General features: G+C 35.2%; 1 protein-coding gene and 1 pseudogene across 1 annotated transcript; one reads left to right on the plus strand and one right to left on the minus strand.

The window, feature by feature from the left end:
- Positions 1-5,533: 5,533 nt before the first annotated feature.
- On the minus strand, positions 5,534-25,856 carry LOC125653208 (multiple epidermal growth factor-like domains protein 10). The gene is made up of 12 exons (XM_056163859.1): positions 25,614-25,856; positions 22,629-22,871; positions 21,983-22,120; positions 21,743-21,883; positions 21,389-21,529; positions 20,598-20,741; positions 18,301-18,438; positions 12,722-12,859; positions 12,049-12,186; positions 11,836-11,967; positions 5,812-5,926; positions 5,534-5,727 (listed from the first exon to the last, which is right to left on the minus strand). The coding sequence occupies exons 2-12, from the start codon at positions 22,867-22,869 to the stop codon at positions 5,562-5,564; spliced, it is 1,632 nt and encodes a 543-aa protein (XP_056019834.1). The 5' UTR covers positions 22,870-22,871; positions 25,614-25,856; the 3' UTR covers positions 5,534-5,561.
- A 20,817-nt stretch (positions 25,857-46,673) lies between these two features.
- Positions 46,674-52,313, plus strand: LOC130054332 (uncharacterized; annotated as a pseudogene).
- The last annotated feature ends 2,733 nt before the right edge of the window (positions 52,314-55,046 follow it).

The following is a 55,046-nucleotide window of genomic DNA, read 5'->3' on the forward strand; positions in this document are numbered from 1 at the left end:
TACAGTTTGCGCAGAGTCAGTGAAGTTTTGTCATTGCTGATTTCGGAAGTTTTTCAAATCCAACTATGTCAATTTCAAGTATCATTACATAGGTCTAAGACCAACCAAACCGGCAAGCCCCTAGTTTGTCAAATTATCAAACTTCTGGACACCGAGTTCTTTCCAACACTACGAATTAATGCATATTTCTATTAACCCCCTCATAAGTCAGACACCACATACACACGCACTGAATTCATGCATAGCACTAAGGTATTTCAGTCATACTTATTGCTATTCTCAAGTAATACAAGCCAAGTATTACAAGTAAAACTGTTTGGATTGTGGGGTCGTCAACATCACCTGGAAAGGTTTCAGAGGACTGAAATGGGACCAGTAGGAGGAAAACTTCAACGATTTATTACTTAAGCACGATCAAAAACCCCCTGAATTTTACTGATTCATTTAGGATCCAGTGACTTAACTACGGAGCATATCACATCAACACAATTTAACCAAGATGCACAATGTACCATGTTAAGATTCAATGCAACGAGTGCAGTATACTGCTCCTCGTCTAGTTATGAGGACACCGAAACACGAGCATATATTTCCGTTTCTGGTGAAACTGCATTGGCTTCCCATCAATTACTGACCCCAATTCAAGATTTTAATCTATACATATTGTTCCTTTCAACAACAGATTGTTTCATATGAATATAGAGAGGTCAGCTAACAAAGGAGCACAATTCGTGCCCATGGAAATTACAACAGACTGTTGGAAGACCTGATCACCAAAGACCACGAAGATATTATCAATGAGAAACTCTAGCATATTTTTAATTTTAATTTCCGAGTACTTGTGCGTGGAATCAGAGTGGTGTTTAACAAAGTAAGTTTTTGGATGACTGATCACTAGATATGAATATTTCCTCATTCCATTTCTGTTGAAGAAGCAGCTCTCTATGATGTCGAAAAGTCTAGTCTTTAATTTATCGTGAGGAATTGTCGTGTATAGTGTTAAGAAGTCATAGGTTTTGATGGTATTGATTTGAGAAAAGTTTTGCCATTTCAAGTTTACTAAAAGTTCTTTAGAATTTTTTAGAATCCACATTTCATTAACACCAATACTGACATATGTAGTCGCACAGAAAGTTTGAAGCCTCTCCTTCACAGCTGTTAATATTTTCGTGAGGAGCAAAGATAGGGGCTTGGTAGAGCAATTACTGGATCCAGCAATGTATCTTTGTTTGTAAGGGTTTTCATGTAGTTTATGAATCCAGTATAGGTACGGTAACTTATATTCATTAGACCCATTGACTGGGATATTAAATGTGTTTAAAACAGAAGCATGGTTTTGAAGAATTTCATCTTTTGATAGGGCTGTTGCAGTATAAGTACGATTACCAAAAGTGGAAGTAATGTCACGTTCGTTTAAAATACTAAACATTTATGTAGGAATATTCCATTTCACCTACATATGGTGATTATATCTCTCAACTGATTCGATACGCAAGAGCTTGTTTTCCGTATAGTCAGTTTTTAGATCGAGGCAAGCTACTGACAAATAAGTTGATGATACAGGGGTTTTAACAGTCTCGATTGAAGTCAGCATTTCGCAAATTCTATGGTCGTTATAACGATCTAGTTCGTCAATACAACCTATAATTAGGTCAAATGCTGTCTGACATGTTTCATACCGATTGTTAAGCCGTTCTTGGCACACCGATTTCGACTGCGCATTACTCCGTTTAGGATTCACGGTGGGTGTGACCGGTCAACAGGGGATGCTTACTCCCAGGTACAGTAAAATATCTCTATCTCGAAGTTCAAGGGACTTCGAAAATACTTCGAGATATCCGGGGGTTCGAGATATCCAAAATCGATCTTGAATTTTTTTTTGAAGGGGGATATATGATGCATAGTATGGGATTTGCATTATAAACAACAACCCCGTTGCCGTTTCTTATAATGCAAGTTGATTGATATTGTGGGATTTCACAGGCAAATATTTCGGTGTTTTTTTTCTCTCCATATCTATAAACATCACATTCACAATGTGTTTCAAAATTAAGATGATCGTACAATTTGTATGCTTACTTTACTCATGTCTAGGCCCGACTAGGATGTAGCTATTGCGTTGTAGTGAAAGAACCTATCACGTAAGAAACAAAAAAGACGGATTTTTAAAAAGAACTTTTTATGTTTATTAAATACAATATCTTATTAAGTACAGCTAATACGCATGCTATTTTATTCAGCATTTTTTATCCATGTTGATAATGTGTTTGGAGGGATTTCGTGTTTTTGAGCGATGGCCGCCTTACTGTCAATTCCTTTCTCTACATCTGCAATAGCTTGAATCTTAGTTTCTATGGTATGCGATTTTAACTTTCTTTTAATGCCAGGGATTAGCAGCTTGTCTTTACTGTCTTGAGACATGTTGTCGAATGATGAAAATTTCACGGGTCTCTATTTATATGTTGTTGTGATCCAAAGTGTTTAATTTCTGTTCACTTTGAAGATTTTCGTGTTTTCTATGTTCTAGTTTTAATGATGAGGCGTGTATTATTAAATGCATTATCGTTATTATGAGCATTAACTTCAAGTTCACTTCGACAATTTTGTGCGTTTATCTAACCCACATGTTAATGATATAGCGTGTATCAATCAAAACACCATCCCTGGAATCGGACGTGTCGGTTCATAATTGGCGGTGGACTTAATCCGTAATGTTGGAAGGCTTCACTGATCACCTGAGCTGTTGAAACAATTATGGCCACCCGTGACTACTCGGAAAAGGCGAGCGTGGATTAGCGGTCATTAATTATAATTGATGTAGCCGCGGGCGGAGACGTGTGTTTTAACGACGCCAGGTATGGTAAGCAGACCGGAAAATTGACTGCACTTCGAGATAAGCCAGGTGAAATTAGGGCATGGGACCTTGAAAATACTTTGACATAAGCGGAGTATTCGAGATTACCGTGTTCGAGATATCAGAAGTTTTTTAAATCATTTATATAGGGAAAACGGCCGGGACCGGCGGTCGACTTCGACTCAAGCGGGGTATTCGAGAGAAACCATATTCGAGATACAGATATTTTACTGTATATGATAATATTCTGAATTGCATTAGATAATACCCCGGCCTAATACAAATGTATTTTCCCTATAAAATACCTTATTCATTCCTATCAAATAAGAACAAAGTATTATTATGCACAAAAATGAACCCCAAAATCTATCTGTTTTAAATGTTTCTTGAATTAAGCTTGATCTGTGTTTTAAGTAAGTTTGATATATGCCAAGTATACTAAATCAACTAAATCAAAATTATCACTTATTTGGTAGCATTATTACGCCATGAATAAGGCTTTTCCACTTCACAACAAAGGTTGATACACTCTGTAAAAACATAAATTCCATTCAGAATATTGCTTAGGAAAAGGTATGCTCATTTGTCAAACAAAATAAAATTGATATTGTGTGTTAATAGAAGACAACAATGTATTTGAATATGGATTTGTTGACGCATGCGCTGTATGTTTTATAAAAGGAAAAACCCCTGAATTTATGAATTTTCTTCATTGATTCGCACATTTTGCAATTTTATGCCAACTTCATGCTCCTTGCGTATGCCACAGAACAATTTTTGGATCAAATTAAACATAGTTTGGGTTTTTTCCATATATTCCTTATTTGAATGCCATATTTTGGGACTCGTACTGGAATCATTCATTACTGTATAAACCGTAGCTTCTTCTTTATCTAGAAATATTTTTAATCTTCCAGCAATGCACCTAGAAGCTACTTTGTATAGAACATTTAGGATGCTTATGGGACTCCAGTTTTTCAAATACTGTTATGGTTTTCCAGTTTTTAGTATGCATGTAATTATGCGTATTTTGTTAGGTTCTGTAAAATGCATAGCCACTGGAAAATAGCTCTTGTGATAAAGAAGTCTAACTGTTTCCAAAATATTTTTTTTAAAACCGTAAGAGAAGCCATATACTAGACCTTTTGACATCATAAGAAGTTGTTTCTGGAATAGAAATAGAAAACGGAAATTTTCATATTTCATTATACTTTCATGTAAAATACTCTAATCTGATTGAGAAGATAAAAAAAACCGTATTCTTACGCTCTGAGAATTGAATGCATTCGTTCCACTGTGACAAAATATAACAATACTTAACAACGGATGATATTATAAAGGTCATCACATGCGTCAAATTTATGCATGTATGGTTCGCCGTAGATTGTTAGACGATATTTAAAATAAACGTGAATACCTGCATTCGTTATCTTCGTTATCTTCACCTTGCATTGATATACAAAACATCGCATGACAGTGATTGACAAAATGTCAACAGACGTGTCTCTCTGCTTTAGTGTTTATATAACATTCCGTATAATAAAACAAAACAAATATTGCATGTAGTTGATTGATTGATGTTTTCCGCCACACTTAACAATATTTCAGTTATTCGGTGGCGCCCAGTTTTTCTATTGTTGGATGAGAGAACCCACATACAATGTACCTGTGAAGAGATCAACGACCTTCCGAAAGTAAACTGGGAAACTTTCTCACTTACCGGCGCGAGCGGGATTCGAACCCGCGCCGACAGAGGTGAGAGGCCGTATGATATTGAACGCGATGCTTTAACCACTCGGCCACAGAGGCCTCCGCATCTAGTTGAGGGTAATATTGAAAATATTTACCCCTCAAAACACCCATTGTTAACTTCGGCTTCACCTCAATATCACCACAACTACGTGCAATATTTCCAAACAAAGTACAGTGTACGTACCGTAATTTGTGGAAACGTCACCAGCTTATTAAGCTGCCTACAACCGTAGTTGTGAGGATTCTTTATCATAACTTATAATTTGTCTTCAACATTTGTCCGATTTAACAGTACATTATATTTAACAATTCTGATAAGTGTAATAGAAATTCCACAATTAATTTCCAAATAATCAAATTTATATCATACACCCTTTTAATACCACATACTCTATTTATCATTGTATATCTATTTCATCTTCGTTCTTTACACACTGAACTTAACTACGGATCACTCCGTTTATCTGATCAAGACATAGGGATCATGGCGGATAAGACCGGTAGACAGGGGATGATTACTCCTCCTAGGAACATGATCACACCTCTGGTATGCTCAGGGATCCATGTTTGCTCAACTCGTAATTTTGTATTCTTTACAGGAGATATGAGATTGATCACTGTTCGTTATCTTCTTCACCTTTTCATATTTCAATAAATGTAGCTTTAACATGTATGAACCCTGCTTATCAAAATGTGAAGGTGAAGAAAACATATCCGTTTACCTGATCAAGATATAGGGCTCACGGCGAGTGTGAGCGGTCGACAGGGGATGCATACTCCTCCTAGGCATCTGACCCCACCTCTGGTGTACCCAGGGGTCCGTATTTGCCCAACTATCTATTTTGTATTGCTTATAGGAGTTATGAGATTGATTAATGTTCGTTATCTTCACATTTTATCAATAAAAAAGCATAATCACGAAAACAAGAAGAATAAGTTACGTTTAATATACATTTTATAAATGATCTCTTAATGACAGGTTCTGATATGAACTATCATTGGACATGTTGAGTTCCTGATACTGGTGTACATCGTTATTGCTGACTTGTGATGGCGGTGATATTTCAGCACTAGCTATATAGTCCGAGGAACGCTTCTCTTGTTTTCTGTTATAGATTACCCTAAAATGTAGTATGATTGATATTAATAACAAAGACTTTTTTACTCATTGAGAATATTCATAATCCTCAAACAATTTTGTTTACCTCAATAATATAACAATGACAACAAGAAGGACGAAGTTGATGACCAGTGAAATAGAAAAGGCTGCGATGTATGCATCTGGAGTACTATAGTCGTTATTACAGACAATAGGTGCGTCTGAAAGTAATACAAAAATATTCAAATTCTGAATCTATATTTACTCCCTATCACTAGAACATATGAAAGATTACACATTTGTGATAGACAACAATGCTATTAAAGGTTCTTGATATTTTTTTTGGGGGGGGGATGAGGATGGGGATATTTTGAAAATGTTTTATATGATATTTTGTACAACTATGGGGTAACTAGATACTGAAAGTGACCCATAATAGCTCACAAAGATTTAACAGAGATCAGCGGATAAATTCACTGGTAATACAACTGTAGAACAGTACTGGTTGAACTAAATTAGAAAGATCTGAAAAGGTAAAAACGATGACAAACTTCGGTATCAAATTTAATTAACAGTTATCATTAAATATTCGTGATACCACGAGTAAAACAGTAACTACAGTAAACAAACTTTCCAACGAAGGCAAAAGTCAAGAGAAATTTGATTTGGGGAAATGATATTCCAATTCTAGTTTCTTACTTTTTCAACGTATAAGTTATTGGTGTGTCCAGGGGTCCGTGTTTGCCAAACTATCTACTTTGTATTGCTTATAGGAGTTATGAGATTGATCACTCCCTGTTCGTAATCTTCACCTTTTATTTAAGTTCAGAGAAATCAAATGCTGGTTGAAATTCAGAGTTATGAATATCTTAAGACGTTAATTACATATCCTAAAGCATATTATGAACAGCTTCTCCTGTGCATTGTTTTAGCCACACCTGTCAAGGGTATGGTCAATAAAAGCATATGACACATTGGATTTACTTATACAGGTATGTATGTCAAGCATCACAATATTCTGTCAATTAGATGAAAATTGTATTTTAGAATGTACTGCGGATACACCCAACTGTGTGTGAGTAGTGTGATGCACTATTTTATTTGAGTGGTAAGTTGACGAGATTAAGGTAAATATGTAACTTATTCATTTATATAATATGGTTCTAATTTAAACAATAAACAATTTCTATTCAGATTGTGATTGCTAGTTCACTGAGAAGGGAGGAGGCTGAAAAGGTTATATTTATTGCAGCGTTATTTAATGCAGAGAGTCTAAACGTCGTAAGGCTTGGCCCAGGCAACATTGATGTCATGATTTGTATCTCAAAAATAGGACTTTACAAACTTGATATTTTTCGGTAGATAGATGAAATAATTGTGTATAAATATGAGTTAGCCACTTATTTTCACTACAGTCAGGGGATCCCGTCCACCCAGTGGAACACGAACAGGATCCGTCAACATTGTCACAAACGCCGAGGCAGTTCTGAGAACAATTCTGGGAGCAGTTGAGTCCATATGTTCCTTTGTCACATGCTTAAATACATGTAATACAGACAGTCCCAGTTAATGAAAGAAATGAATAATGCTTGTTAGGACCAATGTTAGGTTAAACGAATGAAAAGTGAAGATAACGAACAGTGATCAATCTCATAACTATCATAAGCAATACAAAATAAAATGTTTGGCAAATACGGACCTCTGGATATACCAGAGGAGGGATCGGGTGCCTAGGAGGAGTAAGCATCCCCTGTCGACCGGTCACATCCGCCGTGAGCACTATATCCTGATTAGGTAAACGGAGTCATCCGTAGTTAAATTGATTGTGACAAGAACGACCTAACAATCGATATGAAACACCTCAGACAGCATTTGACCCCTGATTATACTTCGATCGATACAACCGATCGCGATAGCTTAATGGTAGACTGTTCGCTTCGTAACCAGGGGGTCGTGAGTTCGAGCCTCTCTCGTGCCAAGGCCGTGTCAAACCTTAGACATTAACATAGGTAGTGATTGCTCCTTCTCCAAACATTTGGTATCAAGAAGTGAGAATTGTTTTTGCTTCTTGTGACCTTAAAAACGGAGGTCCCATGTCTCAGTAGGTGTTGGCACGTTAAAGAACCCTGACAGCTTATTCACAAAACATCTTACTACTAACCTGAACAAAATAATTCTGTCTGAAAATTAAATACCGATCACAAGGTCACAAGTATGTATTCAGGTTCTATGAACCATGGGTGTACTTTATGTATTGATCAAGAAAATCTACAAGAAATGAAAAATAAGAAAATGACAGTGTTTGTAAACTTTGATCTTAGTCGTAAGATATTTTGTGAATAAGAGCCCTCAGATGCCTGGGTGGAATAAGCATCCCCTGTCAACCGGTCACACCTGCCGTGAGCCCTACACCTTGATCAGGTAAACGGAGTTATCCGTAGTCAAAATCAGTGTGACAAGAATGACTTAACAATCGACATGAAACGCACAGATAGCATTTAACCCAATGATGGGTTAGAATAGATCCTCAGCATCCTTTGCTTGTCGTAAGAGACTACTAAATGGGGCGGTCCTTCGGATGATTTTGCAAAAACCGAGACCGCGTGTCACAGCATATGTGGCACGATAAAGATCCTTTCCTGCACAAAGACCGTAAGCGCCGAGCATAGGATTAAATTTTGCAGCCCTTCACTGGCAATGGTGACGTCTCCATAGAGTGAAAGATTCTTGAGAGGGACGTTAAACAATATACAATCAATTAATTTAAGCATAGACATTTATATTCTAATATATTGAAAATATGTCAAGAAATATTGTTAGATGAAGTGGTATTATTCAGGAAGGAATGAGTCAATTACGTTTATTTCAATCTAACTAAAATTAGATTATAAGATACGCTCACAATCTCTACAGTAGGATCTGGCATAACCCGATAGGGGTCACATCCGCAACACGTTTTGCTTGGGACATTCATGAGAACTATCAGCCAGTCAGATTGCGTCATACATACAATGAGGGCTATCTAGGCGGTTCCCGGCAATTCGTAAACAAGTTGCAGTAATCGCTCTCCCACGAAGTTTATCCCACACTAAACAATGCATATTCTCACATAAAGGACTTTAAATTTTCGCAATAATGCCTAATCTATTCCGTTCATATAAACAACAAAACATACGGCATAAAATACACCCAAATTAAATCAAATGTGAATTGTGATTTATGTGTGAATAGAGCTAAGTACGATTTGAATAGTTGTCAAGATGGTTTACTTAATTAACGCGAGGAATATAACGCCAGTTGACGTAAACAGTGCATTTTGACGTCACATCTACCTGCCATGTGTTTTCTTTCAAACTAAACAATCATTATCCTTGAATTGTTAACACCGACGATTTCATAGGCGACGCGCTGATTGGTTAACATAAAGGTCACATGAACATGACCCCTAGTCGGGTTATGTGAGATCTTCTTACGCAGAGTATACAGCGCAGATCTAAGAAGTCAAATTTTTAATTAGATTGCGTTTACCTGGACTAATTAATGCTTTGTTTTGTTTTTGGCCAATCTCATATCTCAGTCGATTATAGATGGCTGTTCCTTGCCGCTTGTACATATGATAAGGATTAAATAAAAATCGAAACTATGTATGTGTGAATCTACACACCAGAACTTGTATATAGCTTGATACCCACATGGAGTGTGTTCATTATTCTCAAAAGAAGACATACGCTTGTTACAGAAACTTCCTAAGTATCCCGGTGTACAGCCCTCCACACAAGATCCAGTGATGTGATTACATGTCATGTTTCTGCAATGACTGCTGCAGTGATTTCAACAACCTTTGCCATATGTTACTACTGAGCATTCTAAAGAATATTAGAGGGAAACATTCTGAAATGATTTATTTATCGCTTGAGCTTTTACTAATAAACATACATGTCATACGTAGATAAATGTGTTTCAAAAACTGACATTTCCATGAAAAAGTATTTCCCGCACCAAACCATTCATCTTCTACCTGTTACACGTATATGTATTGTTTTCTATTTGTATACGTGTATGTAATTTGCTGAAATATATCCAATTATCCAAGAATATTAAAGCATCTGCATGTCTGTATTTTCTTCTTTTTATATCAAGCGTAATTATCCCAATCATATTAGTAATTTGAAGTTTGTATCTAATTCGTAAAACATTGATCCTGATTATATCAATGCCATCTATGAAGTAGTTCAAAAGTATTTAAGATATCTGAACCGGAAATATGTTTTTTCTTTTTAGTTTTAATTATTTGTTTTTCATATTTAAAAAAAAACACACGATGCAAACATTGTCATTTAAAACCATTAAGATTTATAGAAGCTATTTGCAGAGAATTATGGGTAATTCAAATTTCAAGGGCGTATTCGATATGACGTACTCGTGATTGTTACAGTGATTTACAATCCAAGTTCCACAAAAGCTATAACACAGAAACGAATTTGACTCGAATATGAGGATATTTCGTCTGATGTACTAATATGAATCTTATATATTTTCGTACTTTTAATGACAAATTAAATCCAACAATTATGAAGTGAATGCTAACTACTACTATAATTTATTCAATGATGCACATTACGGGATATAATTTTGAATTCGATTGAGAACCGTTCTTAGCGCACTGATTTTTACTACGGATAACTCAGTTTACCTGATTAAGATATAGGGCTCACGGCGGGTGTGACCGGTTGACAGGGGGTGCTTACTCCTCTTAGGCACAATATCCCACTTCTGGTATATCCAGGAATCCGTGTTTGCCCAATTCTAAATTTTGTATTGCTTATTTAAGAAATGAACAGCATTTTTGAGCTGTTCATGGTCAATATGAACGGATTTGGATTTGAGACAAATTTTGTGAATCGCGCTAGCACATAGTCAATATGAACGGATTGTGTCGTGCTCTGAAACTGGTTGGTTCATGGAGAAAAATGCGATTTGTAATATAAATATAGAAGTTATGAGATTAATCACAGGATATGGAATGGTTTAAATACTTTGTGGAACTTTGATATACTTTAAAGAATGCAATCTTGATAATTTGATAAAAACGGATTGCATGAAGTAATTGTACACACTATCTTACATCTACAAATTCAAGTGGTACATGTAACTTGACGAAATGATTGTAAATAGAACTATTCTACTTCGATCGATACACACATTGTGATTCTTAGTACCTGAGGAGAAAATCTAAAACATGGAACATATTTGAAATGTAATGTAGAACGTGTGATGACAAACTCCAAAGATCTTTAGGGAAGTCGTTGCTCTCATGAGTTGCAGCTCATAAAACCAAGGGATCACTTACTTTGCGTCCATGACTTATAAACGTAATATTTAACTAGAGATTGTTTTTATGAAAAACAAATGTTTTCCCAGCTCCCTAAATTGGAAGTGCTCCAAATGAAACCTCCTCCCCTTAATGTACGGCATGGTATGGAGAAGAGAGCATGAGCAGGAACATAGACATTATGAACTCCAATAAGCCACATAGGAGAAGTGTTCACAAACTAGTTTACACCCCCATCCCCCAGATCCACTATACCTTCAAGGATAAGAAATCGATCCTCCTGTTCCGATAATTGTACAAAATTTCAAGTTAATCGGATAAGCAATATCAGAGGAGAAGTGATCACAAGCTATTTCAGCATTATCCACCCCTCTTAGATCTGCTTTAACTTTTAGAAAAATAGTTGGATCCCCCTGTTTTGCAAATATGCATATCTACAAATAGCAATGAAGCTTTTTACAAAGTTTCAAATCAATCAGATAAGCCATATAGGAGAATTGTTCACAAGCCATTATGCATCCTCCACCCCTCTTGGATCCAGTATAACTTTTAGGAAAATAATTGGATCCTCCTGTCCCACCAATGTGCACATCTACAAATGGTAATTAAGCATTGTACAAAGTTTCAAGTCTATCCGATAAGCGATATAGGAGGAGAAGCGTTCACAAGATTTTGTGATAGACGGACGGACGGACAGACGACGGACAACAGGCGATCAGAAAAGCTCAGTTGAGCTTTCAGCTCAGTTGAGATAAAAAAAGAATAATCGTTGGCAAAATATATAAGATAGACACTTACTTTCACTACAGTCAGGGGATCCCGCCCACCCAGCGGAACACGCACAGGATCCGTCAACATTGTCACAAACGCCGAGGCAGTACTGAGAACAATTCTGGGAGCAGTTGAGTCCATATGTTCCTTCGTCACATGCTTAAATACATACACAATGTACATATTCGCAATTAATGAGAAATGAACAATAAGTGTTACTATTCTTAACAAACTACATACGTTTGTTGCAGAAACTCCCCAAATATCCTGGTGTACAGCCCTCCAGACAAGATCCAGTGATGTGATTACATGTCATGTTTCTGCAATGATTGCTGCATGGATTTCCACAATCTTTGCCATACTTTCCTGCTGAGCATTCTAGAAGAAGATTAGAAGGGAAGCAATATAAGATTATCATTTTCCTGCAAGATGAAAAAGTGAATTTTGGACATCGAACAACAATCAATCCCATAAATTCTATAAAGAGTACAACATTGAGAACAGGGCAAACACAGACCCATGGAAACACCAGAGGTGGAATCAGATGCCATTAAGTAAGCATACCCTGTTGACCGATCACACCTGTCGTGGACCCTAGATTTTATCAGGTAAACGGAGTAATCCGAAGTCAAAATGATTATATAAAGAACGGCCTAGCAGTTGGTATGAAATACGTCAGACAGCATTCAATATACATGTATGTCATACATAGTTAAAGCGCACATGTATTTGTATTCTAAAAGTTGACAGTATTATACAAAAGCTTTTTGGAAAAATTTGTTTGCACTTTATTGATCATTTTTGTACTAATTTGGCGATCATATGAAATACCAAGGCTGGAAAAGAATTTTTGATATTTTTAAAACTATATGATGCAAAGAATATTAACAAGAAACACCGTATTAAGAATTACCCTGTTTACAGTGAGGAGTCCTCCATCTCGGTTTACATCCGTATGTACAGCTGCCTGTGATATGGTCACATGACTGGTTGACACAGTTCTCATTACATCGTACAGAGCAGTTTTCTCCATAAAACGTAGCACTGCAAACTAAAAGAAGAGAAATAGACAATGCTGATAATATTAATAATAATTTTAAACTTTTCGATAATAAATTTATTTCCAACAAAAACAACCAGGACAATCAGGACGCAATCCGTATCAATCAAGGCCGACATCAGACTCAGATACCCATAGAAAAACCAACAGAGGATTCAAAACGAAAAACCAAACTGTTTATAAAAACTATAAAAATTCGGGAACAACAAACGTGTTCAAACATAATTGCACCACGTATATTGGAAGAAAAAGCAGCCAGTATTTTTTAGGCGGAGGCAAACTGAACGGAAGCCAGAGATTCGAGAACATCAGACATAAACCGTGGACCCAAAGGTGATCAACCTTTCTAGCAAACATTTGACAAAAGACGAAATAAATTTATTATCGAAAAGTTTAAAATTTACACCAACACCGAGAAATAATACCCAAGAATTAACTAAAGAATACACTCGCAGATTGAGACTGGCCGAATTCGTTGGTGAGGAGGATGAATATGATGAAGAGAAAAATCTGGAAGAAAGCCTTCTCAGAAATAAATCAAAATTTAATCCAAGGAGAGGCTGAAATAATATGTTAGATAGAGTTTGTGATGTTTTACTAAAAACTCCAATCATTGATGATAATTCAAACACCGGAAAAAACAATCTATCGAAAACTGAAATGAATGCGTTAAAATCATTGTCATTGGATGAAAACATTATTATCAAAGAAGCTGACAAAGGAGGAACAGTGGTAATAATGGACTCAGATTTCTACAAATCCAAAATATTAGATATGCTAAACAACGATGAGTTCTACTCGGAAATAAATGAAAGTCAAAACAAAAAGATTCTACAAAAAATTAGAAAAATTATACAAAAACATCCGTCATCACCAACTGAAAAAGAAGAGGATTTTATCACAAATTTTGATTTTAAAGAAAGCTATTTCTATGGCTTACCCAAAGTCCACAAATCGGATGAAATAAAACACACAATATAGCTTAAAAATTGTGAATACATCACTTGTCTTAGACCCAAGGATTTGAAATTCCGCCCAATTGTGTGGGGGCCATCTGCCCCAACACAAAGACTTAGTAACTTGCTGGACATTATATTAAAACCTCTGTGTAATGAAGTCAACAGTTTTGTCCGTGATGATTTAGATTTCTTACAACACTTACCTGATAAGGTAAACGAGAACGCAATATTAGTAACGTTTGATGTTGTTAATTTTTATACTAATATTACTTGTCCACTAGGACTTCAAGCACTAGAATATTGGATATATAAACACCTAGAACAAATAGATGAACGTTTTTCTAAAGACTTTTTTTTTTATAGGCAACAGCATTTGCACTACAAAACAATAATTTTACATTCAACAACAAACACTATCTTCAAGATAAAGGTACCGCAGTGGGAACCAAAATGGCTCCAACATATGCCACACTTACACTCGGCTATTTAGAGGAATTATTATACCAAAAAGTTAAAAAATCATTTGATGAACAATTCGGTCTATATATAAGACAAAACTGGAAAAGATACTTGGATGATTGCTTCATTATTTGGAACAAAGACATGACGGATTTGAATAAATTTAAGAACATTCTAAACGAATTGGATATCAATTTAAAATTCGCAATGGATTACAGTACATCTTGTCTACCATTCCTGGATGTTTCTGTTATCAAAAAGGAGGACAAAATAATTACAGATATTTTTTACTAACACACGGACACTCACCAGTATTTACACTTTTCGTCCTCGCATCCAAGACACACAAAACGTGCCATACCTTACAACCTCGCCAGAAGAATATGTACCATCGTTAGCGAAGAACCTACCAGGGAACAACGTTTAGGGAAATTAAATAGTTATTTACAAAAACAGAATTATCCAATCAAACTTATAAACGACGGAATCAAGAAAGCCAGAGAACTCAATAGAGAAAATCTTATAAATAAATCCAAAATCAATCCCATAACAAATCCACACATTTTACCGTTTGTTACAACATACAACCCAAGGAACTCTAACGTTACACCTATCGTTCGGCAACTCAACGACCTACTAAAAACAGATGAAAACTGAGGAAAATTATGAAGAAGTATACTTTTATCAACAGCAAGAGACAACCGAAAAATTTTAGGAGACTGTTATGTAAATCTAAGTTTCAGGAAAAGTCCAACCAAAAAAATTTCACCTTTACCAAATGTGACAATCGGCGATGCGGAACGTGCCCATACTTAAGTGAAGCAAATTCGTTTAAATTTAACAACAAGGAATTTACGGTAAATTCAGATATGACGTGCTCCACCAAAAATTTAATTTATGTTATAACATGTGCTGGCTGTGGAAAACATTATATCGGTGAGACTGGAACTACTCTACGAACTCGTATACGAGTTCATAAACAACACATTTCAACACCCGGATACAGAAAAATTAAAGTTAGTGAATATATAGATGTGAGTGGCCACGGACAATTCAGTGTATTTCCGTTTTATAAACTGTAGACAGAAAATACTATTTCCCGACGAGAAAAAGAAAGACACTTTATTAATACTTTAAAACCGGTTCTCAATAGCTTAGTGTGACATATGTTTACTGTTATTATCTATGACGTCATAATATGCTTAACGTAAAAACCTTTTCCCCAAACTTCCGCCAGAGTTCGTTTGCTCACAAACCAATCTCTTCCAGTTAGGCATTATGGGATAGCGAATTCTTAGGTCGCATATACTGTGTGACGTCACTGTAGAATGACGATAAAAACGTAACGTCAAACGTAAACAGTTCAAAAGAAGAATGTAAACATTAAACACTATAATTTGAGCAGAGTATCCCTACCTTTTAATGATCTTTTGATAATTTTATGTGTAAAATAAAATCCATACTTTTATATTAATGCTCTTAATGTCAATATTTTCAATCTTTTACCTACGAACTACTTCTTTATTGTTATTTGCCCGCGTGATAATCGCGGACTCACAATATACAAATCTGTATATTGTGCTGCGTCACATAGGAGAGGTCTGTACGTAGGTGACGTAATGAGGCCTCGACGGGGAGTTTGACCTTTTTCCTTCATTCGTTTATGACGTCGTTATGTACGTGAAAAGTTAGGACGCCTTTATGACGTCAGACCATTTCAAAATTATTTTAAAATGTAACGCCTGAAGATTATAAAATGAAAGCGCTTGCGTTAAATTTTTAACTTTGTGTACTGTTTATTCTATTTCTTTTAATATATATATATATATATATATATATATATATATATATATATATTAAAAAAGAAATAGAATAAACAGTACACAAAGTTAAAAATTTAACGCAAGCGCGTTATATATACGTATATATATATATATATATATATATATATATATATATATATATAGCGCGTTATATATACGTATATATATATATATATATATATATATATATATATGACTGGCGTCATGAGAAAAGGGCCCTTATGTTTCGACGTCACAAGTCACAGAAAACGACGTCAAAGTTCGTGAACTTGAAACGTCAAAATCGCGGCAACGTAAAAAAAAATGAGTTTGTTGGTTGTATTTACTTACATTCTGGATGCATGAATTATATAAATAATCACATGGCAGTTCCAACATAGAATCTGTATATGTCCGAAAAGAATTCTAGTTAGATTTTACATGTCATTAATATCATTGGACGGGTACAAATACCTGTGTTTGTTAATACATATTCAGCACAGTCTAGTAAATACGTAAGGGTTTTCAAATGAAAGTGTTATACACCACGCAAATTTGTTTATATGCTAAATCGCACCGATATTTGTCAATTATCGTAGTGCATATTGTTCCTGGTTTTGATGCACCTTTAATTTTAGATTAAATATATACATGTATTTATATCCATACAGTATTTGATTTATCTCACATTTACAGATTTGTGTATACTTGTACCGTACATGTATAGACGTAAAAACTAATCGAAGGAATCGATCTATTTTCCAAACATACTGATATGTTATATGGAGCTTTAAAATTAGATTTTTGATCAATTTGAGACAAACATTTCAGGTCAAATAATGATAATACAGTTACTAGTTATTTAGTGGAAGTTTTATGTCTAGGTCTTAAAACTAGGTGTAGTATTGTATGTACTTTACATGATTAAACACAACTTAATATCGCCATTTAAAGTAGCAAATATTATCTATATTATATCATATAATATATTATATATTACATGTAACCAGAAGGAATATGCAGTAATTTGATTTCAGCTTATAGTGAGAAAAATTAAGAAAAAAGTGCATACGATTACCATAAAGTCACGTAGTACAACGTACGGGGGGATACAGAGAAGTTGGCTAATATTATTGACAAGCTAAAAAAAAAAAGCCCTCATATATGTTATTTTGTCCAAACGTCAAAATCCCAGAGGAGGGGGGGGGGGTCACTAAATATATCTTATTTTAATAACTGCATGTCAAAATAACGGCAAATGAACGTTCTGAAAACAAGGGGAAAAACCTATCATCGCATAAGGACCGTAGGGCTCTTGCATATTGTACTTGTAGGAGTATTATGTATAAGATGTTTTCGCTGTGCATCATGCACAACGAAAACATCTTATACATAATATTCCTACAGGGGCGTCGGCGGCAGGGGCGGCAGGGGCGGCGGTCGCCGCCCCAATAATTTTGCAAAAAAAAAAAAATTAAAAATAATTTAAAAAAAAATAAAAAATAGAATAGTAACGAAAAAGGTGAAGTAGGTACCTGGGTCCGACGTGTGTACACAATAATTAAAAATAGCCCTCCAAACAAGATCCAGTGATTGGATTACATGTCATATATCTGCAATGACTGCTGCAGTGATTTCCACAACCTTTGCCGTACGTTTTTACTGAGCATTCTAGAAGAACATTAGAGGGAAGCAATATAAGATTATTTATTTGTGATTCGAGCTTTTCCTGCAAGATGAAAAAGTGCATTTTGGACATCGAACAGCAATCAATACCATAAATTCTATAAAGAGTACAACATTGAGAACAGGGCAAACACAGACTCATGGAAACACCAGAGGTGGAATCAGATGCCATTAAGTAAGCATACCCTGTTGACCGATCACACCTGTCGTGGACCCTAGATCTTATTCAAGTAAACGGAGTAATCCGTAGTCAAAATTAGCATAAAATGAACGGTCTAACAATCGGTAAGAAACACGTCAGACTGCATTCAATATACGTGTATGCTAATGTATGTCATACGTAGATAAAGCGCACATATATTCTAAAAATTGACAGTATTATAGAAATGCGTTTTGGAAAAATAGATTTGCACTTTATTGATCATTTTTGTACTAATTTGTTGATCATTTGAAATACCGAAGCTGAAATAATTAAAGGCTATATGATGCAAAGAATATTAGTAAGAAATGTCATATCAAGAATTACTCTTTTCGCATTTGAGGGTCCTCCATCCCGGTTTACATCCGTATGTACAGCTGCCTGTGATATGGTCACATGACTGATTGACACAGTTCTCGTTACATCGTGCAGAGCAGTTTTCTCCATACCAGCCATCATTACAAACTAAAAGAAGAGAAATGGACAATGATAATTATCTCAAAATATCAAAATTGACTACGGTAGCTAAGGATATTTTGCCACTGATTTGTTTTCGCTAATACCCTAAAAGGGTCAATGTAAAACTTATACGGTACCAATTTTGATGCACCAGATGCGCATTTCGACAAATAATGTCTCTTCAGTGATGCTCAACCGAAATGTTTGAAATCCGAAATAACTATGAAGTTTTAGATCTAAATATAGCCAAAAACAGCGTGCCAAACAAGTGGAGCCAAATTCGCCCAAGGATAAGAGCTATTCATGAGGGAGATAATCCTTAATTTTGAAATGAATTTCTAAATTTTATAACAGCAATTAAATATACATCCGTATTTTCAAGCTAGTAACGAAGTACTTAGCTACTGGGATGTAGAGACCCTCGGGGACTAACAGTCCACCAGCAGAGTCCTCGACCCAAGGGTCATAATGTAAAACTTATACGGTACCAATTTTGATGCACCAGATGCGCATTTCGACAAATAATGTCTCTTCAGTGATGCTTAACCGAAATGTTTGAAATCCGAAATAAGTTTGACGTTTTAGAGCAAAATATAGCCCAAAACAGCGTGCCAAACAAGTAGAGCCAAATTCGTCCAAGGATAAGAGCTATGCATGAGGGAGATAATCCTTAATTTTGAAATGAATTTCTAAATTTTATAACAGCAATTAAATATACATCCGTATTTTCAAGCTAGTAACGAAGTACTAAAAGGGTCAATCCAATGTTACGTGAATATACGTATTACTTTAGACTACCAACAATATATATTGTGGAAATAAAAAACGGAGCAAAATTGTTTTTCAATTCATCCTGACAAAAATGGCACAAGGCAAATATTTCCAAGGATACCATACCTATTTTTTTTTTTATAATACTTGATGAATAGCACGTACTTTCAATAAAATCAAAATAACCTTCCATAACACAGCTCATAAACTGTTACATAGCATATCATATTTCATATTGCCACGAAGGAGATACTTTTCATATACCTTAAGTACACAAAAATTTTATTGTTTGGATTCTCTTCGATATGTGACAGTAGGATAAGGTCAGTGAGCCAGTTGCAATATGTATGTGAATCGTCAACATTTCTGAAGAATGAGTTGTATATTCATAGGGAGATACATTGTCATTTGTCATTGATGCTGCACACATGACTTTAGAAATGATTTCCAAATCACTTCCCCGTCGCGCTAGCGCAGTAATGGAATATTCGCCTTGTAACCGGGAGGTCGTGCGTTCGAGTTTCTCTCATGCCATGGCCGCCTCAAACCTACGATGTAACCATACATGTAGGTAGTGGTTGCTCCTTTACTAAACGCTCGACATTTAGAAGTTAGAATCATAATCTTTCGGATATGACCTTAAAAAAAACAATAGAGACTTTTGCTACGGTGGTGTGTTCTATGTATAGATCTAAATTCACAGAAAACAGCTGGTGACGTCTCAATGTGAGTGAAAAATTCTCGACGTGACTCAAAACAACCTACCAATCAACCACACCATTCCTATTTGTCTCCGAATTTCGTTTTCAGCTATGCCTTAGTTGTGACAAAACACAATTTGAACAAAATCTGTTTATCAAAAAGTGTTTATCAACACATGCTAGATAGTAAACAATATGAGCAAGATCATACAAGAAACTACATCAAATACCACTAAAAACCAGGCTACCATTTTACTCAGAGATCAGGGAATAAACCATTAACTGAAGAAATAGGCCTACAAAACACGACTACAAGCGTGAAAGGTGCCGTTAGGAAAATGTCAAACATTTATTAACGTCATACATGCAAAAAGTTCAAACGAAGTAAGAACATTACAGTATTCCACCATCCATAACGAAAGATCAAATACATGTAATACTCCAACATACTGGTATGTTCATACTATCTATCATATCACTCAATATAGTACGTAAAACATGTAAATTATTATTTTTTTTACTGATTAATTAACTTCCTTGATGCTTTCAATTTAAGAAAAATGAGGAATAAATGCAGTAAACTTTTGAAGGCCAAGGACAGACAGATATAGCTATGTATGTATGCTATTTAGAGTAAAAGTTAAAATTCATTTCAGACTGTAAGTTTGTTTCATTTAAGAACTGGATACTTACTTTCCTCGCATCTATTTCCTTTGAATCCATCGTCACATCCATGTTCACAATGTCCGTCTCTGTGGTTACAATGATTACTTTCAGATCGACAATAGGAACTGCAGCTCTCTGAACAATTCAATCCGTACCGACCAACTGAACAGACTATCAATGTGATTAAAAATTGTTTATAATTTCATCATATCTAAATGTTCTTGAGCAAATCATGGCCGGATTCAAGTGTCAAAATCATTTAATGATAACCATATTAGAGAGATATCATGTATGTTTTGAATTATACAGTTATTGACTGAGTCCGATGACAGGTGCTGTTTGATTGACCAGACGGCCACAGATCCGTTCGAGGATTAAACAAAATAGCCGTTATCCGTGGACACAGTCTATAACTATTTGTTATGCACCTTCATTTTCTAGGTATAGTTTTTACCAGATGCACATGGTTTGTTGAGGTTTAACAAGACAGAATGATTGCGTACATTTATCAACGTGTCCACTACATTTATAGTTTAAAAGAAAACACACCCAATGTCCTAATTGATAATCAATAATTACTTTTTTCGTGTTTCTGCTATGTGTTTCATATAATAAATATGAGAGTAAGTTTAACAGTTAAAATGTTGGTTCTAAATCGTATAAGTTTAACATGGGGAAATATTTTAGGTGTATAACAAAATAAAATATCAAAGTGCAATACTGTTTAGAGCATACTTCATCAACTTAGAAAGAAGAAATACTTCTGTAATACCACCGATAACTTATTTAAAACATCAAACTACACTTTCAACATCAACCTTTGTCACAGAGTTCCCCGGTATATCCTGGATTACAACCTCTGTCACATCTTCCTGTTTCCCTGCTACAGGGGAGGTAACTCAGACACTGTCCACTACAGTTATACACACAATCAGGGCCGTATGATTCTGCAGGACACTCTGGTAAAATATGATTTTATCCAACAATTTATTATTTTGAAAAAAGCGTATACTTTTCCGTTTCACAACCGAAGCTACTTTACTAATGCTTTGTTGTTTTTCACAAGTCTAAATTTACAATGCGTTGATATTTCATCGTTTTTATCTTTCAAATATTCCACTATAGTTAGTAGTTGTATTTTACTTGCTTAAAAAATCTTTAAGATAACTTACGTGTGTTACAATGTGTTCCTGTCCATCCATTACCACATCCATAGTCACATTGTCCAGTGGTGTGGTTACAGGACAGGTTGTCTCTGCAGTGTCCAGTACACGTAGATCTACACTGTAAACCGTAATATCCAGCTGGACATGCTACGGAATATTCATTCTTTTAATAAGATTTCATTATAAATTGCATACATACATGAGAGTGTCAATCATATTTTAATCAAGTATTAACAATAATCTTACATGTGTTACAAAACTCCCCCACCCATCCTGCTGTACAACCCAAACACGTTCCGTTGACAATGTCACATCTCAATTCCTGACAGTTGTTTGGACAGGGTAGATCACAGATATATCCATACACACCGGATTCTTCACAACCTATATATATATATATATATATGATGCAGAGAAAATATAAGACCTCATTTACATAAACTAAATGGATTTTAACCGTATAACGAGGTAGCACACCGGATTCTTTACAACCTAAGGATATAGTACATGTACAGAGAAAATATTGGAGATATGACTCCTCATTTTACACACCACAACATAGGCCACAACATAAAGATATCCTTTATATTTGAGCCACATGATCTATTTCGTATTTAAAAATTGTCATTATAATTTATTGATGTCTTTTTCACTTACATGTACGTTATTACTGTAATATACATGTATGTTACATATATTTGCAACCTATAAACAATACTGCTTTTCGAAATAAACAATACAATACACTCATCATAAAATTGCAAACGTATGTACAAACTGGTTAATGATGTAGTACAATATAACACACAATATTAATATATTTATCATATTAATTTACATTTATCATACACTAAATGGATTTTTAATTGTATAATTGGTAGCACAGTATTACCTGTTACAGTTACTTCACACAACTCAGTGAAAACTGTCTCTATTTGATATCCGGTAGGATAAGTTGTCCCGTCAAGTCTTTCATTGTAAAATATTACGTAACGTCCATGTTTGACGCAAGTTGTACTGAAATCCAAGGTCGGTATCTCCTTTCCGTTCTTGTAACACAGATACCCATCTTCCTTTATAGTTGTGTTCGACACATAGAGTGAAAAACCAGCAAAACGCCCTCTTTGTCTCATGACTGAAATTATCAATTTTTGATGACACTATTATCAGTTGGAAAGAAGAGAAGACTTTTCCTTGATATATAAGCGATGGTATTTGACTATTTGTATCAACTTTCTATTAGAAAACCACATGTTCGTTTATCTATATGCTATGGATTCTGATCAAAATATTGAAATCGCTGAAGACAAGTGGAATATGTAACATGTTAGAAAAAGAGCAAGGTACAAGCACGATTGCACCTGTGATAGGTAACCTTAAAAGTGAGTGGCAAGTCAAACTGGCAAACAAGCATGTACTGATACCATTCCCACAATAGGAAAGTGTAAGAACTGTATAATACACTATACAATTATGGACTGTTTAGCAGGGAGACATCACAAATTATTCTGTGTCAGTAGAGTTATCACCTTCCGACACTTATCATTATAGTTTTATTAGAATCTAGGAGTATAAAGGTAATCAAACATTTATTGACTTTTGTCATATTTAAAATTCTTGAACGTCAGAAAAATTGTAACAACTTTTCCTGCAGATTTAGATAAATTTTCAATGGTTTTCGAGGGGTGTAATCAATGTTATCCATAATTACATGCACTATCTTATTTTATATTCAATGCTATACATTTATTCGATGTTTATAAGTTTAGCAATATAGAGCAGTTAAACCAGCATTAACGCGACGAAAAGATTCGATTTTGACATCACATTAGGATGACACAATTCATTATTAGAATTCATTAATTAACGATCATGCACATTTTTTATTTATTTTTATCAGAGTTGTCTCGCTTGCGCTAGTAACATTTATAGAGTAGTTACTGCACGTGAGGGAGACAATTCGTGACCAGTCGTCGACCAATAAAATTCATTGTATTATTCTGAAGGATAATACTATATAGATATTGCCTGTAATTGAGCATAAAATTGAAAATTTTCACCCCGGGAAAACCATTTTTAAACGAGGCGTAGCCGACAAAGCAGAAAAACGAACGTGAAAGGCGAATATAACGAACAGTGATCAATCTCATAACTCATATAAGCAATACAAAACAGAGAGTTGGGAAAACACGGACCCCTGGACACACCAGAGGTGGGATCAGGTTCCTAGGAGGAGTTAGCATACTCTGTCGACCGGTCACACCCGCCGTGAGCCCTACATGTATATATTGATCAGGTAAACTGAATCTGTTGACATATGATCAATCAATACCATGTTTTAATATACTGTATGCTATATAAACAACAAAGCAGAAAAACCTTTGTCTGTTAACATTTCATCAATCACCACCATACCATGCTATGTATATTAATGCGGGTATTCGCGTTTATTACAAACGCTCAATCGACGTCGTCTAACAATCTTCGGCGAATCGTACGCGCATCAATTTTATACGGGATAATTTTTGTAATATAACCCGTTGTCAAGTAGTATTATCCGTTGCTAGATACTATAACCCTGGGGCGCGTGCTTATTATTCTCAGAGGGAAATATTTAGAATGTTTTTTCAAATGCTTCTTGACCAATAAGATTGGAGTATATTACGTGAAAGTATAATAAGATCAAGTGATATCCCTCTTAGGAAGCATTTTGTGCGAGACTTTGTGATACAGCATATGTTAATTTGTTTTTGGACAGAAATGCAGGATGATACATTCTATGGATCCATATTTCACGATATATTTGATACAAAAAATCTTATTTACAAACATTATCATTTCATTATGCAAGGCGAAGATAACGAACAGTGATCAATCTCATAACTCCTACAAGCAATACAAAATAGATAGTTGGGCAAACACGGACCCCTGGACAAACCAGAGGTGGGATCAGGTGCCTAGGAGGAGTAAGCATCCCCTGTTGACCGGTCACACCCGCCGTGAGCCCCATATCCTGATCAGGTAAACGGAGTTATCCGCAGTCAAAATCAGTGTGCCAAGAACGGCTTAACAATCGGTATGAAACACATTAGACAGCATTTGACCCAATGCGAGGTTGTATTGACGAACTAGATCGTTATAACGACCATAGAATTTGCAAAATGCTGACTTCAATCGAGACTGTTGAAATCCCTGTACCATCAACTTGTTTATCAGTAGCTTACCTCGATTTAAAAACTGACTATACCCAGAACAAGCTGTTGCGTATCGAATCAGTTGAGATATATAAACACCATATGCAGGTGATAATGGAATATTGCTACATAAATGTGGGAAGTTGACGATGTACATTCCAGATATGCATGTATTACTTCCATTTAATTGATGCAGAATTTCTTAAAGTTTTAATTACCATCGTTTGCATTCTAAATACATATAATTATTATGAAATATTATTTTCAATCAACGCCTTTCACTGTATTAATCTACAAAATACACATTAAAGAAATTTATTTGACATGATTAATTTGTAGAATATAATGAAACCTTTATTTGTCTAATTGTACAGCAATAGCATTTCGAATTTGCTGTATGTAGAGTAGGTACTAAAATTTGATAGCATTAACTACTGGCGTAATATCTACGTTTTGAATAAAAGAAAACAATTAGATGGGTATGATTAGCAAGCCGCTAAGAAATTAAGAAACATTCGAGTAATTTCTTATTCTTGACCATCAGAGGACTCATATACCGGTAGATACATGTAGTATTAGTGAAAATTAAAGAGGAGAGATGAAAAAATAGCGAAATGGACATAAAACGAAAATCATTGCACTTATGTATCAAGACATAGGTAATAAAACAACACAAACCATACCATATTGTTCTCCATAGTCTTTGAACTGTATTCTGATGCTGTAAATGCTAAGTACTTTCTCAAGGTTAATGTACCACCATGTCCGTTTATCTGGAAATGTTAGTGGTGTTCCAATTTTTGCAGTCCTTGTACACGTGCTAATGTTTCCATCTACTGCACGACTGGATTGAAACTGCTGACATGTTCCAGATTTTTGGCACTCAGTTACCTTCTCAGCTTGCTCGGTCTCCTTATTCTGAGATAGGATTTCTGTAAATGAAGAAACCTATTCTATTGCTATCCGAGAGTGAAAATAATATTTTTTCCACTTACAAACATAATTCTGATCAGAACAAGTAATGGTAGCTGCATCGTCATAATTAATAAAAAATTAAAATTTACGTGTAAAATGTATGGGGTTATTCCAGCGTTTCAACAAGAAAACGACGTGAAATGCATTTCTATTTTCCAAGTCGAGTAAAACATAATAATCTTGTTGCAAATTTATACAATGTAAACTACACTTTGATGTACGATGGTAAATGGATACTACTTAAACTTGGTTTAGTTTCATTACATGGTGTGAAGAAAACTAAATTGGAATATGTGGTGCACTGAACTGTAGAAAATGGGGACCTTACCTTGTTTCGGTTTGATTGTTAGTACGGTGTAGTAATGTTAGTAACAACACTTCACTAGACCGTATTACGACCGAGAAAGTTAACAGTACAATAGATATAAACAATATATTGTTTACTTACGGTATACATATGGCAAAGTCAGTATCATTGATATCAAAACGACAAGTGTCTGCATATTCAAATTCTCAAAACAACAAACAAGTTTTATTTGAAAAAAGATAAGGCGATCAACAGTTGTCATATTTCTTATGTTTAAGGCATTTAATGACCATGATGAAGTTTAAAGTTTTTCAACATTTCCCTCTGCAGAATGAAAATAAATAATTGGAAAAGAAAGTTTTATACATTTACATGTATACACATTTCTGAAAGACGGATGCTGATTGCTCTTTATACAGTAATACTTGAGTAGACGGAACAGGTGTTTTGGATAATGATCGGCAGCCAGCACTTAAAGAGGATCTTATAAATTACTCTCTGCGATCAAGGGACAACATGAAACAATGTTTATAAATTACTCTCTGCGATCAAGGGACAACATGAAACAATGATTTAAAAACAAATTGTGAGTCCAAAATGTAGCTGTAGTTGCATAACTCACGATTTGTTTGATCTTATGGTAATCAGCTAGTCTATCAATACTGTGGAGTACATGCAAATTATCCAATGACATTGTGTAATATTTCATGCAATCTTCATCGATTGATGATCAGAATATATCTTCATCATGATTTCTCGATTAATTGGTATACACATGGATGCATATTTGCTGACATTTTAAGGACAACAAGGTACTTTCCTTCAACAACTGTGATATTCTGTTGAGATGAGTAGCATTTACTGTTTTGTAATACATAATGAAGTATTAACAAAATCTATCATATTCTGATCAGGTCACTCGCCCTTTTGCATTTAGGATAAAGATGGGAAAATGCGAGGACGGCCATTTAGAACGGAGATGGGGAAAATGCGAGGACGAAGATGGACAAAGCGAAATTGCAAGGACGATGGAGTAAATCGCCAAGGCGGAGGAGCAAAGGAAGCTGTCATCCATATTAAGGAGTTTCAAAATTGCATGCTCTTTGTAATCATAAAGGTTTCAGATATTCAATAAGTGAATCTCAGTAAATAATGGTAAAATAGCCGATATCAAAATATTCCGATATTTGCGAGTTAAATGAAATCGTCATCACTAAATATACCGTGATAAAGTAGTTCAGGTCAGCATACTGGAATTTAGAGAAACCATAAGTGATGTCCCTTATACGTATGTAGGTCATTTCAAGTTATAACTTCCATGGCAGTATAAACATCAAATCGCGGTGGGGTGTCAATCCTTAAGCACATTGTTAGTTATTTTGGGCAGCAACAATGTTACTCAAAAATATCATTTTATTTCTCCATTTGAACAAAATTAGCAGTACTGAATTTTGTTTGTAGTTGAACAAAATCGAAACAAGAACATATATTCGAAAGTAGAGTAATTAATCGTAATTGACAAAAGAAACAGGGCATTGATATGATATCTTGTTAAATTTGTAAATCATTTGTATGATGTCCCGGGAGATGGATATTTTAAATGCCCTACTACTAATATTTCATTCCGTAAAATGCTGCGAAGAACATTTTCTTTCTTATATAATCAGATACCCCAAATTGATTTATTAATGTCATTGTGTATCTTATCACACCCCAGTATTATTATATAACAACTTCCAAAAAAATAATATCTCGTGGGGATCCAGGTTAGAATAGATCTTCCGAGGTTCAGATCGTACAAGTCCATTTAAATGACTCCAGGTGAACAAAGGAACGCAAGCATGGCTTCTACTTTATTGAACACTTGACTACATAACCAGGAAAGTAGTAATTGTAACATGCATTTGAAATAAGATAAGGGAGCAGTTCATAATGTCAGTACACAATATATGGAATACCGTCACACTCAGCACCCCTTGCTTGTCGTGAGAGGTGACACAATGGGGGCGGTCCTTCGGATGAGACCGCAAAAACCGAGATCCCGTGTCACAGCAGGTGTGGCACGATAAAGATCCATTCCTACTTAAAGGCCGTGAGCGCCGAGAATCTAGGTCTAACTTTTGCAGCCCTTCTCCGGCAGTGGTGACGTCTCCATATGAGTGAAATATTCGCAGGTGGGACGTTAAACAATATAAAATCAAAATTAAAAAAATTAAGTAGCAGAAGTATGACAGGAATAAGGATTGATGAGCAAAATCTACAATTATCAGAGGAAATTATATCTTATTGAGTTTGTCAATGTTTAAGGCTCTGCTATGCAAATAGATATAATTTGTTTATACGTAGTAGTTATGCTGTAGATTAAGAGAAAATACAAGTATTTATAGTTTACATCTGCACAAATGTAATTTCAAGATCCTTTCGTACGAAAATAGTGTGAACTTGAAATTACACGTTAACAAACAATAACATTGACACCCACATTTGCGTGTCTCAAAAGAATGCATCCATTCTATAGTTGTTGCAAACAAAATATAGTATCTCAACGTCTTCAATTAATGAGAGAAGAATCCATCTTTAAAGTTTCCAGCAAGTTGGACAGATTATTCAGTCATGGATAACCTTACAATTTTACAGTTGTAATGTTTGTATTTGTCCGCAGTTCGATTGTAAAAACGAGAAATAATGTGTTTTAATGTAGTTGTTATGGTCCAATATTGAATAATAGGAGCGCAGTATGTTGTCACAAATGCATTATATAACCGTCGTTGAAGAAGATATTAGACCAAATTTTACAATTAAATTTGGTTATATGCAGTTTTTATCTAGCATTGTATATATATATAAATCGATCAAGTGCGAGTTCTGTCATACATTTTTGATTACCACAAATCTGAAAACAGCATGGTCCTATATTTGCATAAACTTGAAACCCCTGAACACAGGAATTATTTATACCAAGTTTCAGTGGTATTGGTGCAGTAGGCGAACATTTAAAAAAATGTTTACAGATAGACGACAGACAACAGATGATTAGAAAAGCTCAGTCGGGCTTTCAGCTCAGGTTAGATAGTAAGGTTAAAGACATTGGTCTCAACAGAATGGTCTTATAATAGGAAATGCACACGTGAAACATGAGAACCGGATCACTCATCATTCAAAATTTATGAACAAGGTTAAAGTTTCGGAGACATGGGCAGACAAAACAATATGCCCCCGAGTATAGTTGAGGGGGCATGAAAAAACTTGAATCCACACAACTTGAGAATGTTTGAAAATTTGATATGATTTAGCGTGACCTTTCTACTGTTGACAAAAATGTTATAATGGATTTTGTAAATATTCGCAGTTAAAACTTTGATCTCCTGATGTGACCCTATTCTATTTCTGGTACTCATGAATTGAGCAAACTTGAATTTTAACTACCGGAAGGTATTCAATGTATAACAAAAGGATATTGATAAATTTCTAATAAACTTTTATTTTAAATAATGATGAAAGTGAAGTGTAGATCGAATTTTTATGACATTTAAATAATTAGAACCCGATCTTTCTTGGAAGAGTTCTCTGCCCTTGGTAAAAATGAAAATCTAATTCTTTTATAAAGTTTGTTCGGTAGATGATTAATGACATTTCATATTTTCATAAATTGAAAGTTTATGTAACCTTTTACCAAGAGATTTGCATGAAAAATAATTTTCTTTTAAAATATTTTAATCAAACATACTTTTTCCATGGACTTAAATGTAAAATTTTAGGGTAAATAAATCAATCGGTAATCAAAATTTTGTAAATTTCTACGGTGGAATACTTTTGTTCAATAAATTCTTGAAAATAATACCATGATTACAAAATCACACGATCCATTTACCAGATATGAAATATTTTACATTTATACATGGGTCTGTGTTTGCCCAACTATCTATTTTGTATTGCTTATAGGAGTTATGAGATTGATCACTGTTCGTTATCTTCACCTTACATTTATTGCATGATACTGTAGTGAGGGAGATATGAAGATTTATTCACCCAAGAAAAAGTATATTCCTTGAAGGCAACGATTTTTCTTGGGTGATTAAATCTTCACATCTCGCGAACATTCATGCAATAAATTGTTTATTATACGGAAACAAAGCAAGGCTACAAAAATGCATTTGAAATTGGATCTATACAATGGATGTAGCTTAGATCGCCCCATCGGTAACACCGCGCCATCAACGTCTTAGAAGGTACAAAAAACGCAATACAGTGATATGATAACCAGTTTTTGTGCCTTACGAACTATGAAAGTACATTGACTCGGACTTACTGTAACGTCACAATAAACTGTAGTCTACATTGATTTAAATATTATGGGAAATGCACGGGGCTGCTGAGGGGTGAAATATGATGGGGGAGATATGATGTTTGAGAGGGAGATATGAGGGATATATGAAGTTTTATCAAACCTGGCACGTGACTGTTTAAACCAATCAGATTACGCGTTGCATAGAATTCTCATACTGTGGTATAATAGGATCGTTATACATTGATGACTACCCATGACCCTGTTATGACAAGTGGAGGGTTTTCAAGATATGTCCTCATATATTACTATGTAAAACTAAGTCTGGGCTTCATAATCAATATGACCAATTATGCCCCTGCTATTGTTGAATTATTGAAATGTAGAAAATATAAAACATTGAGGCCCAAAAGTGGGTGAGAGTGAATCTACACTATGCCAGGCCGTTTTCATGTAAAGTTAACTTTTTTTGGCTCAGTGGTTCTTGAGGAGAAGATTTTAAATGACCCCATCCTATTTTTGTCCTCTCTTGTACTACTTTCAAAGAAATATCTTAGTTCTAATATGGTTTTAGAGTGATGCTATTTGAATCAAAATATTCTTTCTGCTATCCTCTTTTCAGAATGACCGAATGCTTACTCTTCCTACGCACCTGACCCAACCTCTGATATATCCAGGGGCCATGTTTGCTCCATCCTCTATTTGGTATTTCTTAAAAGAGTCATGAGATTGATCGCTGTTTGTTATTTTCGTCTTTCATTACTTTGACGTAATTTGTAATAGCGCCGTGCATCTATGCCTATATGAATTTGTTAAGTGCTGTAAGTTGTGGCTTGGTGGATCAGCGGATATAACGGACTAGCACTGCTTAGAATAACAGCTTATGGCTTGCGATGGATACTTTAGGATCAATACCAGCTTGCCACAGTTTACATGGGGAGTCTGTGTGAGGGGTCTGTTAGGTATGACCGTCATCTCGTACTTCGATCGCTATAATAGATGGATTTGGGCTCGCCTTACTCGGTAGAGAAGGCGTACTTGATAAAAAAGTAATGAACAATCTCGCTGATGAATTCCCTTGGAGGCAGTGCCATTCCTGGCTCGTCATGATACACTTTAGATTCCTTAATGTACGCGAGTACTTATCACGAAATTACTCATGGACGTCAAATCGCGAGAAAATAAATTCGCAAGTGCTCTGTTGATCAAGAGTTTTTTCATGTATTTTGGCTCTATAAAATTAAAATCGAGTTATTTTATTTCCCGAATGATGTTTCTCGCTTATCTACGCAATAATAAATTCCTCGCGTATATTCAGGAATTTACAGTAATTCGTGACTCGCTTACAACTTCTCGCTTTGGATTACCGTAGGAGGCAGTATCTATTCTGTACGACTTATGAACATGACTGACATTTGTCATTAAATTAATCATTAATTCATTATTCAAAACATTGATATTATTTTTTGCTGGGAAAATATTAGATTAATTAAAACTGTGATATACATGTGAAAACATAAATATGGGAAGTTGACGATGGAGAAGCTGGAATCATCACGTTGAGTTCTCAGTTTGCCGTTAATGTCTACTTTCAATAAAGTATCTAAGTATGAAGCAGAAGTGTAAAATTAAGTGGATTATTCCTGATTTTAGTATCAATTTCTATTTTGAAATGAAAACAAATTAATATGTATTTTGTTACTCAAAGACCAGCAAGGTAATCACAAAATGGAAACTAAACTTAAATCAGTTTCTTAATATTCATAAAGAAAGCTAAGTAAGAGATACCATTCGTAGAAACCCTCCTTGTCTCGATGTCATTGTTAACACAGTGTATATTGTTACTAATATTCACTAGCTTGCTTCACAAATGAGAGAGTTACTAGTGAGATAGATATATACACAAATGAGAGAGTTACTACTACGACAGACATAGACACAAATGAGAGAGTTACTAGTAAGACAGACATAGACACAAATGAGAGAGTTACTAGTAAGATAGACATTGACACAAATGAGAGAGTTACTAGTAAGATAGACATAGACACAAATGAGAGAGTTACAAGTAAGACAGACATAGACACAAATGAGAGAGTTACAAGTAAGACAGACATAGACACAAATGAGAGAGTTACTAGTAAGATAGACATAGACATAAATGAGAGAGTTACTAGTAAGATAGATATAGACATAAATGAGAGAGTTACTAGTAAGATAGACATATACATAAATGAGAGAGTTACTAGTAAGATAGACATAGACATAAATGAGAGAGTTACTAGTAAGATAAACATGGACACAAATGAGAGAGTTACAAGTAAGATAGACATAGACTCAAATGAGAGTTACTAGTAAGATAGACATAGACATAAATGAGAGAGTTACTAGTAAGACAGACATAGACACAAATGAGAGAGTTACTAGTAAGATAGACATAGACATAAATGAGAGAGTTACTAGTAAGATAGACATAGACATAAATGAGAGAGTTACTAGTAAGATAGACATAGACATAAATGAGAGAGTTACTAGTAAGATATACATAGACACAAATGAGAGAGTTACTAGTAAGATAGACATAGACACAAATGAGAGAGTTACTAGTAAGATAGACATAGACACAAATGAGAGAGTTACTAGTAAGACAGACATAGACACAAATGAGAGAGTTACAAGTAAGGCAGACATAGATACAAATGAGAGAGTTACTAGTAAGATAAATATATACACAAATGAGAGAGTTACTAGTAAAACAGACATGGAAACAAATGAGATAGTTACTAGTAAGGCAGACATAGACACAAATGCGAGAGTTACTAATAAGACAGACATAGACACAAATGAGATAGTTACTAGTAAAACAGACATGGAAAGAAATGAGATAGTTACTAGTAAGGCAGACATACACACAAATGAGAGAGTTACTAGTAAGACAGACATAGACACAAATAAGAGAGTTACTAGTAGGACAGACATAGACACAAATGAGAGAGTTACTAGTAAGATAGACATAGACACAAATGAGAGAGTTACTAATAAGACAGATATATACACAACTGAGAGAGTTACTAGTAAGACAGAGATAGACACAAATGAGAGAGTTACTAGTAATATAGACATAGACACAAATGAGAGAGTTACTAGTAAGGCAGACATAGACACAAATGAGATAGTTAATAGTAAGGCAGACATAGACACAAATGAGAGAGTTACTAGTAGGACAGACATAGACACAAATGAGAGAGTTACTAGTAAGACAGACATAGACACAAATGAGAGAGTTACTAATAAGACAGACATAGACACAAATGAGAGAGTTACTAGTAAGATAAATATATACACAACTGAGAGAGTTACTAGTAAGACAGACATAGACACAAATGATAGAGTTGCTAGTAAGATAAACATGGACACAAATGAGAGAGTTACTAGTAAGACAAAATTAGACACAAATGAGAGAGTTACTAGCAAGATTGACATAGACACAAATGAGAGAGTTACTAATAAGACAGACATAGACACAAATGAGAGTTACTACTAAGACAGACATATACACAAATGAGAGAGTTACTAGTAAGACAGAGATAAACACAAATGAGAGAGTTAATAGTAAGTTAGACATAGACACAAATGAGAGAGTTACTAGTAAGTTAGACATAGACACAAATGAGAGAGTTACTAGTAAGACAGACATAGACACAAATGAGAGAGTTACTAGTAAGATAGATATAGACACAAATGAGAGAGTTACTAGTAAGATAGATATAGACACAAATGAGAGAGTTACTAGTAAGATAGACATAGACACAAATGAGAGAGTTACAAGTAAGATAGACATAGACACAAATGAGAGAGTTACAAGTAAGATAGACATAGACACAAATGAGAGAGTTACTAGTAAGATAAATATATACACAAATGAGAGAGTTACTAATAAGACAGACATAAACACAAATGAGAGAGTTACTAATAAGACAGACATAAACACAAATAAGAGAGTTAATAGTAAGATAGACATAGACACAAATGAGAGAGTTACTAGTAAGAAAAATATATACACAAATGAGAGAGTTACTAATAAGACAGACATATACACAAATGAGAGAGTTACTAGTGAAATAGATATAGACACAAATGAGAGAGTTACAAGTAAGATAGTCATAGACACAAATGAGAGAGTTACTAATAAGACAGACATAGACACAAATGAGAGAGTTACTAGTAAGATAAATATATACACAAATGAGAGAGTTACTAATAAGACAGACATATGCACAAATGAGAGAGTTACTAGTGAACTAGATATAGACACAAATGAGAGAGTTACAAGTAAGATAGTCATAGACACAAATGAGAGAGTTACTAATAAGACAGACATAGGCACAAATGAGAGAGTTACTAGTAAGAAAGACATAGACACAAATGAGAGAGTTAATAGTAAGATAGAAATAGACAGAAATGAGAGAGTTACTAATAAGACAGACATAGACACAAATGAGAGAGTTACTAGTAAGATAGACATAGACATAAATGAGAGAGTTACTAGTGAGATAGACATAAACAGAAATGAGAGAGTTACTAATAAGACAGACATAGACACAAATGAGAGAGTTACTAGTAAGACGGACATAGACATAAATGAGAGAGTTACTAGAAAGATAGACATAGACACAAATGAGAGAGTTACTAGTAAGAAAAATATATACACAACTGAGAGAGTTACTAATAAGACAGACATATACACAAATGAGAGAGTTACTAGTGAAATAGATATAGACACAAATGAGAGAGTTACAAGTAAGATAGTCATAGACACAAATAAGAGAGTTACTAATAAGACAGACATAGACACAAATGAGAGAGTTACTAGTAAGATAAATATATACACAAATGAGAGAGTTACTAATAAGACAGACATAGACACAAATGAGAGAGTTACTAGTAAGATAGATATAGACATAAATGAGAGAGTTACTAGTAAGATAGACATAAACAGAAATGAGAGAGTTACTAATAAGACAGACATAGACTCAAATGAGAGAGTTACTAGTAAGACGGACATAGCTGATATGAAAGTTGTTTACTTACGGTATCCAGAGGACAAAGTTAGTGTCAATAATATCAAAAAGACAAACGCCTGCATGTTAGAATTCTTAAACCAACAAGGAAGTGTTATTCTAAACTGAAGAAAATAAGGTGATCAAGAGCTGTCATATTTGTAATTCTTGAGACATTTAACCCTTTAACTACCAGAAATTTTCGAGTTTTCCTTCAAAGCAGATACAAATATTTCAAATTGAAATTAAAGCATTTTCTAGTCACATTTTCGTAATATAACCTATGCATATTCTGAAAGGAAAAATCTTGAAGATTTTAATTATGCACTAAAATGTGGTGTAACGGTTGGCATGACAACAGAAATACCCCACAGATCCCCAAAAATGTGTTTTTTCACCAGTTTCGTCACCTAAAACACACACATTGAATGTTTATCAGCCATCATTTAAATAAATTTTAGGAATAGTTGTATTCATATACATGTATTACATGCATTCATGAAATTAAGTGTCATTTATTGTAAATATAATTATACATGTACATAAACATTGAAGTACAAGATGCGCATAGGTTACAGTAGACTGCCTGTAAATATTGTAAAATGTTCCTTAAAACTTGAAGAATTTTTTTAATGAAAATTAAAACTTTCTCTATGCATATTTTTAGAATATAACTCATAAAAATTTCAAAATGAAAAAATAAGTTTCTAATTATGCAGTGTAACGAATTTTTACAGTTACCATGGCAACTAAATGAGTCCATGAATGACACAAATATGTTGTTGGTTTTTTTCCGGTACATTTTTGTTGTTGATTTTTCATTCCTTCCTTCACAGGAAAATACAAATTGACCAGTAAACTGCTACACTAAGTTTTGAATTATGTAGTATGATCTGATGTTATGGTTGCCATGGGAACACAATAACCCATAAATCGCTAAAATGAGTTTTTCATCATTTTCTTCCCGTGAAATAGAAAAATTGTTCAATAAACTATCACAATATTTACGTCATGTACGTAATGATATCATGAAAACTAGCAGTACAAGTTCAAATATACATGGAAGATATATAAACCTACAATACGTACAACCATATGCCTATAGAAATTAAATATCTTTACTCTCCAAATTCTAATATAATATTGTGCAGTAGATCATAAATGCGTCAATAGCTTAGTTCGTTTATAATACAATAAGCCAAATACATGTACATTGCATCCGCGTAAGTCACGCTTACTAAGTCCGGGAGTACCGTACGTATGTACATTAGGCGTGGTTTGCGACGGTGAATATATTGATAAAACAGTGTACCATATATTTACAGCGTTATGTGATCTAAATTAATTGTTACTGATTTTGTTCTATTTATATTATAAAAATAATGCGTACACTGTCTCGCCTCGATCACGCATAGAAAACTACACCATCGGCACCGACGCTTTTTTCGCTGATGTGTCTCACATTCAAGCCGTTTTCTCATCGGATTGAAGAAGTTTCCGATCAGACACTGGGCAACGTCTAGTGAGAAATCACATTAGAGAGTAATGCCTGTGAGGTTTCACGGTACCTGGGGTGTTCAACCATAGAACATAAAACGTGTTTCGTGCAGGCACGTAGAATAGGGGGAGGGGGTGTTGCCATCCCGCAACTTTTCTCAACACCTTTTAATGTTAAAAGATATATTTGGTGACCCCTCCCATATTTTATAATAGTATTGAAATATAAAAATGTAAAGTCGAAGTTATGAATTGAACTTGTGTACATGTATTGAAAGGTGCGCAACCCCCTCCCCCTTTTTAAGAAGTCGAAGTTTGGGATTATTTATGAGTCGGCGCTAATACATGTCACACCCCTGAATTTAAAAGAGCAAGGTACATTAAGGCCCAAATGTCGCCACAAAATTAGGATAAATTTAAAATGTGGTTTCACTTGGTTTAATCATTATGATTATGCACTAGGGCATTGGCCCTGATGATACATGTGAAAATTAGTGACGTAATATGTTCTGTGACGTCATTTTCCTTCTCTCCGATTGACATGATTTACCGAAATCGCCGAAATTAACCGTTTTTTATGCCTTTGAAACCATTTTTAAGATAGAGCACATGCAACAACCACAAAGATGTTTTGTGTACAAATTAATCATGTTGAAAGTCAGTAATGAGCAAAATGTCGACTTGGTTGATAAATGTGCAGACTATTAAATTTAACGTTTAACCATTTCCCGCGTTCATCTGTTATTATATATACACGAGTTAAATAAATAAATGATATCCATATGTACGACACATTCAATTTTATAAGACGTCACGTAGTTTGAAGAAGATATTATGTACACGGAGATCCGGAATCTTCGATACGGTTATTTCCGATTCCAATTTTACTCGTTGTTTATGTTTGATGTGGATACGCAATGAGGTATCAACACAATTACTGTCACACATAAAAAAGGTGAGTTCTATCAACTATTATCAAAGATAGTTTCTGATATGAGTTATTCTTGAGATCTAGCCCTCTAAATTGGTATGCATACTGAGCCCGTTATAATGCATAATTTATCTAGATACATGTACAGTGTACTGATGTAGGCTGTAGATGTGTAGGTCGTGTCATGATGGGCCTAGTGTTGCATATACAATTTCAAATGATTGTATTAAGCAATATGTCAGACACATCTAGCCTAATGATTGCCCATCTATTAAAAAAAACCAAACAAAAAACAACAACAACCCGACATCCGCGATATAGGCTATACATTTAATGCTGTATAGATCTAGGGGGGGAGGGAGGGGGGGGGAGAGAAAAGAAACAACTTGTATATTGCAAATGCACGTAGATATAGTTATGTCAAGCATTTATAAATGTGTATTTACTGTTTATTAACCTAAATTATAGAATTCATAATGATTTTGGCGTAATGCACGTCTGCTACGGATTGAATCTTTAATTGTAAAATACTGTTAAATATTACATTCCTTAAATTCCGGTGCGTAATAGTTCAGTCAGTAACGCGGAGGTCTCAATTCTTCGTAACGTTAAGAAGAGCGCGAGTTCAAATCCTGTAGCAGGAAATCTTTTTTACCGTAAAAATTCAATGAATAGCAAGTCCAACATAAAGGAAATTCTATAAACTTCAAAATAAATTAGATTTAAGATATATTATTTCCATTATAAGATATATTATTTTCATTATTTACATGCGGCGGTATTTATTTTTATGACATGCATGTTTCCCATAAAACGATTCTTATTTCACCAAATTGGCATTTATATTATAAAGTTGAACAATTCATTCATGAGAGGTCTTCATAATATATGCTAATGAAATATTCATATCTACATGTACCCTGCCGTAAAATTGAAAATATTGGTAGTTGATAGATGGATGATGTTGTATCTATTTAAGTATTCTCATTTGTAGGCTAAAAGATGTCCACATCCAAAAAAAAATACGATTGTATTGTGTGTTCGAAGAGAACGAAACCCGGTGAACGCCGATCATTGACAGGGATTACCAATAAAAAAAACTTCGAAAATTTCTGAAGAAAACATTTTTGGTAGAACCAAACGACTCTGATTGCATTTGTAATCGATGTCGACAGCTCCATTATGCATGCGTTTAATTTAGAATTACACTGAATTATAACAATCCAGTGTGTTTACAATACATATGATACATGTTACATGTAACTAATCACATCATTTTTCATACATGTAGGTGAGATGGGTGGTCGAGTCTGCTAATGCAAGGCTGAAAAGCTGGCGATACCTTGACAAAGTTTTGCCTAATAGCCAGATTCCAAATATAGGCGACTTTGTCCGAATTGTATGTGCGCTGATAAACAAGTTCAGACCGCCTTTGCGCAAGACTCGATTGAGGATCAAGCCACTGCTGCTAAGATGATTTACTTAGCTAAACAATCTAATGCCGTTCAACAGCGAATTGAAACAGAAGGCCTTGATTCACGCGCGTGCAAGTGGGTTAAAATGAACGAGTCTAACGCAAACTTCCCTACATTAAGCGAAGAGCAATTGCGAAATATCACTGTTGGTGTTTACCAAATTAAATTGGCAAAATCGTATGTTCAGGAGCACATCGATGAAAGCGGTGGCTATGACATTCTAGTAAACTCTGATATAGAAGGTATGCTTTGTGTCAAAATTCAAAGCCGTCACATTTCATCCAAAAAATACGCCTGCTGGATAGAATATGACGAAGGAGTGGTGAAAGGTCACTACTGCAAATGTAAAGCTGGTTCCAGGGTAGTAGGAACACGTGCTCATGTAGCGAGTGTGTTATGGTATATGGGGTATGCTCGTCAACTAGAAACCCCATCAAAAGGTGTTTGCAACTGGGTATCTTTCCTTGATGATGCCAGTAACATACCAGAAGCAGTGGATTCATCTGACGAGGAGCCAGAAGAGTGATATATGAAAACATCTGATCATCATTTTGATTAAGAAAATGAAACCCATTAATGTTATTGGTATTTCAATTTCATTGATAAAATATATTTATAATATATTCCATTCTAATGTTAATGATAGTATAATGATAGTGATGGTATCAACATGTATATATACATATATATTCAAATAAAGAACAAAAAACGTAATGTACAGTTTGGTTTTCATGTTTGTGTCCTTAGTAATTTTAATCTCTCTCTCTCTCTCTCTCTCTCTCTCTCTCTCTCTCTAGCCGATGTTATAGAAATAAAGTAAAAATATTGAACAATTGTTCAATGTGTTGTAATCGTACACTACCATTATTTGGAGACGGTAGTGAATTAAGAATTCAAACATAACTCTCCGAAATTTCGCTGCATTTAGATAGATGAAGTACGTCAGTCGCGTTCATTTACTACAAAAGAAAATCGCATATTCCCAGATCTATGGAAATCGTGCAGCATGCAGAAAGTACCCTGAATAAGTGTAAGACAAAATCAAGTGACGAAGTCCTTGTACACGACGATGGCTTCGAAAAACATGTGCCGGTCATGGTCACGGTTTGATGATATCGTGGCACTTTTGCACGATGATGAATATTTACATGTAATATGAATGTAAGATCGAATGAAACTTAATTGGCTGTTTTATAATAATTTAATTATTTACATATTGTTAAGTATAACATTTTCTACAATTTTACGTTCTGTAGTAATTTTCTTGAGATCGATTAGGTGAACAACGTGAACAAGCATACGATATGTCTCCGAGTAAAACATTACTTAACCGCCGATTTTCACCTGAAAAAAAAAAAACTATTTGGTAAACAATGCGCATCCTTTTCTCACACCAAAAATCCTTGAAAAAAAATGCATATCATATTCGACAAAATACGGTACTATGCTACACATCGACCTATTCTTCATGATATTCAAGCATAAATATGATGGTTTGATGAGAGAATCAGGAAAAAGAAGTTAGATTTGGTCATAAAATTTTCATTTATTTGTCTCAAATGAACAATTTGCATCTAGATTTTGAAATTTTTTCCCGGACCCCCACCCTCTTTAAGAGGGGACACGCCCCTCCCACACTCTTCCCCTCGTCGCATCGCGACTCGGCCGTTTACTTTCAGCAGCCGGACTAGTCACATATCAGCAGGACTAGTCAATTATAGATTCTAGTAGTCCTTTTCACTAGTATAGTGAAAAAACTTAGTGTCAAAAACTGATCAGATCTTACACCTTTCATTATTTTGACAATTGCTGGAAAATATAAATATCTTTGACTGACGGCATTATATATACTGATGCACTGTCATAGTGATTGACTTTGGTACTGTTAATAGACAGTCTCTGATTCATTCATCATTAGAAACTGGCCGAAAAGGAATTGTTAAATGATTTATTAGACAGGGAAACCAAGGTTGTTTTCATATCTCCGACTACATCGGCATGTATCAAAAGGTAGAAGGAGGGGGGGGGGGGGGGGGTCAAAAATATACTATCCTCTCCCATGCGGACTTCGGACGTAGTTTGAGACAATGAATATAATTTATGATTCAAACTTTTTTCCTTTGCGTAAATACTAATGCATTGAAAGATTTGTTATATAAAGATGATTGTCAGGAGCCTGTATATATATTTTTTTCAAATAAAGAGTGTAAATAGATGCAAGTGTAAATGCTAGAACATTGAATATAATACCGACAAGATTATTTTTTGTTAGGTTTTTCATGGTGTTAGAGTCAACTCTTGTGTAGAACTTATCACATTGTTTGTAAATCTTATCACATGCTATAAGGTTCACATTCGATCCCATTGTCATGTGTGGAATTTAAAAAAAAAAAACTTTTCAAGTTCGTTTTATAATATTTCTTTTCACATATATGTTGAATGAATTTCATGTTCTTTTTACTACATGTACAATCCAATGTAGCATTGGTTAGTGTGTGTTCCTTCGCTGAAAACATTTAGTGCGCTCGAAAAAAGAAAAGAAAAGAACAAAGTGTACATATACACACAAGAATAACTTAAGGTAACCACGCGCTACGTACATATATGATATTCATTTAATTTAGATTAAAACAATGCAAATTGGATGCAAATGTAAATACAATGTTAAAATTGAATAAATATATATGGGTTGCTCTACAATTCTTAGATACAATTACACTAATCGTCCTTCAAATCACAGCATCCGCCGCATGGAATCATCTACAATTGATTAAAACTTTCGGAAAAAATCAATTAAACTTTTCAAATAAAAATCATAGTGCACATTTGTTTAATAAAACTTTGAGCATATGGCGACATGAATTGGATTATTTTCATATTGAGTTGATGACATCGCTTTCTTGTTCATGACGTCGCATAAAATAACGTCAAAATGGCACAACGTTATCGTAAACTATACTGTATTTACATATGTATTAGACATAAGTAAAGCTTTTTACGTAGACATCATAACCATTTTATGGAAGTATACACCATATGAAAGAATTTTGAGGAATATCATTTAATTTGGACGCGGGGCCAAATTTGGCCCCAAACGTACCTTGTCCTTTATTTTCGGAACTTTTCAAAGGTTACACGTTAATCCCGCATCCTCACCCCGAGTTTGGAGAATTTAAGTGCTGATTGTCCCAAAGAAGAACTTTTTTTTATGTTTTTGGTTTATCTATTCATTTATCCATTTATTTATTTTTATTTGTTCGTCAAGAAATTTAGACAATGGTGTAGGGATTTGTTTCGGCTTTCCCTTCCCCTGTTGAAAAATTATGCTACATACATGTACGTGCCTGTCCTGTATAAAATACCTGCATGTCGTAATGCGGTTATCCTGCAGGTCTTTGTGTACTGAGTATGTACCGTACATAATACAATCCCTTTTTACAAAGTAGTTTCCATATGAGTGAAACATTCTCGAGAGGGACATTAAACAATATTCAATCAATAGAGTACATTTTCTTGCATGATTTTACATGTAGTGATAATTGATTACTAATATTTTAAGCGTACTTTTAAAAGCATCACTATTTAGTACTATATGTAGATCAGAGATTCTCCGTCGGCACCGTACACAATCGTACTTTTTCTCTGACATAATTCACAATGTTTGCAATATTTTATATTTACATATATGCATATTTTATGTTGTAGAATCACGTGTATGTGTGTGTGTGTTTTATGGTGTTTTTTCAAATAACGGAAATTTGATCAAAATTGTTGCCATTGTCATAAAATATTTTAAAAAAATTACCGATTCATTGTCATCTGTCCAGTACATATCATAGAAATGATTATATGTCTCTGTATATTTTGATATCGGGTAATTGGTTAATTCCCATCAAAGATACGCATGTCGTTTGTCGGGGTCCAGTTGGGGTCAGGCTGTCCTGTACTCGATCTGCTTTCTGTTCCTTACATATCTATAACCTTTGCTATTTCCCCAAAACTGACAAGAGGTAATATCAGCAGAAAGTAACAGTATACATGATATAAGAGGAGGCGGACAGGATGAGAGGAAGGAGGTGCATGGAAGAGGAGAAAGATGTTTAGTGGGGAGGTTCTTATACTTCTTTTCTTATAACTCCTTCGTTTTTCCTTTTTCACATCTAATCTGCATCAACGGCTATACGTATTCGATGCCGTGCCCATTGTGTTTTAACAGATAAAAGAAACAATTAAAGAATACATTTGCAATATCACGTAAGCCTGTTATATCTATATGCATCATAATCGTTGCCGTGCATATGGGTAGTAAACTGGCATGTAATACGCTTTAGTACCCAAATGAAATATGCAATTCATCACTATTCAGGGGAAGAGAGGGGGAGAGGACCACCCCCTGTACGCCACCTCATATAAGGAGTCAAGTTCATGAGAAGGACCAACATCTTCATGGAACTTTACAATATTTACGCTATGGAGTTGATGCGACTAGAAGTAGAAATCCTCGTCCGTAATGTCACTCAAATGACTGTCCAGTGTACACTTGTGACCGTGTTTCTATATATTCTGATTCATTGTCCTTATTATAGAAACTTTTTCATAACTGTAGTCATCTACACCAATGTCTGACGGTGACCCAACGGACAAAAGAACTGAGCCTGTATCGCTTTCAGCGCTATACTCCATGATTAAACTAGTTCTAATTGTAACGGGGACCGTTACATATATTCCCCAAACCTCCCCCAAATAAAATGTAATGTCCTTGTGAATCTATAGCAAAAAATCATTTTATTTTAGCCTTTAATTACATGTAGTACGTTTAATATGGTCATTTCAGTACCAAGAAATGAAAGAAAGCGTTCCACGTGCATACACGCGCACGCGTGTATGATTTCGAATTTTTGTTCATGTCGTTCAATAGGCATTTGTATCATATACCCACAGTATGAATTTCATAACGTTTCCACCAAATATAAGGAAGTTATAGCGATTTTAAAATCGTCCAATCAGAAATCAGCACACGTGCATGCACGTGCTGAGCAGTAATTCTAACCACAGCAATTTGTAAGGAGTACCAAGACACATCTAAAACCCTAATATCAATGGAATTTGATGAAAAACAAAAACGTTATCGTCCTTTAAAAATCGAACGTTTGAAAAACGTCGCACGCGCATGCGCGTGTGTGTTGGCATTTTTTGTTACACCAATATATAGATACACATATTGTCTACGTATACTGTGAATATCATCTCATTCGCTTCATAAATAAGATAGCTACAAACGTTTTAGTACTATCCAATCAAAATGAAGCGCACGTGCATGCGCGTGGAAATTGGTAATTTTGACCATGCAACTCAGTTAAGGGTCTTAATATCTACCCATGATATGAATATCAAACCATTTCAATGAACAACAAAAAAGTTAGACTGATTTCAAAGTTAGTGTACAAATTTTGTAATGCATGTGCACGCGCATGCGTGCGCGTACAGACAAAATTACTATCATTTTTCATATCTGCAAATAATGTACTACCATCGTATTTAGGTTTCATATCGATCCCCTTAATATTCTGATTTTCCAATTTTTGTACCAAAATTGCAGTGCACGTACGCGCGCGTGCATGCATGTGCAGACAAAATGACTATCACCATGCACATTTACAAACGCTATACTATCATCCTGGAAAGGTTCATATCGACCCCTTTTGTAGTTTCTGAGAACACTACCGGACAAAAAAGTACCGGAGAAAAAGAATAATAATAATAATAATAACGAGCTATAACTGTGTTGGGATGCCAACACAAATGTCTCCGAACACCTTCTCATGTCAGAAATACTTTTAGATGCCAGATATGCACTCAGGATTCTCAAAAAACCCTAAAAACTGAATTTGGTTGAAATCCGACGCACTTGATTTTTGGCCGCCATTTTCTTCAATGTCGGCCATTTTGAAACATTTGAAAATTGATGGGAAGGAAATACTGATGCTAGAAATGAATTGTGGACCCAACATTTACCCCAGAACCCAAATGTTGTACAGATTTTAACACTTTCAAATATTTCGGAATATGGCGGCGATTTTGAAAATGGCGGCTCAAAAAAAAATTTGATGGTGAAAATGGACTTGGGGTCACTAAATTACCATAGAAATAGAATTTGGTTGAAATCCGACAACCTTGAGTTTTTGACGTTTTTTGGCCGCCATCTTGAAACGGCGGCCATTTTGAAAATTTGAAAAGTTGAATGCAGCCCTCCTAGTGACCCCCTATCAGCTCACAAAGTTTGAAGTGGATCTGTCGAAGCACTTTCACAAAATCGGTCGGACAAATTTCTCACTAAAGAAGAGGAAAAATAAGAAGAAAAGAATAAGAATAAGAATAATAATAAGAAACGGAGCAAAAACAATATGTCTCCGACACTTTGTGTTCGGAGACATAATAATAATAATAAGAAACAGAGTAAAAACAATATGTTCCCAAACTTTGTTTGGGGAACATAATTATGCGCTGTTTATGTTACAGTCATGACAACGTAACAAAAATGAAAATATTTAGTCAAAACAACTCATTTGACTTACTTGTACTGAAGTTATTTTTCTTTAAATTCTAACAGATTATTATTGCAAATAAACGGAAAAATCATAATCTAAACGCTAACATTTTTAAATGAGTATACATACTTACATCTAGCACACACTGACAACTTACTCGTAATGATTAACTTATAAAAAATGTACATTTTAGTCCGTTCCATAGCCTACATCATATTTATTGCCTATTCATCTAATGAAAATATACATATATACCTTTTTTTTTATTCATGCATGCGAGACACTCAAATGTAAACAAAACTTTATTCTTCTAGATTATATAGTGCATGTACGTGAAAAAGATAGAAAAAAAACCCCACAAATCCCGTGCGCTTTAGCCATTTTTCACACACATATACTTCGGCTGAATGCGGACATATATGTGAAAAAGATAGAGAGAAAAAAAAAAACCCACAAATTCTGTGCGCATTATACCACCTTCAAACTCACGGATTTTTCTTACGAGTCCTTACGGATCTCCGACTCGTAGTCAATCACAACCATTCGTAAATCACTCGTCGGTCTCCATGTCTAAATCGTAACATTCCGTGTACTTTTATGGATTTGTGGAATACGTAAGAATCCGTAAGAAAAATCTGTGAATGTTATACTACATTATTGTTAATAATGGCATTTATGTAATTTGTGATATGCGAACCCATTCTCTATCGACATTGTATATGTAATTTTGTAACAGTCTGTATTTAAGGTCATTTTGTGTTTTTAACCACTTCAAGTTTCTGATGTATTGTCCAATCATATGGTAAGGTCATATCACGTGATGTTTAGATAGCGTCAGTTCTGAAATTAATTTGTTACAAGGAGGAATTTAGAAGTTTTAGCGATTTATCCTGTTTTACGATAAGTGCGGTGTCAAGAGAAATAAAGGAAACAATCACTAAAGGCCTAAAAGACGTTTTTACAAAGTCTGATTTGGAGACAAAAAGTAAGTTCAACTTGTTTTATCGCGTATTCCCAGGACAAGGCAGGCTCCGCGCCGTCCAATCTGAGAAGATGGCGATGGAAGTTTATGTTATCGGTCACTCATATATCCGTCGTTTAAAGGAATTTACCTACACATCGGCTGAGATGTATAACTTAAAACTTGATTGCAACTTGTTTAATGTGAATTTCATAACACGAGGAGTTCTAACCTTTCCACGGCTATCTCGGTGCCCGGAATGTTTAAACTTTAACCATCCTCCCGGACTGTGCTTCGTTCAAATGGGTGGAAATGACTTATGCCAAACACATCCAGAAAAAGTGTGCGCAGACATTATCTCCTATGCTCAATATCTGAAAGAGGGGGTAGGTGTGCGATCAGTTATAATAGGCCAGTTGCTACGACGAACAACCCTGGGCATCACGTCCCTCCTACAACGATGACGTAATAACAGTAAACAGCTTGCTGCGGACTGAAATTGCGAAGCTTGAAGGAATCCACTTCTGGTCGCACCGTGGTTTTTGGGCGGACCTGACCTACCTGGGAAGAGATGGAGTGCACATTGACGCCACATCATCGCACATGAAAAAATATATGCACAGTGTTAGGATAGCTGTCCTTCAGCACTCCAGATAAGCATGACACTTTATTACGTTTTCTGTTTTGTTTTGAAAATTTTTTGCATACTTGTAACTCATTGCCTCATCTTGGCAAATCGTGCAGAGTGTACGAAAACTGGCAAGTTGCTTTATTATCATTTGAACATGTCTGGTTGTATTTATCCTGAGATGATTAAATACAGTAAGGACTTGATAACCCTTATTTCTGACATAGTTATGTTATAGCAACCAGTTATCACATGCAATTTAGTGGGTTACTAATATATAAGAAATTGTGCAGTAGTCATATAATATTGCATTTTTTATTTTTATTTTTCATACATAGAGTAGTGCGCCTCTTAAGTCGCACACAAATTTGGTGTTTATTTCTTCACACACTGAGTAGGGTGTTTATTTGTCACCATGATCATGCAGAATAGTCAGATCGCTTTTATTCACACGCAGAATAGTGTGCTTCTTTCTTATACAGAGTAGTGTACTTCTTATTCACACGTAGAGTAGTGTGTTTTGTTAGTCACATGCAGAGTAGTGTGTTTGTTAGTCACACGCAGATTAGTGTATTTGTTATTCACACGCAGAGTAGTGTGTTGTTAGTCACACGCAGAGTAGTGTGCTTTTTATTCACACGCAGAGTAGTGTGTTAGTCACACGCAGAGTAGTGTGCTTTTTATTCACACGCAGAGTAGTGTGTTGTTAGTCACACGCAGAGTAGTGTGCTTTTTATTCACACGCAGAGTAGTGTGTTGTTAGTCACACGCAGAGTAGTGTGCTTTTTATTCACACGCAGAGTAGTGTTTGTTAGCCACAAGCTGAATAGTGTGTTTGTTAGTCACACGCAGAGTAGTGTTTGTTAGTCACACGCAGAGTAGTGTGTTTGTTAGTCACACGCAGAGTAGTGTTTGTTAGTCACACGCAGAGTAGTGTGTTTGTTAGTCACACGCAGAGTAGTGTGTTTGTTAGTCACACGCAGAGTAGTGTTTGTTAGCCACGAGCTGAATAGTGTGCTTCGGACTCACACGCAGAGTAGTATTTTTCTCTCTCATGCAGAGCAATGTGTTTTTCTGAATAAATTGTCTGATTCCTTATTCACAGTCAACGTTCAGTGTTTCTTCGACATACTCTGAGTCGTATTTTTGGTCGAAAATCACCTTGAGAATTATAGGCATTTTCTAGCAGGCCTGTAAGTTTTAGCAAGATGCACTCCTCAGTTGATTAGTCGATTGTCTTGGTACATGTATGTTAAAGGTTTTATACATGATGATACCTTTAAATACTGTGTGAAAATAGCATAAAATGGGCACCATCATGATGTTGCCATAAGTGATGTACTAGAATTGTACAAGGCTCAGAAAATATATCATTGTATTGATTCATGTTATGATACAGTTCGATGTCTTGTAGGCACAAAACATGACCCGACGCAAGAGAGGACCAGTCTCAATGGGCACTGAGCTTGAAGACCAGCCTAGTACATCAAAGAGGTCTGGGACAAGTTCCAAGCGTCCAAAAACGGTTGCTACTGAGAGCATCGATTATGCAAAACTCGCAAAAGAAATATGTAAAATACAACAGGCATCCTCCTTGTCGTCCTTGTTGGAGGAGTCGGCACTTCCTTTATCCAGAGACAGTGAGCCTTTTGTGCAACAATCACAGGAAAAAGACCAGTCTAATCCTCAGCCCCAATACTTAGACCAAACAGAGTCTCAGGCGCCAAACCAGCCATTTCCTTCTTGGCAAGCGGTCAATGACTCACAGAATACATTAGCAACAGTAGTATCCCAATTGTTGCGTGCTAGTACAGGTGAGCCAGTAGGCACAAGTTCCATGAACACAAATAATATAATTTCTGTAACAGAGGGGATTCCTCTTGGTGCGACAGTGTCTCCCAAAATAAAATAAAAAATTTGGGCTAATGAATTCTTGGATCTAAGAATACTACTGTCTCATCAGGAGGAAGACCATCTTACGCTGTCCATTTCTCCGGGGGTTATTATTGTACAGCATACAATGAAGGCAAAAACCCCAATGGCAATCAATCAATGGACTGATGCCTTCTTGATTTTCACGATTATCAGAATTCAAAAGGACTCATCAGAGGCCCCCCACCTGTTAAAATACATGAGCCTCATTAGAGAAATGCATAGGCTCTATGGTGATGCAGCATGGAGGACCTATGATGAGTCCTTTAGAAAATTAAAGGAATCAGTGGACCTTGCATGGCAAAAACCGGTGGAAGAACTAAGAGGAAAATGTATTGCGCTGTCCCTAAAACCCAATCATTCTGGGCAGCCCTTTCGTAGCAAGCAAGCGGGAAGAGTCCGCTTTTTCTTCGCATTCAACCAAGGAGAAACATGCAAAAACACCCCATGCCAGTTCTCCCACACCTGTCAGTCATGTAGGGGCCAGTACCCCAAATATAAATGTACCTCTACATCTCACATTGTATACCGATGCTGCTGGGTCCATGGGGTTTGCTGCCATTTTAGGGTCCCATTGGTTTGTATCCCATTGGCAAGACAATATGAAGGAATATCAAATTGCAATTAAGGAACTTTTCCCAATAGTGTTGGCTATTGAAATATGGGGCAATGAGATGAAAAATAAAAGGGTACTTTTTATGTCTGACAACTTGGCGGTAGTTCAAGTTATTAATAAGCAAACCTCCAGAGAAAAAATCCTTATGAAATTGGTGAACCAGTCACGTATGCATTTGTAACCAAAAACTTGCAGAACACAATCCGCTTAATTGGCCTCAACCCAGCTCTATATAAAGGCCATAGTTTCAGAATAGGGGCAGCTACACATGCAGTACATTTAGGGTATTCTGAAAACTGTATTCAGAAGATGGGCAGATGGAAATCTGATGCTGTTTGTAGATATATACGTTTGCCCAGCTTTACAATTTGAATTCACTTATCCCCATATTTAATATAGCTAGCCTTCTCAATGTTGTCAAGTCAGATGCACCATATACTAATGCTTGACACATATCTAATGCTATATCACTTCTAGTCCCTTGTTGCAGAATAATAAAACTCACAGGTCAGAAGTCAACTGCTGTGGTTTTTTTTTCTTTTTCTAGTCAATAGTAATTGAGTAACACAGGTCAGGAGTTAACTGCTGTGTACTTTCTAGTCCCTCTTGCAATTCAACCAAAACACAGGTCAGAAGTTAACTGCTGTGTATATTCTAGTCTCCTTCCTGAAAATCTCAGCACACAGGTCAGAAGTCAACTGCTGTGTGAATTATTCCTCACTCCTGAATCTTATGTACATAACTTACGGTTAGGTGCCATGTCACAAGCCTTTAGGCTTCTTTACATATATTTGAGTTAGTTCTCAACATTATTGATGGTGGTGTATGGTAGCTTTTCCATATTGATGTGCCTACTGGTTCCTTATCTTTCAGGGTTGTGATGTTGATGTATTATACTAGGTAGCTACCTCTCTGTGTGGGGGTTGCAAACATGCTGTTTGCTTCTTGTGGCTGATGTTTTTTGTTTTGTATATATTATTCGATGATTTTTGGATATTTTATATTGTCAAGTTTTTAATTTTACTTGTATAACAGGGGAGATCACTTTATCATATTCAGGGATTTTTATAGAAGCAACTTGTGCTGTCAGTATTGTCTAGATCTCCCCTTAGCTGTTTTTGTTATCATTATATAGAATGATAATATTTGTTAATTGTCATCTAATAAATGACAATATTTCACACAGTACCGGTGTTATGTTATGTTGTTGTTCCATCATTATATGGAACTCTGCCAGAGCACCAATATTACATAATACTACATTATTGTAAATAATGGCATTTATGTAATTTGTGATATGCGAACCCATTCTCTATCTACATTGTATATGTAATTTTGTAACAGTCTGTAGTTAAGGTCATTTTGTGTTTTTAACCAGTTCAAGTTTCTGATGTATTGTCCAATCATATGGTAAGGTCATATCACGTGATGTTTAGATAGCGTCAGTTCTGAAATTATTTTTTTACAAGGAGGAATTTAGAAGTTTTACCCACCCTCCTTCCCCTTCCTTCACCTATCTAATTTTATGCAGCTAATTTTTTTTGGCTGATGTTTTTTGTTTTGTATATATTATTCGATGATTTTTGGATATTTTATTTTGTCAAGTTTTTAATTTTACTTGTATAACAGGGGAGCTGATGTTTTTTGTTTTGTTTATATTATTCGATGATTTTTGGATATTTTATTTTGTCAAGTTTTTGATTTTACTTTTATAACAGGGGAGATCACTTTATCATATTCAGGGATTTTTATAGAAGCAACTTGCGCTGTCAGTATTGTCTAGATCTCCCATTAGCTGTTTTTGTTATCATTATATAGAATGATAATATTTGTTAATTGGCATCTAATAAATGACAATATTTCACACTAATATTATTTTTTGTACAACTATGGGGTAACTAACTGAAAATGACCCACAATAACTCAGAAAGATTTAACAGAGATCAGCAGATGAATTCACTGGTAATACAGCTGTAAAACAGTACTGGTCGACTAGGTTCTAAAGATGAAAGGCGAAGATAACGAACAGTGATCTGAAAAGGTACATGTATAAACGATCATAACCTTCGATATGAAATTAAAGTCACAGTTGTCACTAAATATTGATGATCTCGCGAGTAAAACCGTCACTACAGTGTACAAACCTTCCAAGGAAAACACGTCACGTGGAAGTCGATTTGGTGACATGATATTCCAAGTTTAATTTTTGACTTTTTCAACGTAAAGGTTATTTAAGTTCAGAGAAATCAAAGAATATTTGAAATTCAGAGTTGTAAATATCTCTAAACGTTAATTACATTTTGAATAAAACAGAATGAATCTCTTGTGTATCCTGTTAGCCAAAACTGTCAACGGTATGATTAATAAAAGCATATAGTATACTGGGTTTACTTATACAGGTATGTATGCTAAAAATAACATATCATGTCAATTAGATGAAAATTGTATTTAGTAATGTACTGTTGGTACACCCGACTGAGTGTGAGTAATTCCACACGATATTTCATTTGTATGGATTCAAGTGGTAAGTCGACGAGGTAAATATGTAACTTCTACATTTGTATAATACTGTATGACAAACGGGATGATTTCAGCTTCTCCATCGTCAACTTCCAATATTTATGTAGCAATATTCCATTATCACCTGCATACGGTGTTTATATATCTCAACTGATTCGATATGCAAGAGCTTGTATAGTCAGGTTTTAAATCGAGGGACGCTACTGACAAATAAGTTGATGGAACAGGGGTTTCAACACTCTCGATTGAAGTCAGCATTTCGCAAATTCTATGATCGTTATAACGATCTAGTTCGTCACTACAACCTCGCATTGGGTCAAATGCTGTATGACGTGTTTCATACCGATTGTTAAGCCGTTCTTGGCACACTGATTTTGACTGCGGATAACTCCGTTTACCTGATCAGGATATAGGGCTCACGGCGGGTGTGACCGGTCAACAGGGGATGCTTACTCCTCCTAGGCACCTGATCCCACCTCTGGTGTGTCCAGGGGTCCGTGTTTGCCCAACTATCTATTTTGTACAGCTTATAAACGTTGTGAGATTGATCACTGTTCGTTATCTTCACCTTGCATACAGCCATTGACTAAAACTTGAATTGATGTGTTGAAAAAAAACAGTTTTGTTTTGAATGATCTAAACGTCTAAAACTGAATGATATGCATGCATTGTTCCAAATTTCTCAAAATACATGTAGATGAATCTTAATTCATAAATGCTTTTTTGAAACTTGTTTATTAATGTTTTTCTTCCCTGGTGAGTTTTGAATTTTAGACCTGTTGCTAAACTAGAATTAATATCAGAGGGCCAAATGTTCAGTAAACCAACTCAATCACTCACTTGTAAACTGAAGTTGAAATAAAAAACTCACTTGTAAACTCTGAAGTTGAAATAAAAAATATGCTAGAGTTCCTCATTGACAATATCTTCGTGGTCTTTGGTGATCAGGTCTTCCAACAGTCTGTTGGAATTCCCATGGGCACGAATTGTGCTCCTTTGTTAGCTGACCTGTTTTTATATTCATATGAAGCAGAATTTATTCAAAAACTTCTACGTGAGAAGAAAAAATCTCTCGCTGTGACCTTCAATTCGACTTTTAGATATATCGATGACGTTTTGTCTATTAACAATGATAGCTTTCATTCATATGTCGATTTGATATATCCCTGTGAGCTCGAAATAAAGGACACCACAGAGTCGTCCACTTCTGCTTCATACTTGGATATTTTATTGAAAGTAGACATTAACGGCAAACTAACAACTCAACTGTATGACAAACGGGATGATTTCAGCTTCTCCATCGTCAACTTCCCACATTTATGTAGCAATATTCCATTATCACCTGCATATGGTGTTTATATATCTCAACTGATTCGATATGCAAGAGCTTGTTCTGGGTATAGTCAGTTTTTAAATCGAGGTAAGCTACTGACAAACAAGTTGATGGTACAGGGATTTCAACAGTCTCGATTGAAGTCAGCATTTCGCAAATTCTATGGTCGTTATAACGATCTAGTTCGTCAATACAACCTCGCATTGGGTCAAATGCTGTCTGACGTGTTTCATACCGATTGTTAAGCCGTTCTTGGCACATTGATTTTGACTGCGGATAACTCCGTTTACCTGATCAGGATATGGGGCTCACGGCGGGTGTGACCGGTCAACAGGGGATGCTTACTCCTCCTAGGCACCTGATCCCACCTCTGGTGTGTCCAGGGGTCCGTGTTTGCCCAACTATCTAATTTGTATTGCTTGTAGGAGTTATGAGATTGATCACTGTTCGTTATCTTCACCTTGCATCCTACAGGCAGATGGAATGTTTGACCTGAAAACACGAACAGGGATTTTATTTCTTATGTGAAAAATTTAGAGCCCATATACAGTTATAAGTGCTGTTATTAATAGTAACGAGACATCATTTGTATCTTTATAAAGTGATGAACTAGAACCATTGTAGTAATCTGGGCACACGTTGTGGGTATTCAGTAGAGTACAGAATTATCAACGGCTGTGCAACATGTAGTGGATTTTGAAAAAACCCTTTCTCAATACCACGATAGGAGTTTGTAAAATCAATATCCAAGATTTCCCATGTAGTGAGGTTCAGTTGTGTTCAATGCATAGCTATTCCTTTGCTATGGTGTGGAGTATCATGTATCATGTATATTCAATCTATACTTTGGCAGGATGTGTCATATTCGGGTTCAAAATTTTAAGAATGTGACATGTAGTGATAACTTCTCTCAAGAACAACTATTTATATGGTGTTTTTTTTCCAATCATTCTCATATGGTGTACATTCCTCTTTTGTTTTGAAGTTAGAGCGTGGACATTGGACAAAGTTTCACATCAGAATCCTTAAGGCGGCAGGATAATGAACAATT

This window comes from Ostrea edulis, chromosome 4 (genome assembly GCF_947568905.1).
Source record: "Ostrea edulis chromosome 4, xbOstEdul1.1, whole genome shotgun sequence".
Classification (NCBI taxonomy): Eukaryota; Metazoa; Mollusca; class Bivalvia; order Ostreida; family Ostreidae; genus Ostrea; species Ostrea edulis.

Excerpts from the sequence above, each read along its gene's own strand:
- LOC125653208 (XM_056163859.1), bottom strand. The coding sequence starts at position 22,869 with ATGAGACAAAGAGGGCGTTTTGCTGGTTTTTCACTCTATGTGTCGAAC. Across the intron at positions 21,884-21,982 it reads GGGGGAGTTTTGTAACACAT|CATGTCCAGCTGGATATTAC; the intron begins GTAAGATTATTG and ends AATATTCCGTAG. Across the intron at positions 20,742-21,388 it reads CGGGGAACTCTGTGACAAAG|TCTGTTCAGTTGGTCGGTAC; the intron begins GTTGATGTTGAA and ends TCACATTGATAG.